Below are 69,579 nucleotides of genomic sequence, written 5' to 3'. Positions count from 1 at the left end.
TATGATTGATTAAATCAAACGAAATTTTATTCAATAAACTAAGCTCCCTTAGCAATGAACATAAAAGACCTATTTATAGGCTTCAAACCCTAAAATAATAGAAATCTAAAATTACTAAAACTCCAAAATATCTAGAATCTAAAAACTGCTAAAAACTAAGAAAATAACTAAAACTGAGAAACTGTTAAAAACTATGAAATCTTCTTTAAAGCAACTAATACTCTGAAACTACTAAAACTAAGAAAATATAGAATTCGAAAACTACTAAAAATAGAAAATCTTCCTCTAAGTCATCCAATCCCTGACTCATCACGGTCCCACTTAGAATAAATTTCTAATGTTATTTTGTCAGCTGCATCAACCACCAAAACTAAACTTCCACCACACCGTTGTACCACCAGCACCACCTCAACCACCACCATCACCATCAACACCACCACCGCATCTCAACCATACATCAACCACCACCATACCTTTACCACCACCATACATCCATCACCATCGCACCTCCACCATCATCATACCTAAACAACCACTGTACCACCACCACCATACCTCCTCCAGCACCATTATACATCCACCACATTATCTCATACCTCCATCGCACATCCTCTACTAACACCATATCTCTATCAACACCATCCTCATACATCCACCACCATCCACATACCTTCACCACCACAACCACTGACGCCATCGAACTCCACCACTACCACATATCAATCATATCACAACTATCACCACGCTTCTGTCACCATACCTCCAAGGCTTTACCACCACCACCACCACCACCACCACCACAACTACCACAAATATTGCCCCCATCTCTTCCAGAAGAGTAATCATGAAAATTCCAAATAAAATCAAGTATCTTTATGATAAAAAGAAAAATAAAATAGAAAAGTAAATTACATTATCAAACTAACTTTTTCACTTTTTTCAAATATACTTTTGATAATTTTTTATTTTTTTGAATTAAAAGAACTTTTAATACAAACAAAAGTACTTATATTTTTGGTTGTCAAACGACACCTAAAAAACATTTGTTTCTTCTAAAATCTTAGTAAAAAGGATTTGACTAAAAGAACTCATACAAGATCTTTGTGCCTATTTATATATGTCAACTATTTTCCAAAATCTTAAAAATATAAAATCAGGGATTCAGTGTGTTGGATTCTGTCATCAATGGCACTTTATTAAATTTTGAGTAAATTTATAAGTGATCCATAAAATCCCTCTTAGGAGCAGTAATTTCATCAGTTTTTTTTGGGGGGAATTATCTGTGTGACATTGAATAATTTCAACAGGAGCTCTTATGTTGTTGGACCCACCTAGGTGCAAGCCGAAAGATAACTAAACTTTCTCTCTCTGTCAATACAACACCAACAAGGACACTCCCATTCTCTCTCCAACTAGTAGTATCTTTTTCTCTCTCTCTCTCTCTTACAAAAACATCTATAAATACCAACACTTGGCTCTAAGTTTTCTGCAGAATCTTTTAAGTGAATTAATTTTCCTCTCAACTGGTTAATGAGCAGAGAGATGGTGGGTGGTAGCTCAAACAGAATTGATATAGCCGACCATGAAACCACTCTCAGAATCACAACAGATACAATAAAAATACCATCAATGGAGATCCATAAAGTTTGTTTACCACCCAACAAAACCACTTTTCAATCACTTAAACATAACCTCTCTGAGATTTTCTTCCCTGATGATCCTTTTCATAGATTCAAAAACCAAACATGGGTTGTTAAACTTGTTTTGGGTCTTCAATATTTCTTCCCCATTTTTCAATGGGGATCAAATTACACTTTCAAACTTCTCAAATCTGATGTTATCTCTGGTCTCACCATTGCTAGTTTGTCTATACCACAGGTGATCTTTTTTCTTTTCTTTTTTCATCTTCTTCATTAACATTCCATCTTAATATCTCCTTTTCTTTTGTTATCCATTTTTACTTAATTTTATAATGGCATTAACTTTTTTTTCCTTGTTATTTGATTTGGGTTTTTAAAGAAGAATCTAAACAAGAAATGGGGTTTTTCTCTTCTTGTTTTTGGTGTTCAATAAAGTTGAATTTTGAAGCAAAATTTAAGGGATTTTAGTAAAGTTTCATGACTAGTTTAGAAACCCTTTGCATGCAAAGCTATAATGTTTATTTTCTTTATTTAGGAATCTTATCATTTCAAAATCATTAATAAATGATTTTACTCAATTTCTTGATTCTCTATAGGGAATTAGCTATGCAAAACTTGCAAATTTGCCTCCCATTATTGGACTTTGTAAGCATCACTCTCTCTCTCTCTCTCTCTCTCTCTCTCTCTCTCTCTCTCTCTGTTTTCTTGGTATCTAACTTTTGTTTCTTGAAATGGGTTTTTTGCAGATTCAAGTTTTGTTCCACCATTGTTATATGCAATTCTTGGGAGTTCAAGACATTTGGCAGTTGGTCCAGTGTCAATAGCATCTTTAGTGATGGGTTCAATGCTAAGAGAGAAGGTTTCACCATTAACAGAACCGGATCTTTATCTAAAATTAGCTTTCACTTCAACCTTCTTTGCTGGTATTTTTCAAGCTTCTTTGGGTCTACTTAGGTAAGTAATCATCCAAACTTAAAACTAAAGATTAGTAATAAAATTTTATTTATAGATTTAGTTTTGGTAATTAGTGGTTAAATAACAATTATTCATTGACCACCTACAAAACAATAATGGTGTTACTTACTTTTTGATTTGTTAAATATAAAAAAGATTTTCACTTTGCTTAAGCAATAAATGGGTTCAAATTTGGTAGGTGATTTTGCATCATTATTCATGATTTTTATTTTTTCTAGTCCTTCATTCTTAAAGAAGTTCTCTTTTTTGTTGATTATTCCATTTTCCACTTACAAGAATTGCATTATGTGGGTGGTTTTGGGGATTAATTACTTATTTTTTGTTGACAATGGGGTTAATTACTTTTGAGTAGTTGTTATAGAAAAATCATAAAAATAACTTAACCTAGAATAAAATTGTAAATACGGGGAGTAAAAGAAAGAGTTGAGGGTTGGGAGCCAAAAATACAAGTTATAGCTTTAGATGTACATTGGTACGAATACCTAGTTTGTTGTTGGTCTTGGTTAAAATGTCGTGCCAATATTTTGGGCTTGGCTTCCCTATGCAAACTTGCGCAAACTAACTGCAAATTTTACTCAATATATGTGATAATGTGAATTTGTACAAACCTAACTTTGTGCAAAACTGAGGAGTTGAAGCCTAAAGAAATTGATAAATCCATCTTTACCAAAAAAAAAAAAAAAAAAGATTTGGCAAATGGAGTTTTGGCCAATTTTACCATCTTTATTTTGTTTATAGAAATGAGAAAAACTTAATTGAGGGTAAAAAGAAGTAATTTATTTTAAGAACTAGCAATTTGATTTTGCTAAACTTTTTTGGGTATTTACAGGTTAGGCTTCATTATCGATTTCCTATCGAAGCCTACTCTAGTTGGGTTCACAGCTGGGGCAGCAGTTATTGTGTCTTTGCAGCAGCTAAAAGGGTTGCTTGGGATTACTCACTTTACTCCCAAGATGCAAATTGTTAATGTACTAACTTCTGTTTTTGAAACCCACAAAGAGGTACGAAAATAAGGCGCATCCATTCCTTAAATCGTCTAGTAAAAAAAATGTATCGAGTTAAAAGAAAGAGAGTACTGATAAGTTCTTATCTTGATTACAGTGGCAATGGCAAAGCGTAGTAATGGGAGTTAGTTTTCTTATCTTTCTTCTTACAACAAGGCATATAGTGAGTTGCTATTCTACTCTAATACCTAACTTCCTTTATCTCAATGACATCTTTGTCGAAACCATTTCCTCTGTTACTAATATGATTTCTTTTTTCAATGGTAAGAGCATGAGAAAGCCAAAACTCTTTTGGATTTCGGCTGCTGCGCCATTAACATCTGTTATTGTATCAACCATTTTGGTCTTCATCTTTAGAGCTCACATTAAAGGCATCCCAACCGTACGTTTCAAAACTCGGCTCCTTTTTCTTATATACATACAGATCAAGGTTTTTTCTTATCTTCGTTTTGTTTCGGTTAACAGATTGGCTACTTACCAAAGGGTGTAAACCCAACTTCAGCAAACCTGTTATATTTTAGTGGACCTCAATTGATTCTTGCCATCAAAACAGGCATTGTAACTGGGATTTTGTCTCTCACTGTGAGTACTCAATTCTTACATATCTACTAATTTGATCATCGATTAAGATTCGTATTCGACCATAAATATGTACCATTTTTCATTTCTACAGGAAGGGATTGCAGTTGGAAGAACTTTTGCTTCACTAAGAAATTATCAAATTGATGGGAACAAAGAAATGATAGCTATTGGGGTTATGAACATAGCTGGTTCTTGTTCTTCATGCTATGTTACTACAGGTAATATTATCGTCAATTGAACTTTTTATAATTCGATGAGATTTTTGAAGAAATTATGTCAACCCGTATCTTAATTTTTCATTTAGGATCATTTTCTCGATCTGCTGTGAACTACAACGCTGGAGCACAAACAGCAGTTTCTAACATAGTTATGGCATCGACCGTTCTTGTGACATTGCTATTCTTAATGCCGTTATTTTACTACACACCAAACGTCATCTTAGCTGCGATAATTATAACTGCTGTGATCGGATTGATAAATTACCAAGAGGCGTTAAAACTATGGAAGGTCGACAAGTTTGATTTCTTGACTTGTATATGTGCCTTTTTTGGTGTTCTTTTCCTCTCTGTGCAAATGGGTCTTGCCGTTGCCGTAAGCTTCTTTTCCTTCTTATTTCACTTCAAACATACACTAATTCTTGATTGTTATTTCGGCATTTTCTTTGATACCCAAATTTCGTAAACCAAATTTTTTTCAAGAAAATCATTTGTAGAAATAGTTTGCTATGATATCTTATGAGAATTTGGCATCTTCATTCGTGTAGGTTGGAGTGTCGATACTAAAGATTTTGATGCATGTGACGAGACCAACCACGGTTGTATTAGGGAATATTCCAGGGACTCAAATATACCAAAACATTTGTCGTTATCGAGATGCTTCAAGAGTTCCGTCTTTCCTTATACTTGCAATTGAGTCCCCTATCTTTTTCGCAAACTCTACTTATCTTCAAGAAAGGTTGGTATCTATCCTTATAAAACGTGTGAACTAGGTTCTCTTATTATTTTTTACACTTGACTAAAGTTGCTCACATATATTGATTCTTGTTGCAGGATACTAAGATGGATAAGGGAAGAGGAAGAGAGAGTTCAAGAAAGCAAGGATGACGATATAAAATGTGTCATTTTGGATCTTGCGGGTAAGTTCGTCAAACCATGCCTTGCATATGCTTTCGCAACGATTTCCAAATTTCCGATGGAACATATTTTCGGCAAACTTTAGACTTGAGGTTTGGTTGGTTGGTGTTCTTAGTATTGGGGTTCATGTCTAATACACATCATTTTGAATTTTGCAGCCGTGACATCTATAGACACCAATGGACTTGAAACAATAGTTGAACTCAGAAAGACGCTCAACCGAAGATCCCTTAAGGTAATAACTTACTTCCTTTCGGAAATTTAGAGCTTTCTTCCATGAATGAGGACTATTAAAACTATCCGATGAACTACTAACCCTTGTGTTCTGATTTCTAGCTAGTGTTGGTGAACCCGGTTGGGGAAGTGATGGAAAAACTAGACAACTCGAAAGTCTTAGAGCCATTTCGATCCGAAGGATTATATCTAACGGTTGGAGAAGCTGTCGCTGATTTGGCTAAAAAGCCCAAGATGGAGGTATGAGTTCTAACTAGCAGCCATGTTAGTCGAACTCGATCATAAGACGAAGAGAGATCGGTCGAGATAATTATCTGTTGTATTCACCTTGTTATATTAGATAGTTAAAAAAAACATAAAACTACAAATCCAAGCTGATTGTATGTACTTTAAGCTCTCTTATAAAGAGGTTTTGAATCTAAATCTTGCAGTTCCATTACCTCCATTTTGTGTTTTCTTATTGAAACGAAGAACGATCAAATAATTACTTTTTTCTGCTTAACAATCCTCTTTTTTCACCCTAGCCAGTTCAAATTTTTCGTTCTACAAGTTTGAACTTGACAATGAAAGAAGCACAAGAGTATTATTTTGTGGCTTTAGTGCAAGAACAAAATCACTTTGTTTTGTATATCAAGTTTAAGTTTCGACCATTACTTCGAAAATTTATTCAATTTTAAACCTTAAACTCAATCTGAAATTAAACTGCCTCGTCAATATTATATTCTACTGCTGATAGAATCATATATAAACTTACTCAAATATCTACTCTTCGACGTTTTTAAATAATATAATGGGACTAAAAGTGAACCCAAAATAATTCTGCAAAATATAACTAACTGAATTGGATTTAAAAAGGAACACCCATAAGAAAGTTTTAATACATATAGTGCTTGTAAAAGCCAAGAATCATGGATTTGGCAACACTAAAATAAAAAGTATTTTTTTTATTTTAATAAACAAAAGACCCTTTTAACTTCCCTCTCTTGGAAACTCTTAAACGGTATTCCTATTTTCTTTCTTTTTTAAATTGATGGTTCTCATGAACTTCTGCAATAGAAAAGAAGAATATCTCAAGATTCTTCTCTTACCTTCTAGCATCTCATTTCACAATAAGGAACATAATCAACAGTATAATCCACCTAAAACCCCACTTCATCAAGATTTTTCTGGACTCCAATGAAATAAGTGAGTTTTCAGTGGATCAAACTGTAGGATACCAAGAACACTTTGACAGTCCCAGTTTTTTAATTCCAAAAAGAAAAGAACAAAAGCTTCTATGACTGTGAGCACTTACTAATTCCACACAAGGAATGACATTTTATGCATCCCTAAAATCTACAGGCGCCAGGAGGTTCATGCCGAAAGGAGCATAATAGAAGTTTCAAAAATAGACCTACCCCAGACCTAAACAGAAATCAACCGTCCATGAGAATGAAAAAGTTTATCAAGAGAGAGAAAGAAAGTTAGCTCAACAATAGAGACCGTTGATTTCGTGTAGATCTGGAATAGACTTTGACTTTTTAGCCTCTTCTAGAGGTACTCTTTCAACCTTCTCTCCTTGGCTAGACACGCTGAGCCGCTTTAAATTCCAAGTTTAGGCTCCATAATTTGTTAATTTGGATGGAGACCAAGCATCGTTCAGTTAAGTGTTTACCCACTTCATTGAGTCCGAAGTCAAAGGCGCCCAAGGGCTCTCTAAATTTCCCTAACACCAATGCTGTCTCCGTGAATACGAGATTACCCTTCCTGAAATATATTTCAGTTAATCCAGCAAAAATCCAGATTCATTATCTGCAAACGAAGCAAACCCACAAGGAAAAAATGGAAAAAAAAAAGGCAACAAAGATGTATCCTCCGGTTCACTACAACTAAAAGAGAATCGTCGAGAACATCAATTAATAGGTTGGATAAGGTTACAGATCACAGAAAATTCAGTCTATAATCACTAAAGAATGATTATGATATCCAGCCTAACTAATAACTTGTTCAAGCATTCAAATTTGACGAAACAAATACTCATATAGTCTGGGTAAGAAGCCCGATAAGAGAGAAAGCACAATAGAATACAGATAGATAGTGCAAACTCTTACCCGCCAACTCATTTATTTTAAATCACCTCTTTCTCCCTCACCCAGTCTCCGTTTGGTTTCCATGGTGGTTGTATTCTTTCTCAAGTTTTGCAGAGAATATTAAAACTAAAAAGTTGAATACTTGAGTGCTTAAGGAAGTTACTTCGCCACATACGTTCAATCAGGGGTTGCAAGTTTTGGTAAAAAGAACTCCAAAGTGTTGAGAAGGGAATATGTGGACAACTCCAAAGAAAGTTTGCTGTATTTCTTGTACCCTATCGAGGTAATGCTGATCAGTCAAACATCTGCACCAAAGAAGAGATAAGTGTTTAACACAGCCAGTGGAATAATCAAATTCTCCAATGGAAATCTATTTGAATATTTTGTTTTACAAAAATTACCCATATTTGATATGTTAAGTTAGATTTCTTATATCTAGTTGTCGAACCCATCTAATAAGAAATAGCTAAAACAGTTATATTGTTCAAGGAACATAGTGAGATAAAATGGTACAGCATCGAGAAACTAGGAAGATTTGGAAGATGGCTCTTCAATTATTTAGTTAGGATTGATACTAGATAGTAAACATTAGCAAAAAATTTATACATATATAAAGAAACTTACTTGATCGATATCGTGTAATAGGAATGTCTCGCCCCTCACGTTTTACGCATAACCATTCACCGACCAAAACCATCAAGGCAAAACCAGTAACATTCACAATCCACCAGGTAAATGAGGATGGCCAGCCTCCATATAAGAGATTTACAAAGAGGTGGATGATGTAAAGTGACCCTGAAAAGTCTAAGCACCTTTTGGCTCTATCTACCAACTGAAACATATAACCAGCCCTGTTCAAGAGAAAATCCGAATTGGGAAGAAATAGGTAAGGCAGTATAAATTCTGCAACGAACATACAAATTATCTAAAGAGAGTAATTCAAAGAGGAATGCACCTTCAACTCTAAAGTAAGAAAGAACGAGGTAAACCCATAACCTAAATCAAAATCACTACCTAAACACAAAATACAATCCTATGGAAACAAATTTATGCATCAGGCACGATTCATTAGAAATAGGGAAATAAGAAATAATACAGCATTCTCCACGACTACATGCATTCTATCTTTATAAGTCGAGAAAGTCTAAACAGTACCATGTCATCAGTCCTAGTAAAAAATAATTCATTTTCAATTTGAAGACTAAAATGCTTATGCTTTTAACATAAACCGAGTGGGGCCCATCACGACAACCACGGCTTGCCTTAGGTAGCAATCTTTCATAAGCGAGTTAAGCCTGTTTTGGTAAGAATAATAAACTTCTGCTCTAGAAATAACTCAAAACCATAACCAGGCCTCGGCCTAAGCAGCGAGTAACTCGGCAAATACTTACATCAGAAGAAATTTTTCCTTTCTTGGCTGTTGTAAGAGCATCTCGAAGGGGAGTTTTATCCCTCCAAATTTAGAGGGATATTTTGACTTTGAGCCATTCTACTTTCTCTTTTGTGTTGAGTCCCTATTAAATTTTTTTAGTCCAAATTCATTATTTGAGTTCTTATTTTCTTAAATTTGAGTCCCTACTCCATTATGTAGTTAGTTGGTGTCGTTGATAAAAATAAAACAGTACAATTCGAGACCCAAAACAGAGTTAACTGACAAACAAGATAATTCTTTCATTCATCTCTAACAATTTATTCAAAAATTAGTAATGTGAAACATCACCTTTTCTTGCCATAAAAATGTTCAATCACAGCATCTCGCAATGCATAACGAACCTGATTATCTTTAATCTTCTTGTGTCGATATAAATATTGTTGAAAACGTTGAGCTTCGTCTCCCAGGATGCCCACATTAGGAGGAGATATTTCATATAAATTATTAACACTCACATGATCTTCACGCCCGTCCTCTATAATCATGTTATGCATTATAATGCACATACACATCATATCTTGGAGACATGGACTACATTTTTATTCCAAAAACGTGATGGTCCCAGCACAATGGCAAATCGGTATTGAAGTACTCTAAACGGTTGTTCAACATCTTTCCTACATGCTTCTTGCATCGTTGCAAGATGTTGTTTCTTCAGACCTTGAGGTTAAGAGATAGTTTGTACAAGAGTTAACCATTTGGGGTATATACCATCAGCTAGATAAGTTAAATAGTTGTATCACATCAATGTTATCGTTTGATACTGAGAGTCCAAAATATGCACGCCATCCAGAGGTCATAAGAGGCAACTGCCTCTAGAATTATAAGTGGATGTCCATGACGTCCAGAATATAGTCCCGCCCAAGCTGTAGGACAATTTTTCCAAACCCAATGCATGCAATGAAGGCTCCCTAAAAATCCAAGATAACCTTGTTTCTTTTTGCAAAAGTCTTGCGGTATCAGTAGCATTAGGAGTTCTTAAGTACTGTGGAACAAAACCCTCGACAATTGCCGACAATTTTTTCCATAACTAACAATTGCAGTGGAATTACCAATTCTTGCATATCCATCAATTGATTTTGTCGGTGATCCATGGTTCCATACGCTAACATTCGAAAAGCAGCAGTTACTTTTTGCAAAGTAGATTCCAAGTTTGTTAATCACATCTATTTTTTTAATAAATTACCTATCATGAGATTTGACTGCATAGTAATGCGTAAGAATAGATCCCTTTTCTTTCGAAAACGTCTGTAGAATTGTGTATCTACATATGTTTGGTTATTTGAAAAATAGTTGTCCGATAGCAGAACGCAGGGACGGACCCACTAAGGGGCATGTGGTGCACGTGCCCCCACGCCCCAAAAGTGAGTTCTGAGAACGGAACCAGGGTTCGGAGACCCTGGCTCTAATTATGAGATTTTTTATTAAGTTTACTTAGTGCAAATTATAACATTGACAAGGATTAGCCAACTGGTTCCTTTGCTTGTTATACACTCTAATGGTCACAAAATCAAATCTAATAGGTGACAATAGTTTTTTTTTATCAGCATTTTTTGAACTACTTTCGTGTTAGCTCCTTGTATTTGTCTATTTTAACTTTTGGACCATACTCTTTCTTTTTCGCCATTTTTTTGCTATAAGTTTCAGTGTCCACTTGGTTTAGTTTTTAGTTTATGCTTTTTACTTTTCTTTCATATTCTTTCTGCGAGTTCGTATTTATCATTTTCATATTAGAGTAAATTGAAAAAGTATACTAAATTGTTGAAATTGATAGTCTAATTTTCTGTAAGAAAATGAAGACTCAATGTGGTCAAGTAAGTATATATGTGTGTGTGTATATATATATATATATATATATATATATATATATATATATATATATATATTTTCCACCTTCATCTAAATCTTTATTTACCCACAAGACAATCCAATAGCTTCCCTATCAAGTCTACAATATACAAGATTCTTTCACCTCGACAAAGAACAAGAAGTGAAAGACCAATATCCAATTCCTTCTTATAGGAGAATGCAACAGAAAGGAAGAGGAAGCAACTTACTAAACCACTTCCCTCGAGTCCGTCCCGAGCCAATATGAAGATTAAGAGAGTACAATATGAAGATTAAGAGAGTACAACCAAAAAAAAAGAGAGTCCAATACCACTTGAGAGGGAACAAGGAACGCAGTCGCTCGAACACCGGGAGAGGCCCATTAGTAGGGGGCGCCCCTTACTTGACTCTCAAAGGCTCTCTGAGACCTTACGCCATACTAATAGATAGCCTATATAAATCTTTATTTACTACTACTAAAATGTGTTCCCTCAAGCAAAAATTTCTTGGACCGCCACTGGCTGGACGTGTCTTCCTCTTCCACGATTAGTCACGCTTTGTCGAGGAATTGAACTTCCATGGCGTGGTTCATCTTCATGTTCTAAAAAATAATTGATCATAGCTTTCTGATGAATACTTAAATATGCAAGAAATTGATGTTGTTGTTCATCTTCACTTGTTCTTCGAGTTCTTCATCATAGTTGGGATCATGAGATGTGTCGTCATCATAATTCATTGGTGTTATGCGAATGTGGTAGAGAAATATAAAATTTGTTGTGACAAAGAAAATGTTGTAGACAAAGACTATTTATAACTAAATTTCTATCAAAATACTGAAAAAATTGCCGATGCAAGGTAATGAAATTTACTGAAAATTTTAATGGATCTCCGTCAGAGTCACCTACACCAGAATCACCTTGATGCAGCGAAAACAAAACTTCATGAAGAGTGCAAGCATGCCAATCTAGTCGACCCACGGGAAGAAAGAAGAAAAGATGAAAAAGAGGTTGGACGACTCGAAAAATGATTTTTATAAACAAAATGCAAGATGGACGTAAACTCGTGAAAGTATATGAAGACACAGAATTATGAAGAAGTCAAAAGCATGTTGTCAATGTCCAAATTAAGTTGATGGAAACTGAAAATGAACGTAATAAGCTTAAGCTTCAAATTATAGACAAGGACCTCAATTCAATAGCTGACCCGCTTGACCCGCCATTACTGTCATACGAGGAAACAAAAATCATTTAAAAAAGGATTCAAATGGGGGGATACGTAGATAGGTCCAGAAGTGGATATAAAAATGGATACGGAGGTGGATCAGAAAGTGGATGAGAAGATGGATCCGGAAATGGAGACTTACATGAATACTATTGTAGTTTGAATTTAACTACTGCAATTTTTTTCTTTTTACATTTTTTTTAGTCTAAAACATTTTTTCATGCAATATTTTTATTTAGTTATAGTTTTCTTCAATCTAATATATTGTGATTTTTAATATAATTATTACGTCTTTTTTAATGTAATATATTTGTAGTACTGGGTTTTAATTCAAATATTATATTAAAATGAATTCAAATGTTTCAGAGGGGTGAATAGTATTTGACCATTGGAGTGAATCTCCAAAAGTGGGTCCTAAATTTGGAAAAGATGCTCATTTGGAGTGCCAGTAGGAGGGCACCCTTAGAGAGATGTTCTAAAGTTGGTCTTAAATTTGGAAAATATCCTTCTAGTGCAGTTTACACAATAATCTAAAGAACAAGTTTACTCTCTTTAATATTAATGTCAAATATTAGGAAAACCAAAATTCACAAAGACAAATAGTTACCTTTTGCAACTAAAGATTTGTACTCTACTAATATTTCATAGGGAAGATAATATCTTACATCCTTGTAACAACCATAGTTAAGAAAAAAGTTTGTTTTGCTTTCTTTGCATATAAGAAGAGAACCTTATTTCTCCCCAAGAGCTAAACAAGAAAAGAAAAACAATCACTCCATAGTTTTCTTATGATAATCAATGAGAACCACATTAACTATCTATTCAAATCCTAATCTACCACTTAGTGTTCATCCAATAAGAAACCCCAAAAACAAATATCACACTTAAATTTTCCCACACAAGAAACACCATTCAATTTGTAGCTTAAAATGAAAGCAATTAGCATATAAACAATATAGAAGAAGTACTACTTGAGTAATCTATCTACCAATGAAAACTACTAAGATATAAAGAAATGAATTGAGTTCTTACCCTGCAAGTGAAGTGAGTAGAAATGAGGAAATAACACACCACCCAGTGACTGTGGAAGTAGTAATAGTTGAGTAATCAAAGAAATAAACAAGACTCATTCGTGATACTCGAGTTCCGACGATAATCGACATGAATATCCCAAGAGTAAGATAGTATAAACATTGCAAGCAAATTATTTGAGAAACTATAAGCCATGGATCCCATATAGTTGCCCTATAAAACATGACTTCTTTACTTCTTCAGAATTCTTTGAAATCAAAACCTACCCTTTGACTTGGACCTCCTAAACTCAATTAATCATCTTTTGCTTAGTTCTGAATCTTTTCAAAATGCTCAAACCCCTTTAATCTACCAAAACAAATCCCCTTTGTTCAAACTTCAAAATTAAATTTTGAATATTTAAATCTACATATTGGAATTTAAGATTGTGCTATTAACTCCATGAATCATCAACTGAATTTGGAAACTCCCCATCAGAAAGTAGTGAAAAGCAACCCAATCTTTAAGAAATTGGAGATTTTGAAACCCTAATATTCAAAATTCATCGACCCCCATCTGCAATTTTAGACTTCAACTTGAGCATCTGAGTTGATTAGTTTTCAGAATTTTAATCTCTAGCCTCAGATTTAATTAGGTTTTTGTTCTTTCTGTCCCTTACTTCTGCGCTTCTATTCTCCCACTTCACTTCTCCATGAATCCGTAAGATTCTGTAACCAATATATGGACGGATTTCTTTTCCTTTTTTGTTGCAAAATGGACGGATTTTTTTTCAAAGCAAATACATCAATAAACTAAAAGGGATATTTAATGTTAGGGTCAAAAAAAAAAAAAAAAAAAAAAAAAAAAAAAAAAAAAAAAAAAAAAAAAAAAAAAAAAAAAAAAAAAGTACCGATATTAGTATTTGGGTCAAGAGTTTGTCCGTTATAAGATCTGGGTCACAGACTAGCTGTTGATCCAGTTGACTAGAGACGGTCGTTAACAACCGTTAGTTTGTAACCCAAATGTTAATGCGTTACTTTTTCATTTACCCTAACGCTAACTTTACATTTTAATCATTGAAACATGGGCGTCTTAAGGGAAATTGGTGAAAGATGTGTGGGTTTTAGGGATGTACACATTTCGATGGAAAACTTATCAGATCTGAGAACTTGTCAGACGTAGAGCGGAGCCTAGTCCTAAGCTAACTCTTCCACCATCGTTAGCGCTGCGAAAGACACGAACTCTGACCGACGAACCCGCCAGTAGAGAGTCATGGACACCAATGACCTAGCGTTGGTAGAAAGACAAGTTGTGTTAGCATAGGTCAATCAAATGGATCTACTGCTTAGCATAGACCCCTTCAATGTATCAAGGAGATAGTCGTAAGAACTCGTCCAATGAGATTCCCAAAGGACAACTGTATCAAAAGCTCGGAAAGAAAATTAAGTCCTTGTCATATTTGTGAAAAATAGTTTGGAAAGTACAGAAAGTTCCAGGATAAGAAAGACAAGTGTCATGAGAACGAAGAGAGGGTGATCTAGAGAATTTGTAGAGAAAAGAATATCATATTTCGAGACAGTAGTACAACAATTTTCGCATAGGAAAGACGTAGTGATTTGAGGACGCACATTAAGTGCAGAATAAAACATGTTCCCTCTACGATCGACATATTGAATTCGATGAACATTTATGTTTTTGAATTACATTGAAGATTTGTTAGATTGATCAATATGCTTTTATTTTGGCATTATAATTTACTTCTGAGATATTTAATTTTAGGGTCAACGTAAAGTACCGACATTAGCATTTGGGTCACAGACTAACGGTTGTTAACGACCTTCAGTAGTCAACTGGCTCAACGGTTAGTCCGTCACCCAGACCCTATAACAGACAAACTCTTGACCCGAACGTTAATTCCAATACTTTTCCTTGACCCAAATGCTAAATATCCCTAAACTAAAACGTGATTACAATATTTATGTCTAATAACAGTGGGAACAACCTCCCTGTTATTAATACTATGGGTCGTCCTGGCCCGTTTGACTAGGGTGTCGGCTAGAGCATTGCTTTGGCGAGGAAGATGCGTAAAGATCGTAGCTTGGAATTTGGTGAGGAGTTTCTGAATCGCTGGAATTGGAATGTGCGTCTTGGTTTACAAATGGATTTGATAACTTGGGTCGTTGGGATGTTGAATAATTGTTAGATTATCACTCTCAATATGAAGGAACTCCGTCTTGTTTAATATAGCCCAATTGAGACCTTCAACAATTGCCTTAATTTCGCCTTCTTCCGTTATTCTGGTATCTATGATCGTAGTGTGGGCATGTAACAATTCCGCTTTATCGTTATGGAAGATAGTGCTAATACCTGTTGGAGCTTTAATATCGATGAACGAGTCATCCTTATTTAGCTTAACGAAAGGGTTGGTAGGATAGAGCCATCTAATCGGAAGTTTATTGGACTTACCATTGGTAACAGGCTTGAAAGCCTGAGGAAAGGATAAAATTTGATTGATTACCTGAGATGTGGGAGTACTGGTATGTTTGAAGAATTGATTGCATCTTGCTTTCCATATATGCAATAGGATCGTTGCCTGGAGATCTGGGAGCTACATACATGATTAAGTGAATCTTTCCACGAGATTCCTTACTTGGATAAAGTAAGGTGGAAGGTCCAAAATATGAACTCTAAAATAGCACAATACGTCCAATATTAACACAAAATAGGCCAAAAGTTTAAAAAGAAATATAAACTTTTGAAATGCACCAAACAAATCATTTTCGCATATACCATTTTTTGGGATTCAAGAATAAAATCCTGTTTGCATTACATTGTTACCTTATTCCATTAAACAAAACGTAAATAACCCTATACATTTACTATTGAACTTCACGCAATTTGGTTTGTGTGACGTACAAAACAAACCTATTCATACACATATCTACAAATTCATTAAACAATCAACACATTAGTGATACATTTGTATATTTGTACGAAGCAAAAACAAATATACAAATAAAATAAAAATTTTACTTATTTTAGATTAAGTTTGGACCTTAAACCCAATTTAATTTTTATTTTGGACTTTTTGTCCAAGATCCCTCTCAGAAAGACAACAAAAAAGATATAGGTAGATGTCATGGCCAACAAAGAAAAATTCTAAGGTACCAAAGGGTTATTGTAATACAGCAACCAAGACTCAGGAAGTAAAACGTCTTATAGTGTGTTGAAAAAAAATGTAATCTGTAGTTTCTTCCCAACACCACCCATGACGCCAAGACCACCTTTAATATTTTTTTTAGTTTCTTCTTTCTACATCTTCTCCCATCTACCACCACTACCTCTAGCCACTACTCTCCACCACCACAAACCATCATTCTTTTTCTCTCTCAAATCACCCTATCTTTCTTGGATTAATCTCTTTCTCTCTCCTTCAGATCTTTTTGTATCTTTCTTTTCCTGTATCTCGACTATAACACTATGATTTTCGTCGACTGAAACTCTAGGGTTTCAGTAGATTCTGAATTGAAATCCTAAGACTTCGATAGGAGAGGGAGAGAGAAAGAGAGAGTTGTGCAAGAGAGAGAATGTAGAAGAGATGACAAAGAGAGAAAGAGGGAAAGAAAAGGAGATAAAGATGGGAGAGGTCATTGACCGGTTGAAGATGAGAGAAGTCGTTTGTTGTCGCTGACTGACAACCCTATGTTGGCTACATGAGAAGAAGGGTGTGTTTGGAAGAAATTTTTAGTCTTCCCATCTATGAAATTTTGTACTCCAGAGGTTTTTCCTTGTTTCTCCTACCATCGATCAAAATATATCAGACCCGTGCAAGTCAAACATAGTTGACTGCGTTGATTCCTTACCTACCCAACAATAAGGACTTGTGCTAAAATAAGAATTCATCTCGTAAAACAAATATAATTAAAAATAAATTAAAAAGATGAAGAAAAAAAAGGCCGTTTGCACCAAAATATTTGGGCTAATGGCAAAAATACCACCAAAATATTAATATGGTGAAAAAAATCAAAATAATATAGTCACATTGCAATTTAGGCCTCCAAATGGGAGGTTTTTGACAGAATTTTTTCATCGCCCACATGGTTGACCTTAACATTTTTTAATACTGACAAAATTGACCTTCTGATGTTTGCTCGTTGCAAATATTTGTTTGCTAGATTCAAATCATAGTTTGTTCGACATACGTAGATCGTAGTCGACTTCCAAAAAAAAAAAAATCATATTGTTTGTTCGATGCAAACTCTTGTATGTTCTTGGAAAGTAAATATGTTCTGAGTTATGATGATATTTTTTTCTGTTTTGATATATTTCAATCTTGATGATGCTTTTTATCTGTTTTGATATATTTCGATCTTGTTTGATAATGTTTTTTTTTTACCTGTTTTGGTATGCGTTTAGATATATTTGATGTTTTTAAGTATGTTGTGATGTTTTGTGGATCAGATCTGTTTCCAACCATCTGGTTGGTCGGAACAAACTATTGTTTACTTGGTGAAAATGATTGTTTGCTCGGTGAAAATAGTTGTTTGCTCGGTGAAAACGGTTGTCTGCTTGATACAAACGGTTGTTTGCTCGGTGAAAATAGTTTTTTTCTACAAATTGTTGTCTGTTGTAGAAAATCAGATACGTTCAGAGATATGATGATGTTTTTTTTTTATCCATTTTGATCTTGTTTGTTGATGTTTTTTTATTTGTTTGTATATATATTTAATATTTGTAAAATATGTTTGTGATGTTTTTGTCGTTTTGCTCGAACACTTTTTAACGATAGGACCACTTACAAAAAATTTCAAACACTAGATTAAAAGATAAAATCACAAAAACAATAAAGAAAAGACTGGATTTTTAAAATCGGTTTCTAATGATAAATTGAGATCTTTTGAATACTTATTTCAATCTTTTGCTTCAATAGACAAACTATAAATGGTACCTACAAAAAAAACTCAGAAAGCTAAGAGTTTCGATGAAGATTATGAGAAAAAATTGAAATGGAAATAGAGAAACAAGAAAAATAAGCAGAAAAAAAATCAAGAAATGCTCAGGACGCGTACGTAGTGGTGGGAAAAAATCGGGAAGACCGCGCTACCCGATCCGCTCGTCCGAGGAAAAAAAAGACCCATGGGTACCTGATGTCAAAACGATCACTACCGACGGCACGAAAGAGTATGTTATGTTGTAGGTACTTGTTATATTTTGAAATGAACCGACCGCTAACCGATCAAAATTCCATGTCGGGAGACCGCCCGCTAACCGATCGTTTTAAATGGACCGACCGAATGACCATGGGCACCCAAGAGTTTTGTAATGTTGTAGGTACCTGTTATATTTTGAATGATGCTGATGGGTCATGAAAATGTCTCATCTAAGTCGTTTAATTTAGTCGAGTTAGTTCGTTTCGGGTCTTTATTATAATAAAATGCTTGATTTTCTTGATTAGGTGTGTTTTGTGGAGTTAGGTGTGAAAAACGGTTAAAAACGAGGAAAAGATGCATAAAGGGTATTTTGGTCATTTGGAGTCAAGGACAATCTGGTAATTTGGCCAAGGTTAGTGCGTGGTTGAAAAGTAGAGGTCGAGACGAGTCCGTAGGAGAAAACGGAAGTCAAATCGGAGTCCGGATGAGCGAACTAGGCAAAGTCAAAGATGAAGTCAAATCAGGTTGACTAGCGGGACAATGTCGGGCATTATTTTGGCGCGCGGTATATAGGAAGACACGTGGCGCGACGTGGAGGCCGGAGCATCCAGTTACCGTAGACCCGCTGAGCATCGAAGTGAAGCAAAAGAGCATGATCCGGTGGATCCCGTTCCAATTTAATCCGGTAGTCCCTTCCAACGTTTTAATCTGGTACGTTGCTTTCCGCGTGTCCCAGATCCAACGGCTCCCGTAAGTCCCTTGTTTTACATTTATTCCGTGCATCCCGGAGCAGCTTACCTCGGTGGTCCCGGTTCTATGTTTTAATCTTCACCGCTACCTTCCGCGTTCCTTTGATCCAACGGCTACTGTTTGATGCCGCGCCAAGTTACCAGCAGCCGACACGCGTCCCTTCCCGAACCATCCAGATCCGCGTACTGCTTTAATCCGACGGCCCTGATAGCACCCGCAAGTTAATACCGTAGCTGGTGCTACACCTTATCACCCGAATTCCAACCACCAAAACCCTAGCCGCCGGGGTCACTTGTCTATTTTTAGGGTTTTATTCTTTAACCCTTATAAATTCCCAAAGTAACCCTCCTTTTTCAGTTTTTACCCATTTAACCCAACCAAAACCAAAACCCACCTATAAATAAATCCCTTTCTCCTCCATTAAAACCTAGACTTCAACAACCCTCTCAAATGGTTTCCTTACCTAATTTCTAAGCCACTTCTCTTTCTATCTTCTAACCCTAATCCTCCATTCTTTTCTTCTACTTCTTCTCACCTATTTCTTTCTCTCTTTTCTTCTTACTCAATCCCTCTTCTATTAAATCCATCTTTTTCTATCTTCTTCTCTACCACTATTCTTTCTACCATTAATAGTCATCTCCTTCTTTCTTCCATATTCTTCCACCATTTCTAACCCTCTTCATCTCTTCTTTCCAACGTCTTTCTAGATCTACTTTCCTCCTTCTCTTTCTTTTTCTTATTTGGGTGGCAATAAAATAGCTATTACTTGGATTCCTTGGAGTAACATTCTTGAGCATAAATGGAGCAAATCTTGGACAAATTGGAGTTACATGGGGATATGGAATTTGAGCATTCTTGGTGATTTCTTTCCATTAATTTCTTAGTATTTTCATTTATTTTACAATGTCAATGAATGTTATTCTAGATTCCATGTATAGTTAATTTAGCAATCTAAGGTTGTGAATGAAACCCATTTTGGATCTTTATAATACTTGTTCTTGATTAATTAAATCCTTTGATGTGCTTCAATGCCTATTGATTGTCATTTCATGTTGATTCTATAACCTTATTATCATTCATGTATTATAATTAGATATTTCATGCTTTTATTGATTTATTAGATGAGATATGCCTTTTAGATCTTGAATGATAGTGTAGGAAATTAGTTTTATATGGTAGTCAATCATACATTCTCAATTATAAAATTGTTTTATCTAGAATATCATCCGGAATCCAAATAGTTCATTATATTGGATCCCGAGTAAATACAAAAGAGATTTAAGTGATTAAGTGTTTGTTTTATAAAGTGAAATTATGTGGTGGATTTTATAACCTTAGATATCTTCTCCCCTCTCTTAGATAGTTTATTTACTTTTATTCGTTTTCTTATTTCTTTACAAATCAATCATCAACTCAATGAGTGATGGGTGTGTGTGTTAGTCTAAGTTACCTATTGACATTTGGATTATTGGGCTAAACTCGCCGTCAACATCCGAAGTTACCTACCTATCCCTTGGGACGATACTCGATCTTATTTTCAATACTATAACTTGACCCCGTATACTTGCGGGAAAAGACCTATTTTTAGGCCCATCAAGTTTTTGGCGCCGCTGCCGGGGATAGGTTTAGTAGTTAGGATATTGTTTGCTTGTTTTGTTCTTTAGTTTAGTGTTATTTGTTAACTTAGACGTTTTCTTTCTTTATTTTCGTAGTTTCTTATCTTTTCTTTTTTTTTTAGGTACCACTTTAAGAGAAAAGCCCAAAAACGGGAACATAGGAGCGAAGGGGAACAAAAGAATCAGAAAGAAATCGGAAGGAAGAACGAAACGAGAGGAGCATCCGCTAGTATCGTATTTCTATCTCTTTCTTTCTTACTTGTGTGTGATTGGTTGGATGAGTTTTGATTTGCATTGATAACTTGTTTGTTAGTTCCTTGAGCATTGTGAGATCATGGCCCGTTCTTATAACGGTTGGCCATTTGATGATGATGATGAGCTTATTTTGAGGATTCCCCGCACTAACCGACCTGATATGACCTTAGGTGAATACCAAAGGATGTGTAGGGATGCTTCGATTAGTGAGGGGAATAGACCATTTGAGCCTGACCGATCTCGTATGACCCTAGGAGAATACCGATGGATGTGTAGAGATGGTCAAATTAGTGATGGATATGGTCCGACACTAAATATGTATGAGAGACCTTATAGTCCACACTATTCTGAGACCAATGATTTTAGAGGCAGGTATGATCCTAGTATGTACGGTGGGAGTTATTATCAAGAGTCTTCATTTAATTACACTTGTGAGCCTTATCATGAAGAGACTCTTGAAGATAGATCTCAATTAGAGTTTGCGAGTCGTCTGACTGAAATGATGTTACAACATGAACAGACGCAGATTCAAATGCAACAAGAGTTACATCAGAGGTTTGAGTCTCTAAATCATCAATTAGAGTCTCTAAATCATCCATTAGAGATGATGCTGTCACAGTTATTAGTCGACGAGGAAGGGGTTTTACCACCCCAAACTCAAGAGGGTATTAGGTCCGATGGCGAGGGTAATACGTCATACCCTAATACTAAGTTAAATGGCGACGAATCAACTGAGAGGGCCCAAGAGCTTGAACAAACTGATAACCTTGTTGTCTCGTTTCCTCACCACGTGTCATCTCATCATGATAGGACTACATTAGACGTTGATGTTCAGGGTGATGGCTCTACGAGCAAGTTTGAGGATGACACGATTCCGAACTATCCAATTTTTGACACTTGTAAGGAGTCAGTCTTAGATGCGATGCTAGGAAGGCCTGATATTATAATTGATTATGAAGCTCCAGATGCCTTTGAAGATATTGATGACGTAGTAGTTAGTGACATGTTGGATAGTTTGTCAGACTATTTACCTAAGGAAACCATGGACCTTGACTTGGTCCCCGAGCATACTGCCTTACCCTTAGAGTCTAGTTCGACTTTCCACATGATCTCAAACTCGGTTGTTGATCCCTTTTGGGACATTTCAGACGTCTTTCCAAAGACGTCTATGGACATAGTGGATATTCTGTCCACTAAGCTTCCAGATGATTTTTTGCCTTCGACTGATATTTTGACTCTTCACATGTATGTCGATCCTTTTGATGATTTCTTTGTTGTCGTTCCTTCTATTTATACCTACTTAGTGGACTGTGCACCCACTAAGTTTGGGGATGGCTTGTTTTCTTTTATCGTCTCATGTGCACTTCGTATTCTTTATCTTTTTTTGAGACGATTAGCACCTGTATATATCTTTTTTTGGGTTGACCCCCAAATATTCCGTCTTTTGCTTTATGATCGTTAGGCCGATTGATGGGCCTTGATGTTTGTGGGTAACATCTCTGGAAACCCTCCACGAGACATAACTCGTGTTCTTGTGTGAAATCAAGAGAACTAAAGGCTAATTGCATAGCTCAATGCAATCGTGTATACCCACGTTAGTGGTACATTTATATATGGTCATATGTTTTATGTGCTTCATTCTTATGATATTTGTTGATATTTTAGGAGCAATTCTTATATGTTTACTTCTAAGGCGTGGTTTGTTCCAAGTTTGGGGATGGCGCGAGCTTGGCATCAACTTGGAACCTCTTTATACATGAGCCTTGGTAGTATCATCTTTTATCTCCTTCGGTTATGGTAATATCTCTCCACTCTTCTCTTTAGATTGATGTGTCTCTTTATCTTTTGGTGAGTGTGTGCTTAGAACATTGAGGACAATGTTAGTTTTAAGTTTGGGGATGCGGGATATGACCATAACCAATGCATGACCATGGGTTTCAAAGACAAAAGGGTTCAAATCAGCCAAAATTTGAACCCTTTTGAACATTTTGAGTAGATTTGCATGTGATTCTAGTGATAGTTTTAAGAATTTTGATGCATATGTGTCGAGTTGATGAGTTTTGTGATTGCTAATGGCCTCTGCATGAAAGTCGAGTCTTTTAGTGTTTGTGTTGTGCCATGTGAGTTACATCTTAGTGAAGAAGAAACATTTCTAAGAGACCTAAAGTAGTCATTAGTGGAGACTTAACCCATGTGAGAGCTCAAAGCCTAAATTGCCATTCGAGTGTACTCTTCCGCGCTAACTCCGAGTAGAATGAAGAGCTACTCAACCTCGTAACTTGTAAAAGAGCTCATTTGATCTCGTGTGCTCAATTTCCTTAGCCACTAGGAGTGACATTAGGATAGCGAATTAACCTTGCCCTTGTAGTCCATGAAACCCAATGGGAATGCCAACTAGAGGAAAGCGGATACTCCATCACCATCCATCATCTTATATCCCGAGAATGAAGACATGAGATAAAAGAATGAAGAATGTCAAAAGCAAGTTTTGAAATGAAAAGTTGATTGCAAGAATAGAGTTGTGTGTGTTGTATTTTGTTTTAGTTGATTGTATTTGTGTTATGAGAAAAAAAAAAAAAAAAAAAAAAAAAAGAAGGAAAAAAAAAAAAGTGATATGAAGAAAAAAAAGAAAAAAAAGTGAAATAAAGTGATTTTTGTGCATGTTTGAGCATGTGTTAGCTCTTTTATGTGAGTGATGTGATTGTATATATGTGTTGGTGTTTTTGTTCATAAATAAGTATTCGAAGCAAGAAACAAATGTTGAGATGCTTAAGAGGTTCTACCATAATGAAGAGGTCGAAATTCTCGGGAATCCACCACCATCACATCATCTATTGTATCCGCTAACCTTTAGAAGGCATCTTAATAGGGTAGAATGGGTGAGAAGGGTGAGTGAGCTTCCCCACTCTATTAGTGGCTAATTCTTTTTCGAAGATCATTCATTCCAAAATGTTGTCCTCACCCCTTTTTATGTGTTGAGTCCTTGTTAAGTGATCACACTCACACATACGAGCGAACCATTCTTGAGTGATTTCATTTTTGGAGTGTATGTCTGTGAGGCCGAAGTCGAGACGAAATGTACAAACTTGGGAATCAAGGTTTTGTGACTTCGGAACATAGATGTGCTTATTATGGTATGACACTTGCATTTTAGGGTAAGATCATTAGTGAAGGGGCCTTTAGCTTTTACAAGAGCTTATTTACTTGATTCATTATGTGTTGACATGCTTAAACCCTTTACTATATCAATCATGCTTATCTACGATTTGGATTTTGGACCCTTGTGTATTTGAAACCATGATGTTTGTGGGTGTCATCTATGGAAACCCTCACGAGACCACACTCGTCCACTAGAGCAACCTAGGGGTTTAACGGCTTGTTGCATATGCTAAATGCAACCGGGATTCCTCCGAAAGTGAGTTAGGTTTTTCTTTTGTTTTGTTTTGCTCGAGGACTAGCAAAATCTAAGTTTGGGGATGTTTGATGGGTCATGAAAATGTCTCATCTAAGTCGTTTAATTTAGTCGAGTTAGTTCGTTTCGGGTCTTTATTATAATAAAATGCTTGATTTTCTTGATTAGGTGTGTTTTGTGGAGTTAGGTGTGAAAAACGGTTAAAAACGAGGAAAAGATGCATAAAAGGTATTTTGGTCATTTAGAGTCAAGGACAATCTGGTAATTTGGCCAAGGTTAGTGCGTGGTTGAAAAGTAGAGGTCGAGACGAGTCCGTAGGAGAAAAAAAAAGTCAAATCGGAGTCCGGATGAGCGAACTAGGCAAAGTCAAAGATGAAGTCAAATCAGGTTGACTAGCGGGACAATGTCGGGCATTATTTTGGCGCGCGGTATATAGGAAGACACGTGACGCGACGTGGAGGCCGGAGCATCCAGTTACCGTAGTCCCGCTGAGCATCGAAGTGAAGCAAAAGAGCATGATCCGGTGGATCCCGTTCCAATTTAATCCGGTAGTCCCTTCCAACGTTTTAATCTGGTACGTTGCTTTCCGCGTGTCCCAGATCCAACGGCTCCCGTAAGTCCCTTGTTTTACATTTATTCCGTGCATCCCGGAGCAGCTTACCTCGGTGGTCCCGGTTCTATGTTTTAATCTTCACCGCTACCTTCCGCGTTCCTTTGATCCAACGGCTACTGTTTGATGCCGCGCCAAGTTACCAGCAGCCGACACGCGTCCCTTCCCGAACCATCCAGATCCGCGTACTGCTTTAATCCGACGGCCCTGATAGCACCCGCAAGTTAATACCGTAGCTGGTGCTACACCTTATCACCCGAATTCCAACCACCAAAACCCTAGCCGCCGGGGTCACTTGTCTATTTTTAGGGTTTTATTCTTTAACCCTTATAAATTCCCAAAGTAACCCTCCTTTTTCAGTTTTTACCCATTTAACCCAACCAAAACCAAAACCCACCTATAGATAAATCCCTTTCTCCTCCATTAAAACCTAGACTTCAACAACCCTCTCAAATGGCTTCCTTACCTAATTTCTAAGCCACTTCTCTTTCTATCTTCTAACCCTAATCCTCCATTCTTTTCTTCTACTTCTTCTCACCTATTTCTTTCTCTCTTTTCTTCTTACTCAATCCCTCTTCTATTAAATCCATCTTTTTCTATCTTCTTCTCTACCACTATTCTTTCTACCATTAATAGTCATCTCCTTCTTTCTTCCATATTCTTCCACCATTTCTAACCCTCTTCATCTCTTCTTTCCAACGTCTTTCTAGATCTACTTTCCTCCTTCTCTTTCTTTTTCTTATTTGGGTGGCAATAAAATAGCTATTACTTGGATTCCTTGGAGTAACATTCTTGAGCATAAATGGAGCAAATCTTGGACAAATTGGAGTTACATGGGGATATGGAATTTGAGCATTCTTGGTGATTTCTTTCCATTAATTTCTTAGTATTTTCATTTATTTTACAACGTCAATGAATGTTATTCTAGATTCCATGTATAGTTAATTTAGCAATCTAAGGTTGTGAATGAAACCCATTTTGGATCTTTATAATACTTGTTCTTGATTAATTAAATCCTTTGATGTGCTTCAATGCCTATTGATTGTCATTTCATGTTGATTCTATAACCTTATTATCATTCATGTATTATAATTAGATATTTCATGCTTTTATTGATTTATTAGATGAGATATGCCTTTTAGATCTTGAATGATAGTGTAGGAAATTAGTTTTATATGGTAGTCAATCATACATTCTCAATTATAAAATTGTTTTATCTAGAATATCATCCGGAATCCAAATAGTTCATTATATTGGATCCCGAGTAAATACAAAAGAGATTTAAGTGATTAAGTGTTTGTTTTATAAAGTGAAATTATGTGGTGGATTTTATAACCTTAGATATCTTCTCCCCTCTCTTAGATAGTTTATTTACTTTTATTCGTTTTCTTATTTCTTTACAAATCAATCATCAACTCAATGAGTGATGGGTGTGTGTGTTAGTCTAAGTTACCTATTGACATTTGGATTATTGGGCTAAACTCGCCGTCAACATCCGAAGTTACCTACCTATCCCTTGGGACGATACTCGATCTTATTTTCAATACTATAACTTGACCCCGTATACTTGCGGGAAAAGACCTATTTTTAGGCCCATCAGATGCCAAGATGCTATGCCATTTAATGATGCGGAGATGGATGCAATTCCATAACATTTGATTCGCAGACTTCTGACTTTTTTATGGTGCCTAGTGCCTATTGTTGTATCTTTTGTTCTTCATTTTTTGATAGTTCACGTGTATAATTTGACATATTTTAGATTTATCTTTTTGCAAACAAGGTCAATATGTTGATCTGATGGTTTTGTCGTGGAGTTAACCTTGAATCAACAACATATTATCTAAAGATGTGCTTTGTCTTGTCCTTTATAGTGGCAGACAATGTATGTTATCAGAAATGTAAAGGTAGATTCAACGATTAGTACACATCTTAATTGTATGTTGCCAAATGATGATTAAATTTATTTTTATAATTATTTGTGTTTTTTTGTTAATCTTTTTCATTTTTGACTTGTAACTTGTAATTTTGTTTATAATTTTTGAGTTTATAACCCAAAAAGCGGGTCCTAATAGGAGATATAGTCCTCTATAATCCTATAAAGGGTTTTAAAACCAAAATAATAATATAAATGGATATCTAGTCCATTTGGTCTCATCTAGAGAGAAAACACAAATCTCTAGATTACCAAATAAATCATAATTCCTAATCTAACCTTCCTCATATATTATAACTGATTTATCTTCAAAATCCATAAATATCTTCTTCCATTTTTATCTCCCACATTCTCTCTCCAATCACGTTTCTAAACAAAGTAAGGTTAGCTTCATTATTTTTAGTAACCGAACCTCTTTATTCTCTCTCTCTAAATCAGATTCACATAACAAAACCTCCATTAAACTCAGAAAGCTTGTTTCATCTTCATTAGAGCAGCTGTAAACACCTCCATTAAATCAGATTTAATATTGCTTTTCAGGTAATGTTAAAGATTTTGGTTTCTTCTTTTCTGTTTAATGTTTTTATTTCTTCTCTTTTAAACTCGAAGCTAGTTGTTAAACCTTCATTAATCTCAGAACTTTTCTTTCATCTTCATTAGATTGCTCGAAAATCATTCATCTTTTATAAAGTTTACGATTTTCAGTTTTGTATTAACACCATTGTTAAGATCTAATGATGATTCTTTTTTTCCATTATCAGATTACGATGCTCTATTATTGAACATATTACATTTGTGTTCCAACTACATAAGATCTGTTTCCATCTTAACTACCTTCGAATGGAAGATTTATATTTTCTCTCTCTAAAACTTTCATAACTCTTTAAGATCTTTGATGTTTATTTCTTATTTAATGATGTGTTCAATGTTAGTATGTTATTTCTCCTTCTAATGTTCATTGTATATTTCTTCAGATCTACGTTAATTCCTCTTTTTTTTTTTTTTTTTTTTGCAGATCAGAATCATCTGTCCGTACAGTTCTTGATCTTTGTGATTATCCACACTTATTCCTTTAACAGAATATAAAGTACAGTTACTTTACGATAAATTACCAAACTTTCTGATACAATTTGCATACATTTCACATAAGATGATGTGTTAATGAACAAAGGTGCGTAAAGTATGAAAAATTATCCAACATTACACGTCCTTTTTTTACCAGAACAGTGGTCATGACAAGCATATAAAACTTCTCTTAACCTAATAAACAATTGTACTTTTCCATACATTATACATAACTTATTGATCTGTACCTGTTATTTATGATCCATCTCATTTGTTTTTTATTAAATGTTTCATTATTAATGTATGTAAATTTGATTATAAATTTTTTTAACTAATATATATGTTTTTTTTTCTTGTAGTAAACCAGCACTGATGGAATTTCTTACAGAATCATCACATAAACTATAGAAGTATAAATTACGATGAAGAAGATTGTTTCTATGATCCTGTTTGGACAACGGAGTCTTACGTGAAGACTTACAAGGAACATATAAACCTTGCCCCTAACTTCGATGAACCATGTACATTTAATGAAGAGTAAAAAACACTACCATGTTTGATTCGCCGTAAACCTGGAAGACCAAAGACAGTAAGGATCGAGAGCTCGGGCAACATTCTGACGGAGTTTGTTTTTAAGTTACCTAGACTACTATGTTCTTTTCATTTACAATAAAACACAGATTATTGTTCAATAAAATTTCGTTTCAGTCGTACAAAGGTTGTGTTATTTACTATACAGTATACATAATTTATGATAAATCACATACTTTATAACAAAAAACATGATTTCAGATTTACATTTCCTAACAAGTTACTATAATTTATGGTACATTATGGACATGTACGCGTAAAAAACAAGTAATTTATGTCAGAAAATAATCTAAGTATTCAATGGTACATAATGGATGACACACACACATATGATAAATTACGTTGTATACATGACAAATGATGGTTTCCTCGTCATAAATAACACATAATTTACGAACTTGTTTCATAATTTGTATTCGATGTGTGTTTATGTATGAGTAAAAAACGAAAGTTAAGTGAGAGAAAGTTGATATATATGTTTTGAATATTAACCCCCAAATCACGCTAATTGATCTCAGAAAATATACTCATTCCAAATCTGAAAATTAAGTGAGAGAAAGTGATATATAGATTTGGTTTCCAAATCTGAAAGGACGAGAGAGAAAATCTATTTTGGAACATATCCGTTTTCCAAATCTGTTTTGAAAAATCTGTTTTGGAAAATATCCTTGATCCGTTACTTCCTATTAAATCTTTTCAGTTTATAACCTAAATATCTCCCCCAAATCACGCCCCCTGGTTTGGGAAATTTTCCGGATTCATTCCGAAATTTAAAAACCCCGGATTTTTTAGACGAGGGACATGGAAGGTATTTATCAATAAAGTATGAGTTATTTATGCCCTGAACAGGTTCTTCAATGGAAAAAGATGAATGGAGAAGATGAAAGGATGCAAACTTTCTGGGTTAGACGATCTCTTTAGGGTTTTTCAACGAGATCTTCGGACGATTTTGGTTGAAAACCCAAATCGAGTAGGTTTAGAGAGAGAAAGTGTCTTTATGAAGTGTGACATCCACTTTCTGTTTCGGCTTCTATAGATTCTCCACAAATCACGCCTACGGGTTTTGGGAAAGTTTCCTAAAACCCTCGGAAATTCAAATATCCCGGGGTTTTTTGATTTGGGATACATTGGGTAATACCAAATAAATTATCCATACTTTATGCCCTTCTTGTAAAAGGACCAAAAATCCATAATCTAAGAAGAGTGGTCTATAAACCTATTATCAAATTGATTTTGGTCTATATACCCATGGACTCTTTTGTTTATCTAATAATGAAAATGATTTATAAATTTTTGCAAATATTAAATTGGAAGCCCCGGACTGAGACCCCCCGGTGTCTGACTGGCCCGATAAAATAAACAGTATTGGACGGTCAATGAATAAATAAATAATTGTTGAAAGTGACCGCCTGAGACCGCCCGAATAAATAGGTGGCCACTAACACTTTATGTCCGAAATCGACCGTTTCAATGAAATTGGAGTCTGGTACCGATCGACCCGGACCGATTCCCACCCCTACACGTACGGATAAAACAAGTGCAAAGATAGTTGTCTATCAAATTGGTGGCTTTTTTTTTTTGTTAAGGACAATCGAATTGGTGGCTGAAAAGCCAAAAAAGAAAGAAAAAAAGTGGGGCGCCTATAGAGTCACCTAACTTTGTTTTATTAGAAAACCAGTTTCAATGGTTGTAACACAAGTGTTAGACTCGTGTGGGGTGGGTCGTGCACATAAACGTTACGAAAAACTCAAAAACGAGGAAAGGAGGTTAGGCGGTTCGATTGTCAGGAATCTTAATTCTCTCTCACTGGTCAGATTTATTATAGGTAACGTTAATAACACGTGGGATTAACTTTTCTCGCATGAATCACTCATTGGTCGAGTTTCATCCGCAAAACGACGACAAAACTGACTGTACCTTTTTAAGGACTTCAAATTCAAGTGGATAACAAAAGGGACCCACAGAATAGTTTGTTTACGCCTTTACGACGTTATTTTCTGCTTAGAAAGACTCTGTTTGACCGTCAAGTCAATGAAATTGACCGTCAACTTGGCGGTTTTAGTACACTGGGTAATGGACTCGGCGGTTTATTCTGTCATGCTTCCTTAAGCTACACTGCCCACAGATTCCTCTTTGTGAAAAAAATGAATGAAGACAAGGACACAAGGTTTGGCATCCTTCCTATCTAGAGAAAATAGAGTTTTTGGGTTATGGTTAGGTCAAGAGTCTAAAATAATCAATAATTGTTAGTCCAATTTGGTCGTACATTTACTCTGAAAATTTTGGAGCGCTCGGTTCTAGTCACAGCGGAGATTGAATTCATGATTTATTGAACTTGAGTTATCAAAGGTATAAGTAATTGTCTCTAAAGTATTTTGTGAGGGGTAGAAATCACGGGTCAAGAAGGCACTAGGGTCGGGTCGTTGACCAAAAGTAAGACCTTCACTTGTTAATATTTTATTGGCACCAACGACGTTCTTGGATTTTAACCTATCGGACAAGAAATGAAACGCACGTGACCCTAATATCTTTGGACAGACCGGGATGGTGCCACCCAAGGGGACTCCGACGGTCAAGTTAGTAATAAACTTGTATGAAAAGTAATAAACAAGTGATGATGTCCCTGGGGTCTTACCGTCGAGGAAGATGGTCAGAGTGTGGCTCTATTCTTAGAGTGGACGAAGCTCGATCTCTACGGGTTAGACTACTTGTCTTAATGAGAATATGGAAGCTTATGAGGTATGTCGTTGATATGTGGAGTAAGGCGACTCTGTCAGAGAGATAAAGTAAGCAGTCTCTAGAGAGATAAAGTAAGCAGTCTCTACAGAGATAAAGTAAGCAGTCTCTGGAAGGATAAAGTAATCAATTTTTATAGAGATAAAGTAGACAGGAGACATAAAGTAAACAACCTCTAAGAGAAATAAAATAGGCAACCTCCTTATAAAGTAAGATCGACCTCCTTTTGGGTGTATGAGCGAGAAAGTAAGTAGTAGTCGATTGCCGGATGTGGTTGTTGATATTTTGATGATAGACAACAATGGTGTTTGTTCAAACGAATATACGATCTAAGAGAAAAAAAATGAATGTTTGCTTAAGGAAAGTAAAGTATTGTATTCGGTGGGAAATTGGATATGAGAGACAGTAATGGTGCTTGTTCAGACGACTATTGGATGTCCATATCCTTCTTTCCTCAACCATTTTATAGTATCTTGTGATCTCATGTCACCTGGCGGTGAGCCGTCGTCTTCAATGTGGTAACATGCAGAACTGTCACCTTTAAATTCAGATAGCGTAACCCCCGATTCTCCATTTTAACGTTAATATTGGTGATATCTGAATATATTGCAGATATCCTTGGTCAGTTGTCATCTTGAATGACTAGTAACGTCTTCAACGGATATACGGGAGGGAGGTCTGGTTAGGAGGTGATGACCGACCTCTTTATCCAGGGTTGGAGTTTCTGTAAAAAATGTGTGTGCATTTTTCTATTGCTTCGGATGTCTGGAGATGAATGACTCAGACCCATTTGCTGCTTAGTTCATGGACTTGGTTGGCCCATAAGTTCGCTAGTCGTAGATTTTTAAGAGCACTCTTGATAACGAATTTTGGACCATACAGTTTGCATGGCCTTTGGGACTACTATCAAAATAGTTAATGACAACGTGTCACGAGATATCTTCCTCGTAATTCTCAGTTCAATTTTTTTTATCAAATGTCCAAATGAGTGAGAACAAATAGCTTGCACAAATTTAGTAATTATCTATTTGTTCCACGCTTTACAAGCCTCATTTTCCTATAATAGTAGAATCGTTCAAATAATAAGAGTAAATCGATTTGATGCAGAAGTTCTAGAGTACGTGCAGGAACATATCTTACAGTTGTTATGTACAGACATTGTAACAAAAATAGTTCGATATATATTTCAAATTATCAGTATATCTCCAGTGTCGTTTGCCTATAATACAAATAAAAAAGACGGTTGAGATTTGAAACATCCTCAACGTTAAAGCAACTCTTTTGTAGTATTGAATTAAGTTCTAGATTATGTGCAAAAAGATTGTTAAAATATAATGTGAGTAAATTTTCTATTTTTAGCCTCGTACATACTTTGTCGTTATCTATTATCAATTCTTAGAAGGTTCTGAATCTTTTGACTACAAAAACGACGTCCATACCAAATCTTGAATTTGTTCATAAAGAATGGTGTCAGAATGTCAGTGTGTTATTTTATCTGACAGTTCTCCAGAAACGACAACCAAATATAATGCGTGTTATCAGAAAATCTTCTGCACAAAAAGCGTTTGTTTATTCTGATTCACACTACCTAAAACGTATTGATTTGTTTAACAATTCTAAACTAAAATGTACTTTATCCATTTTTATAACGGCATTGATACATCAAAGATGTAATAAACACGATAATTCAAACTCAAGAAGAGGCATGTAGTCCAACTAAAGTATGGCCTAAAGCCCAACAATATTATTTATACCTTAATAACCCAAGTTCAATAAACCTTAGAATTCACCTCCTCTAGATTTAGAACTTGAGTCCTTCAAGATTTTGGAGTTTATGTCAACATTACCTGACAGTTTTTATCCATTAAATTGCATATGCGGAAGAGTTTAAGGCAAGTAAGCAAGTTCACCAAGAATAAGTACATGAAGGATGAAGAACTTGAAGAATTAAACAATGAAAGTTTAATACTCATAAACATCACAACAATGACTTATTTCATTGGAGGGAGTACTTAATGACCAACAAACAATGTAAACCAAGTGTAAAAAGAAGTTAAAAACTTGGGTGGTAGGCGATTTTTGAAAGGCCAAAGAGATAAGGGCCGGGAATCGAAACTACTTAAACGTTAGTTGAGAAATAGAACCGTAGAAATTTGTCTGGTTCTCAACAGAAGAAGTTAGTTTTGTCTTATGTAGCTGACTCTTCCAGAATGAGCATAGAAATACTGTATAGGGTAGTAAAAAAAACGCTTTTGGCACCCACTTAGTAATGGTGTACAATAAGCACGTATCTCTTAGAGAGAGAAAGTGGAAAGAGACTAGTTAGCAAATGAGTTGTATATAAGAAGTGTTACTGTTTCACTGATTTTGATGTGTTCAAGACAAAGTTTTAGAGAGAGAGAGAGTTTTAGAGAGAGAAAAGGGGTATTAGAGTGAATTTGATTCCTCTCAACCTCATCTAAGTTTCTAAAGGAGAAAATAAGGTGACATTCTCATTTTCTTTCATTTTTCACTTGTTTGTGTTTTTATTTCATTTTATAATATAAACTCAACATTTGATGGTTTAGTTTTTTTTTTTCTTTTCTTTTTTTCCCTCTTTTTAATAGGTTTTTGTTTTAAAAAGAGAAATATTTTTAGAATTGTTTTATTGTGAAGTTGGTTTTTGTTGAGTGATAACATGTATATCTCTCCATTTAAGATAATGACAGAGTTGTCTGTATCTACCATCTCGAAAAATAAAGAATTTTTTTTTTTGCTAAAACAGTAAGATTCAAATACAGGTCTTGCCAATGAAGAGATCAACCTTGGGTTATGATTCATAGGCTTCATACAGCCAAATTGTAGTAATTCTAAATTCTAATCACTACCCATTAATGATTTGGGTGTTAGAATTGGATAAAGTTCTTATCTGGCTGATTTTTAAACATGCATGTTTTCCTTAGCTCATGAGTTCTTCTCTGATACATTATGTTTTTGTAAACTGATTCCAAATAGATGAACATGATTCTTCTATATGGTTTTATTCATCTTAGTATAATCTAACTATCTATTTAGGGTTTGAGTATTTTTTTCGTTGAAGTCAACAAGCTTTTAAAGGGAGCATGAAACTCAAATGCCTCGAACCCCTCACCTGGAGGTCAGTCACACAAGTGCATGGTCACTCCAGACGAGGGTTGTTGGCTTCTGAGTTTTATTACTTTTGTGAAAAATGCTAGAGAACAAGAAAAACCTGACAAACTTGTGGCAGAAATCTATGTGTAGTTGGTATAATTAATGCAGATAAGTGTTTGTGTTTTTCAGGTTTTAGAGAGAGGATGTTGAAGAAGAGAAGCAGTTCATACAACCAAGATGAAAACAAGAATCATTTGATGTCTGATTCTTCATCAGATACGAGGTCCGAACCTATAGTTTTAGGGCAAAAGAAGAACATTAGTTCATTTTTCAGTTTCCCTTTCAAGAGTTTTACTGGTTCTGACTCAGTTTGGAGTCCTACTTCCCCTTTGGACCACATGTTATTGACTAAATTAGGTAACCCATTTAGGTCACTTTGGGCAAACCGAGACGGCTCAAAAAAGAGGTGGAACTGTAGCAACTTAGGACTTGGCATAGTCGATTCTCTCGACAATGAAACTAACCCACCGGGTAGAATTCTAAGGTCAACGAACAATATTCCTAACTCTCCAAACTATCTAAGCGGTCGAATTGTTTTTTCTAGCGGCCGAATTGTTTCTTCGAACGGTCATACCGTTTCCACCAAATCTCTACTGAAAGACTATGCAATTCCTTCTCAAACCCAGATGAACTCTGCTATATTTCAACTGATGAGCACTAAGAGTTTATTTGGCAAGTCTAAGCAACCAATGGATGAAGGAGCTAGCTCAAGCTCACAACCAATCGATGAAGGAACTAGCTCACACTCAGGAACTAGCTTAGGTAAGAAACCAATGGAAAATTCCTTGCGTACTGTCAAAGTAAGAATTGGGAACGTATCCACAAGCCAGATTGCGAGCTCAGAATATTATACTCGTGTAAGTCATCATGGTCCTAACCCTAAGACGACCCACATTTTTCGTGACTACATTTTGGAATGTCACTCTAGTAAGTTGCATAGTTCTAGTGGGAAGAACGATGAAGAGAGGACTGATTCACATTGGTCCATTGAATGCAATAGTATTGACTCCTATCCGCTAATATCTGATGATTTTTTGAGTAATTGCTACTTGTGTGAGAGGAAATTGATGGACGGGTACGATATCTACATCTATAGGTATGCAAAATTTCTCATAGTATCATGCAAGTAAATTATACGTGATCGTTGTCTTTTATAGTTCATTTCTTAGTAACATTGGTGTCGGAAGCGATAATGCCAAAAAGGGTCTTGAACTATAACTAGTTTTGAACCAAAATTTGATACAATTCTTCAGGGATGGCTCTTGAACTATATTTATATGGAATTTGACATTCATTACTTCTATTTTATCTATTTCAGAGGAGAGAGATCGTATTGCAGTAGCAACTGCCGCGAGTTGGATATCTTAATGGACAATGAGCTAGACAGTGATGAGGATGAGTCCACAGATAATGAATCAACTGAACCAATCCGCACGAACAGATCTTCCTTTTAAATTACAATGCAGATGCTTCTTGATTCAGCAACCCAGTCCGATCCGTACACTCCTTCCTTTGTTGTCTATCCATGTTTATCTTCTAGTGGGACGTCTCCACCTATATATTCGTCCTCCATCTCTTAGTCTTCTTGTGTTTCCTTTCCTTATGTTGAAATATCGTTATCTCCAGGATTTGGTTTAGGAATTAAAGGGTAAGTAGCGTCTTTTTAGCCGCTATATCGTCATTTGTCTTTGTGTTTCTATCGAGTTTTGATATCTCGTGGCTCAACTTGTTATGTTTCTATCAAATGTAGTCGTATTTCTTGTTATAACTAATGTCGTGCTTTTGCTTCAAAAGTTCCTTCTTAATATATCGCTTTTAGTAATTTTCTTATTTGGGTGACCTGGAGCGTGTGACGCCTTTAAATTTTTCATGTGGGGGTCTATCTCTGATATCGTGTTAAGTTGATGGTTGTCCGACTCAAAACTAATTGACAATGAGACAATATGACCTAAATATTATATGAGTACTGTTAGGGAACAAGAAAAACTAGGCGGACTCTTGACAAAAATCATATGTCGTTTGCCGTGATTCGCGGGTTAATGCATCAGAATCATGGTAAGCACGAACCACAACAAGCAACCTAAGATTCATGTTTAGAGTCTGCCTAGTTTTTTTGTTCCTTAATGTCCTGTTATATTCTTGAACGATGTATATCAAACACTCATGATCGTTTGTATGAATTTGAACAAGATTAATCAGTTTCAATGCTATATATGTCTAATCTTTTATTGAAATCACGAATGACATTTCTTTTCATATTAACAAAATTTTTGAACTGCTTTATGATATCTCAGCAAACTTCATGTCTTCTAATGGTATCAATTAAACTGAGACCACAAAGGCAAAAACTTCACCCTAGCTAGGTCGTGAACTCAACATTTCTTCCTTGCTTCAATCTCTCAAGATGCCTTGAGCTCATGAGGAGGAAACAATAATGTAACAGTTGGTAGTGGACTAGTGGTGATATCTTTAAAGCTGACTTCTGGAGGATAAAATTTTGTTCTCTGATCTGACGTGGCAAGATAATATTGGTTACTTTTAGATAAAGCGTATTGTACATGTTACATGTCCTTCTTCTATTGGTCAGCTTCACAAAGAGTGCCAATAGTCCTGCTGACGTGGAATCCAGGTGAAACAAAATTGCTCCTATTATGACAAATAAACACAGTAATGCCCCTCTGCCCCAAGTTTGGATTCAACCCCTGTTTGTATTAGGTATGACACATTAATCACATAAATGCACAAGAATAGTCCCACACCTACAAGAATAAGAAAAGTTGACTACTCAAATCAAACTCCAAGAATTACAGAGATTATCTCCGCTCTTAACAGTTAACACCCAAACTCGAGTTCAACAAGTGCGAAATTGATGACAAAATATTCAATATACAACGATACAAAAGTATTTGCGACTAAATATTGTCAAATGGAGAACTAAATGAGAATAATTAGAGTGTATAAAACTTTCTAATCTTCTTACTCATACAAAATATTTAAGCAGTAAAGTTTCTAGAATATTTGGGTCTCTTCAGCATCAAATTCACTTATATTGACCGATCATGTAAGACTCCGGTAGATACTCTAGCCAAATGGTCCAGGAACCAACCGTCACGGCGATAGATTTTGGAATGTTGTACCATCTGTCATCTCTACTGTAATAATACTCTTAAAATAATCTAATGAAACCTCTTCAACAAAAAAAAGAAAATTTGGGTTTCTTTGTTATTAAAGGAAACGTGAAGGGGCTTTCTTAGTATTTGGACAACCCAAGCCAAAGCCCGATTGAGGAGGTGAAGAAGAACTTGGGGTAGTTTTCTGGTACCTGTTTATCATTCATTCATTCATTCATGTGTGACCTTGAGAGAGAAAAAGAGATAAGTGATGGTTTTTGTGATGGGAGGAAGCTCTTATTTTCTACAATCTTCCTTCACTTCTCAATCTCTTCTTTTCCCTTCTTCTTCTACTTCTTCTTCTTCTTCTCAACCTTTCTTCTTCCCTTCTCACATTAAGAATGCTAAGAAAACCAGACTGATATGTATGGCTTCTTCCATTAACCATGAAAATCAGAATGACTATAAAAGAAGAGCATTTTTGCTTTTAGGTGTATCAGTTCTTCCTTTTATTCAATTAAAAGCAAGTGCTTCTGATGGATTAGTGAAAGGTTAGTAAGTATTTCTCTCTCTACCTTCTTTTTACCATTTTCCTCAGATGGGTTTTAAAGAACAACTGGGTAATGAAATTGACGAACTTTTATCTTTGATTTGGGGGTTATGGTACTGAAAATTGATGAATTTGGTACAGTTTTAGTGATTTTAGGTCTTCATATGCTCTTAATTTCCTGCATTTGGTATTTTCAGCTCCTTATTGATTTGAGGAGTTGGGATTTTCTAATTTACAACTTTGTGAACTACAATCAGTTTTAGGTCTACAAATTTTGAATGTCTGGAAGAAAATGTAGTAAAACTTACTAGGGCTGTTGTCCTTAGAACTTTGATGTTAGGGTTTTAGCAGAAAGGTTGATGCATAGTTTGAACAAATGTTAGCAGAATAGGTCATTAACAAGTAGAGAAACATAAAATGTAATTAGAAATACTCAATTTTTGAATCGGTAAATGTCGTTTACAATACAAACATATATATATATATATATATATATATATATATATTGTGATAATTTTATCATGATAGAAAATCCATGGAAGCCATAAAACCATTTGCAGCCGAGTATCTAAGTAATAGAAGAGAGCCCGATAGATTTCATAGTAGAAAGTCACGGACGGAAAGGCTAATCTAGTCTAGTGATTTGAGTCTATTCTGATAAAAGTTGCTTGCCTCTCTTGAAGGGGAGGCAGAAGGAAGGCTAGTCATACTCATAGACATTCCCATCAGAGATGCCTAGAACTTAGCCCCGCCATGGTACTCAAACAGCGTACTGAAAGCCCTAACAGATTCAAGAGAGAAAGCAATCTTATGGGTCTCACCCCCACCCCCCACCCACACACACACACACCACCCCTTGAACCTTATGTAGCGTGCTTCACTCTAATGTAGAAGCAGTAAAGTGCAATATTGTCCCTCGCTGACCTTTCTCACCCATTTGGCTTGCGTTTTTCTCACATTTTTCTTCACGAGTCTATGGTTTAGGCATTTAGTCCATGGATTGTATTTGGATATATTACTGTCTTTCTCACTGACGGAGAGTATGTGGAAGAAACACTTTAGTCTGTGAAAAAATTCTAATTCAAGGCAAATCACAATTAGCCACGAGCCCATGACCATATACAGACATTCACCATACATACTCATGCACAAATCCTCAATTTGATATATTTGTTCCAGTATATCAGTTCACACTGACGTTAACTTTGGTATTTCAGAAGAACGTGATAAGATGCCAGGAGAAACTCATAATGTGGAAGTCAGAGCTCTTTCACTTCTTCTTTCCTCATTTTTTGCATTCTTGTTTGTCAAACTTTCACGAGGTACTGACTTGTTTGCCTTAAATGATTAGAATCTACATCAAGGGGAAACACAGACAAATCTATTGCTATCCCTTGTAAATGTGGTCGGAATAATCGGCACGGGTGTGCTCGGGGCATTATACACATTAGCACTGAAGGAAAAGTCTGTTACCGAAGAAACCATCAAATCTGTAAAGTTTATCTCTACCTTTATAACCTCTTATTTATATGTCGTTCTATTTATTTTCGAGAGGAACTTAGGGGTGTCAATGGATTAGTTCTGCTTTTTTCTTATAACTACCCCGAACGGGGATCCGTGATGTAGATTCCAATAGTCAAATTGATGGAATTGTGAAACGCGTAATTGTTTCGGTTCCAATTGACACTCCATCATTTCTGTTCTAAATTCCTAATTTTCTAACTCTTAAACTTAATTATTTAAAATATTGTAGGCAAAACATCGAATTGTTATCTGGCTTTGGGTGTTATTGGTGCAAATTTGGTTCCATTCACATACTTAGAAAAGTATCGATATCTGAAAATCGGTTATACCCTTGATTGAGCTTATTACTGTTTTATTTTCACAAACAAGCCGGTTAAATGATCTGATTACCAAGGTCAGTTTCACAAACATGAATGTCGCTAAAGCTTCTGTTTATGTTTGAGATGCAGCTGAACAACAAACTGATCGAAAAGGAAGCATATAAGGAAGTACTAGAGAAGAGTTTCGAGAAGAGTCTTCTCAATGAGAAGGAAGAAAGAGCTAAGCAAATGAAAAAGGCGAACCAAGAACAGATTTCTTTGTCAAACCAATTAACTTCAGCAAATAGTACAATATCAGGTTTACAAAAAGAACTACAAACCGAGAAAAGATCAACTGAGGAACTTAGGGTTCAGATAGATAATCTTCAGAATGGACTTAACGAAGCTCGAGAGTATAAAAATATGCTCGAAACCAGTCTAAAAGAGAAGCTCGACTCAGTTGAAGTTTTGCAGGAACGAATAAACTTACTCACCTCAGAGATCAAGGATAAAGAAAATAATCTTCAGAAATTTGGGTCTTCACTTGCGGAGAAGGAACTAGAGTTTAAGAATTTAAGTTTTATGTACAAGGAAGCGAAGGAAAATCTTGAAGAAGCAAATGCCAAGATCGAAGGGTTAAAAAAGGGACTCGCCGATGCTCAAACTGAATCGGATTTAAAGAACTCTGTCGTGGATGATCTGAAAGGGAAATTATCTGTTTTAGTTGCCGAAAGAGATGATATTAACAGAAAACTTGAGTCTATACAAAAAGAATACAATGATCTGAAATTATCTTCTGAAAAGAGAGAAGCATCAGATGCTGAGATCTTGGCGAAAAGAGAGCACGACGTTAACCAACTAGAAGCAAAGCTTGGGACTGCTGCGAAAGAAGCTAGAAAGAGAGAGACACTAATATCAGATTTAACCCAAGAAACGGAAGATTTGAGGAAAACGATAGACTCAGAAGCTGATAACGTTAAAAAACTAAGAAACGACCTTCGAATATCAGAGGAAAGTCTGGAGAAATCTTGGGCTCAAGTTTCAGATTTGTCGAAACTACTAGAAAAGACACAGAAGTCAAGTGAAGAGCTTTCATCTGAACTATCTAGGAATCAGGCAGCATTTGAAGAAGCTAAGAGGTTGCTAATGAAAAACCTGGAGGAGGTGAGATCAAATAATGAAGTACTGTCAAATGAGCTAGCTTCAGTCAAGAACGTCCTGAAAAAAAATAAAGAAGAACATCGAATTGTGTCTGATGAACTAGGTAATGCTATACAAACTAATGAAAGTTTAAAGAAGGAACTAATTGATGTTTACAAGAAAGCAGAAAATTCAGTCCTTGATCTCGAAGCAGAAAGAAAGATCGTTTCTTCTTTGAAGAAAGAACTCGAATCATCAGACAAACAAATATCAAAAGCCAAAGAAGCCAAAAAGAGTGTAGAAACAGACTTAGAAAAGGCGACCAAAGCACTCGAAGAGGTCAATAAAAACATACAAATTCTATCAAAAGAGAGAGATATTTCAAATACCCAAGTTGCAAATCTCGAAGTTGAGGTAGATATGCTTTCCAAGTCTCTGATGGAGCAGAGAAAGACCTCAGATGAAGCTCGAGAGAATGTCGAAGATGCTCACAACCTCATTATGAGGCTTGGTCAAGAAAGAGAAAATTTGGATAAGAAAGTGAAAAAACTTGATGATGAACTAGGATCTGCTAAGGGAGAAATATTACGACTACGAGACCAAATCAACTCATCGAAAATTTCTAAAGAAAATGAGGAGCGACCGAAGAGTAGAAAAAGATTACAAAATCCAGATGTTGCAGTGAAGAAAACTAGTAGGAAGAAAAAGACCGAGACGTTACCAGATTCCTCTTAGTAAGTAAACAAGTTTGTTATATCTTGAGAATCCACTGTTTTCATTAAAGCCATCCACATTGCGGATATCAGTAATTAACTGTAAGAAATCATCTTCGTAAAACTTGTCTGTTTGTTTGTTTTCGTGTATATTATTAAACTTGAGGAATTTATGAAGAATTTTTCGGAGTTAATTCATTTTTGTAGATCGAATTTATGATTCTAATTCTAACCACATATTTTCCAATTGTTTTTTCTTCGGGGTACGAAGAAAATTAAGACATACATCTTGCTTTCAGAAAGGAAAAAAGAATTGGTGAGAGATTGGCTAAAAGAAGCCTACTTGAACTTCTTTTTGGGTTTGTTTAGCCATACACTGGAAAATACTTTTGCCGGCCGATAAGTATATTAGAAGACAATGAGAGTGCCAGGAAAATCTGAAACTTTCGATCATCTTAGTTTCTTAGGAGAAGGAAGTCATGGTTAAATCTTATATGTAATGGTTACTGAGAAGTTTGCAGTCTCTGAATCAATATAACCATACTTGTCAGGCGTGTGCGTGTCTTTGTTTACTTGGTCATTGGAAAAAAATAGATAAAACGATAGGCATTTGGTTCGTAATACATAAAACCATTACAGCAACACAACAAAGGACAGATATATTTTCTGCTTGTTCTTCTTCTGATACGATTTGGGTAGTTGTTAAGTCATGAAAGTCGCCAAACTTGACCATGGCTTGTGTACTTTTTTATTTCTACTATGAGTACTACTAGCTGCTTATATTAGATTCTGCCCAAAGTTTAAGGTGGTGCACCACCTATACTATTTCCACTACTACCACCAGAACCACCACCATTTCCGCTGCTACCACCACCAGCAGCACCATTTCCGCTGCTACCTCCACCACCACTACTACCACACCCACCACCTGCACCTACACCACTACTACCATTAGTACCACCCCCACCACTCCCACTTCCACCACCAATACCTATTCCACCACCCACACCAAACCCAGCACAACCACCACCGACTCCAGGCATACCACTAATAGAACCTCCAACTCCGCCACCTATGGAGCCACCAATTCCAGGCATACCACCTATGGAGCCCCCAATTCCACCTCCAGTCCCTCCTCCACCACCACCACCACTTCCCGTCCCTCCACCGCCACCAGTGCCACCAACGCTGGGCACACCACCAATAGATCCTCCAAGTCCACCACCAATGCTGCCAAGTCCAGGCACACCAATTGAACCTCCAACTCCACCACCGATGCTCCCAACACCACCTACACCTCCCGTTCCTCCTCCTCCTGCAACACCACCAGGCCCAGCAGCACCACCACCACCACCTGTTCCATCAATTTCTCGAACACCATAAGTTCCTCTAGCAACATTACTACCACCACGGATATCGCGACCTTTACCACTACAAGCCGGTTCAGGGTCCCTTCCGTCACCTGATTTAACTCCATTGGGAAAAGAAAATCTTCCTCCCTCACCAAAACTTAACCTCTTCCACCCACCTCCCACTCCACCTCCACCACCAAACCAACTAGGATTACCAACCCAAAACAACTCTGGTTTCTTCACTACTTCACGGCCCATCATCTCTGTTCTTTCCTCCATTAAAATACTCCTACCACACACTTCACTCAGAAACAACAAAACAACCACACAAACAAACACCACCTTATAATAACCCATTTCTTTTGTTAACTTCATTCTGTAATTAGTTATGTAGTCCTTCAAGTAATACCATCTTCATTCCCTTTATATAGACAATAATATTATAGTCTCTCTCTCTCTCTCTCTCTCTCTCTCTCTCTCTCTCTCTCTCTCTCTCTCTCTCTCTCTCTCTCTCTCTCTCTCTCTCTCTCTCTCTCTCTCTCTCTCTCTCTCTCGTTATTGTTTTGGACTTATTCTTACTTTTCCTACTCTTGTTTACGTTACAACTACTCTAGCATGATTTGCATTGCAAGACAGTTATGATTTGAACTGCAGTTACCCACTAATACTGCAAATTTTGTCTACTCCACAGAAATGCTTGTTTTCCATCTTTTAAAATTCAAAGAGATCAATTTACTACTAGAGGTATCAGGGTACTATGTTGTTGTTATTTGGTGGCCTTACCTAGTATATCTTCGTAAAATAGGAAAAAAAAACTGATCTCGTTTTTGTTTTCTTAACTCGAGACGCAAGAGTCATTACATTCATCATATGACATAGATACACAATGAATATATAATATAGAGTTACATCATGAATTCAATGTCCTCAAACTTTCATTATTAAAACATTTAGGCCTTAAAAGACCACACAAAGACCCTTTAGGGTCTGAAAGCTCATTTATTCATACGGTTACTTTATTTATATCCCTTACAATACAAATCAATGTATGATAGTCGATAGATTTCGCCTTTACCAAACTTCAATCATGTGAAGTTTGGGTTGTGTTTGCCTTTCAAACCCAAATGTTCTTTCTTAGTTTGATTTGTAATGTCCTTGTAGCCACTAATGGTGTGAAGACTATTTCCTTTTGGCTTTTTGATAAGTAAATGCAGGAATTTTCATCCTACATCCGAGTGTTTGAACAATACTTACTATGATATCTGATTTTGTCAAAGAGATTATTTAATACTCCTATATGATCTCACGCTAAGCAATTAAAGCAGGTGAATAAAGACAGATCGATATTTCCTATATTCTAGAAATAAACAAAACTACACCAGTGTGACCAGGGTCCCACCTTGATCGCCGTTCTGTTGCTCGGGGGCGGGTCCCTCGGAGCGCACGAGGGAGGCGGAGCGTGCCGTTCCCCTACGCTTCCTGGGTCGCCTGGTGGCCTCGGCCGACGCTGTGCATACAATTTGATGAATAAGAGATGCTCAGATTTGGATTGGGGGTTGCCCCCCTTATGATCATCTGATCCATGTTTTGCTTCTTTGCCCACTGAAAAATCCTTAGGATTGTCTTTGCTTCCCTTTTTTCCCCCAGAGGATGGCTATCACTTTTTTTGTCGAGGGATGGCTATCATGGATAATAAAACTCATACCAATATTTTATATCACCCAAGTGAAAGACCAGTCTATGTTTTATCTTAGAGCACTAGAGAAGCTACTTATATTTAAGAGTAATCTTTTGCCATCAGAAGAAATAGTGGTTCCTTTTTTTTTTCGATGAGATAAATAGTGGTTCCTTAACAAAAAAAAAAAAAAGAAATAGTGGTCCTTTCTCGTGAGGTAAAACAACTATGGGTTAATTTCAATTTGACCTTCAATTTATAACCAACTCAAAATTTGGCCCCTATAATTATCCAATGCTCCAAGTTAGCACCCACGGCCAAGATTCCGTTAGTCAAACTTAATTGCTGATATTTATTTTTCTCTTTTTACCCTACATTTCAAAAGGTTGTCCTCTATGTCATATTCTCTTTCCTCCTCATTGCAAAATCTCATCAGCAAACGGTTAATCAGTTGTCTGTCAGGAGACCTTTAACTGAAAAATAACTAAAAGTAAAAAAATCTCCCTTCCGCCAACCCACGTCCACCATATATCATTTCCACAATAATATTATTTTTTCTCTCTCACTATCTCTCGTCCCCCTCCAGGAAATTTTTCTTCAGTTGAAGCTCTCCCATCAATTAAAGCTTCAATCATTAAAGCTTAAATCAGTTAAAGCTTCACTCGAGGTAAGCGTCGACATGAGAAGCTTCAAAGTAAATCACGCGATGAGCTTCAATTGAAAATATGGATTGAATTTTGACCTGGTTTGGGACTAACCTCATGCATCTTCAACTGAAAGATGGAAGAGTCTCATGCATGTTTGATTGTGATTTGTTTACTCTAGCAGAATTAAACAAATGGATTGCATTCGAACTGGAGGTCTTAAAAAACCTTAGGTACAAGTTACAACAAATATAGGTGTCAAAAGTTTCAGTTGGTGACAAAATTGGGGCCAAATTGGAATTAACCCAAAAACTATTTGCCCCCTCAAGCCTCAACTAGGTCCATCTTGGGCAATTACCCGTTCTACTCGGCATAGCTCGTTTTGGTGTTATCGAATCGGTGGGGCACTGGCTACGTGAATCAGTGATGAACAAAAGAGATACGGATGTTAGCTCTTTTCTCCACCAAACCAACCGGAAGCCACAGCTGAAAATTAGGGTTTCTTAACTTACGAAAAAGTTGGGAGTTTTTCAATCGATTCGCTTCTGGTTCTACAATATCAAGAATTAATTTTCTTGTACTGAAGAAATTATACTCTTCTAATAAAAAAGGTACACTCTTTTTCTTCTTTTTCACTACAAATTATCAATTTTATTGGATAATTAGGATTTATTTAAGATGACAAGTTAGGGTTTCTCTTTGTTTCTCCTTCACCTATCTGTTCTAATAAAAGATTTACAAATTTTATCTTTATTCCACTTCAGAATTTCAATTAAATGGAGAACTAGGGTTTATTCAAGGTAAGAAGTTAGGGTTATTATTCATTTCTCCTCTATCTATCTATATGTAGATCCCCAAGAAATGGATCATACAGCAGACAACGCAAGGTCTTCTCCAAATCAGTATTCAGCAAATTATCGTCAAAACTATGGTTCTTCACATAGTTCTAAATTTGCTGGTCGGAATTCATCTTATTCTGAGCAGGTTGGTGACGAATACGTTGACGAAGAAGAAGATGAAGAAGTAGAAGAAGAAGAGGAGGAAGAGGATGAAGAAAATGGTGGTCATAGGGTTGAAGAAGAAGCTGATGAAGAACAAGAAGAAGAAGAAGAAGCACAACAAGAGGAGGAGAATAATGGCGACAACGATGATAACAGCGATGATGATGACAATGATGGAGGAAATTATAGTAGGAGAAATGAAGGTCAAGAAGACTCGGGAAGGCATAGAAAGAAACGAAAATTGAAGAGTTTAGAATATGAATTTGCTCCGAGAGTTGTTGCTTCATCTGTAACAACGATGGCAGCCCCAAAATCTTCATTTGGAGGTCGTAATTTCCTTGCTGATTGGACTGAACATTCAACTTTTGTTCTATTAGATGCTTGGGGAGATAGATTTGTTCAGCTTGGAAGAAGAAGTCTTAGATCTGATGAATGGATTGAGGTTGCGAAAAAAGTCTCACAAGCATCAAAAACTATTCGAACCGATACTCAATGTCGGAATCGATTAGATACACTGAAGAAGAAATACAAAAAGGAAAAGATGAAGTTAGCTGAAATGGGTAGTAATACTAGTAAATGGGTTTACTTCAAGAAAATGGATATGTTGATGAATTCATCACCAAGACAATCTGGATTATCTTGTGGGTTGGACTCGGGTGAATACGTTTTCATGAATCCTATGGTTTATTTGAATCATTCGAATGGGTTTGATGAAATGAGAGATAGTCCAGGGAATTCTCTTTCTTCAAATGAAGATGAAGATGATGATAATTCAGATGGTCTTCCACCTACTAAAACAAGGTCTAAAGAAAATGGTGGGGAGAGATCTTCGTTTAGGTTACTAGCCGATTCAATTAAGAAATTTGGGGAGATTTATGAGAAAATTGAGAATAGTAAGAGAGAGCAAATGCTAGAATTGGAGAAGATGAAGATGGACTTTCATAGAGATTTGGAAATGCAGAAGAAGAAAATATTGGAGCGAGCGCAGGCTGAGATAGCTAAAATTCAGCGGGGAGATGTCGAGGAAGTTGAGGTTCCGGGCGAGAATATGAGCGAGTGATTTACGTCTCTTGCTTAGAGGTATTCTATATCTCAAAACACATTATCTCATAACTATCCATTGTTTTGTTATCATACCTTAAAACATTTTTTTTCCTGAATAGGTTAACTTAATGAAGTAGAAAACTCACAATTTTAGTGTTTTTAGCAATTCCGAGTGTTTATCTAATATGGGTTCTCATTACAAATTTGATTTGATAATCTCTGTTTGCGCAATTGTGTTACTTTTAACGAGTCGAAGCCTTTGTAATTAGTCTAGTTGTGATCGATCTAATATTTTAGATTCAACTAAACTGCCTTGTTATGTTCTAGAATATGTATTTCTGTTGGTAGACTGCCCCACAACTTGTACCTTATATTCGAATTCTTTCTTGTTTATTGAGCTTCTTGTACCTCACTGACGGATCACTTCCTTCTGATACCTCTTTAAAATGACCATCAAGAACAAAACAAGGCAGATTCATAAAATGTCAATCCAGTGTTACTGTTACACTCACAATTGACGGCTATAGACTCAAATTTGGCTATTATGCCCATTCAACAGATTTATTTTAGGATGTTTTAAACTAAGTTGGTACTTTCTTATTTGATTAACATTTATCACAATAATCATTCTATTATTGAATGTTGCCATGTCTGCTAACATGAACTATATAGTTTAATCTTCTGACTGAGCATTTCTTCGACGGGAATGTATATAGCCCTGGAAGAAAAGAAAAAACCTCTACGATTCAAATAAAAGGACGGAATCACAAGTTTTGATACTTTATTGTTAAAAAGTTAGTGATGAAATCTGTTTTTTGCTGGCTGTGTTTTTTGCAGAACTCTCCAGTGCAATTGGGGGAACTCTGAGTAGAAAGCGGCACCATGGTTTGGCTTGCAGATGTTTCCGGGGAAAATTAGGATTACTGTAATTCATTTTAAAGAGATGAGTTGCTGTAATTTGTAATAACAATTGAAGTCTTTGTACTTATAGTCTTAAATAAAACTCATTAAATTGATGTTTGTTGCCACCTTTGCTGCTAGCTGAAATTCTTCCTTTTCCTTTAATGGTTCAAATTACTCTTTCTTTGGTTACCAGGTGAAAAGAAAGGGTACTACATTTGTAAACCTTTTCTTTTGGACATCAGTACAATTAGTTATGCTCGTATAAAGTTGTTCGTGAAGAAATACAATTCAGTTAGTAAATTTTTTGTTGTGTTAAAAAGTGAATTATATAGTAAATGATTTTTACAGAGACCACCATCAACAAATCATAAATTCATAACTATAAGACAACCATGTAAATATAACCCTATCGTGCTTTGTTAATCAAGAACAACTCACGGAGATTTCTTTCATTCTCTCAAGTACTTAGATGATTACAGTGATAAAAGATGGTAAGAAATAATACTGCATCAAACTCTTCAATTTTCGCCAACCAAAATGCTATGTTTGTTACCCCGTACAAGATACACCCGTTCATTTGTGGCACAAAAGATAGCGGCTGGTGTCCTTAGCTTCCTCTTGCACATCCTAAACCCAAAGTGAGTCGCCCAGTATTCGATTTTGTCAGCAAATGCACCAAATATTTAGTAGGTGAAAATCTGGCCATTTATTAGTGGAAGCTAAGACAGACATAGATGGAATGGTGAAGTCAACAGCTTTAAGTCCTCTCGCCAATAATCACAAGGCATGTTACCTTATGTTTGTGCCACATCAAACCCTCTGGCAAGAAAATGAGATTACATTCTTGATAAGCAGAAGAGGTCAACAGTTTCTCCGTAAAAGGACCCACAACTGTTTTAGTCACACCTGAAAATTTCCAAGGTAGGTTCCTCCCGTTCTTGCTAGTTTTTGTTCCAGTGCAATCCGTACGGATAGCCACCTCATAGGAATCTCAAATCACCTCATTGTCTATCAGAGAGACATGGTCGCAAATTTGATGTCACGGACAGCACAGAAGTGAAGCACGACAACCTGTAAGGATGCACCATAATTACTAACATTCATTTGGGAGATGGGGAAGTTACCTTTTACACTAATTAGAGGGTAGAACCAAGAGTGTTTCTATAAGAGCTGTTCATTAAGACTATTTTAAGGGATGTATTCACCAGGAGTAACTAGTGGATTCCGAAAATACTAAACCTATTAGGCTTTAATAGAACCATTAGTAGCCCAAATCGGGCTATGGCCCCGGTTAGCCAATTAGTGGTTCCAAACTTCCATCCCCGATCATAACCTGAGTTAGCCTACCCACTGTTCAACTTTTAAACATGTTTAGTTTTATAGTAATCAAGTACTATAAAACTATTGAAGCAAAGTGAAGTGTGTAACTTACTAGGTTCCATTCACGGAGCCGAGTGTGCATGTACTTCGTCAATTTTCCCTACAGCTTCAAGTATGGAAGAGTATGTGATTAGATCATATTCAAAACCGTTTGAACTCATCTCTTTCATTAGCTTTGCAGCTTCCTCGAACATACCCGCACGACTGAGACAACCAAGAACTGTGTTGTAGGAAACAGCATCAGGTTTGATATCCGAAGTCTTCATCTTTTCGAACATCTCCATGGCCCTTTGCGGCCCACCAACCCTTGCCAACCCATTCAATATGATATTATGGGAGTTCAAATCAGCAGCACAACCTTGTTCTTCCATAGTTCTAAGCAAAGAATAAGCTTCATCTACCATGCCCACTCTTACCATCCCAGACATGAGCGCATTATGAGCATACACATCAGGGCTACACCCGAGTTTTTTCATCTCATTAAAAAGGTCTACAGCCTCACTGAGTCGCCCTGATTTCCCCAAGTGTTTGATCATCACAGCATAAACCCTAGCACTCGAAGACCCACAATTCTCTTTTAATTCCTGAAATAATTCATTTGCAGCTTCGTATCTCTTTGCTTTCCCTAAAGCATCGATCAGACTGCAATATGCAGCCGGACAAGGAGGGAAACCTTTTTCGTCCATCTCCTCAAGCAACAATAAAGCCTTTTCTACTCTATTTGTCTTGCAAAAACCATCAATAAGAATAGAATAAGTAAATGAACTAGGAGAAATTCCACTTGCCTTCATCTTCTCAAACCAGGAAGAAGCTTCGAAGGTCGGAGCTTTGGATTCAAATACAGATTTGATCAATATATTATAAGTCACAACGTTTGGTGTGCAGTTCAAGGAACCCATATCTTCGAATAATTTAACAGCATCAAGAAATCTCCCCGACCTACCCAAGATGTTAATGAGATTGTTCATCAACACCACATCAGGCTTACATCCATCATCTCGCATTTTAAGGAACACATTATAAGCCTCATCAACTCTTCCAGCTTTTCCGAGACCCCTTATCAATTCTGTGTATGTAAAGACCGTAGGATTGCAACACTTCTCTTTCATCTCACTAAACAATTCCAAAGCTTTATCAACATGACCTGACTTGAAATATATAGCCATTAGAGTAGTATAAATCTTCGCTGTGGGTTGTAAACGATTCTCCTTCATTTCATCGAACAACCTAATAGCAGAATCATCCCTACCCAATTTCCCAAATGCGGATATAAGCGCACTATATGTCACCGTATCGGGAAAACAATTACCCTCATTACACATCTCATTATATAGCTCATGAACCTTTTCATGATGCCCTTCTTGCATCAGCATAATAATCATGGAGTTGTAAGTGCTTGAAGTGGGTCGACATTTTCGATTCTTGATTTGATAGAAAACCGAAAGGGCTTTATTCACCATCTTAGATCTCCCTAATATCCTAACAATATCAGATAATTCAGAAGCACCAATCACACAATTACTCCTAACCATTTCTTGAATTGTTTTCCACATTTCCCCAACTAATCCACATTCACCCAAACAATGAATCAAAGTCATATAAGTTATCGAATCATGTTCGTAGTTCCTACGTTTCCCAGCCCATTTGAAAAACTGAATCTTGACACTAATTTCAACATCAATTTTCATTACTTCACGAACTAATCGATTATCAACTTTCAACATTAGAACTTCTAATGCCTTTTCAGCATCTCTACCCCATTTAAATATCTTCAAAATTCTTATAAACCTCTCATCTAATTCTCTAACACCACGATTGTTGATTCTGGGTTGTATTAAATTTGTTATAGGTGGGTTTGTTGAATCATCTTCAAGTTTTGGTATTTGAAACATTTTAACAATCTCATTATCTACATAGTTTAGAAACATTTGAAAAATTAATCAAAAACAAGGTAAGAGGAATGGGTATGAGTAAAAATTAGAGAGAGAGAAAAAGATGTGAGCTTTACCTGTTTGCTTAATTCTCTGAAAGAGGTGAGGTGTAGTTGAGATTGATCGCTTTGAGACAGTCCATTTCAGAAGCATCTTTTGGCTGATAACTAAGAGAGAGAGAGAGAGAGAGAGAGAGAGAGAGATGAAGACCTAAAATGGGTTGGTAGGTATTACCTGCGTAATGATATAGAGAGAAAGACACGGCACACGGGTACTGTTTTTGCTGGAGAGGGAAAGAGAGAGGTGGTTCGGTGGACTGAAGTGGTGGAAGGGGTGGCACCGCGGCTAGGAGTGGGAAAGAAAACGGATGGGGAGACCCGAATGAGTCTGTGATCGGTTCACAGTCGGCGAGAGACGACTAGATAGGAGCTCCAACCGAGTGATCAGACCGTTAGCCTGAACACAAACTACCTGGTACACACTGGTGGTGGAAGGGACACAAAGTGAGTTTATATACGTGGGGAACATCTTACCTCCTGACTGTGCTAGTTTTTTTGACAAGGGACGGGTATCAGATCACTTAATATAACAAGTCTCGCTCTTATGACCAATGAAGTTAAAACCAACGCGTGACGGTATGAGGATGATATTGTTAGCATACTCTCACATTGGCAGGTAGAAGAGGGCATTGCATTGGATGAATTTATAAGTATGGAGAAGAAGATGAGCCAGGCCAAATACTTCGACTATTTGGGTAGGAGAGGTCTAAGACTACCCAACACCATTGCCCGCTTACTAAGAAACCAGTAGTAGAGGACCGCCCCCGTCACTTAGACTATTAAACCACTCATCTGCATGTCCATACAGGCTATATTTTTTGGCCATAATTTTTTTTAAAGGTCATCTTACTTTTGCACTTGCGTGATTTTAATTTAAAAATTTCAATTGTTTAAGTTCAAATGTCAACTTGTGATAATGGTACGATTGTCAATGTCTATAATGGATGTGTTAAATTAATGGAGTTATAATTTTACAAAATACAACCCATGTTTTTTTTATTTTGTAAAGTACACGACCCGCCCAATATTTTACTTAGTCGACGTCGGATAAACCTGTCAACGATGTGTATACTGGCGTGTATTGGGACGGACCTAACCTAATAACACCCTAGTATTAAGATATAAGAGCTTTGATATTGGATCAAACCCCGCTCAAGGATTTTTGGCCCGGTTGGACAGATTCCCATCCGGAGGAAAATTGAATATCAACCGTTTGATATAAAGATAGTTGTAAAATAAAATCCACGGTTGAAGAGAAATCCCTCTTCCGTAAGCCACGGTAAGAAATTGAAATACCACAAAACAAAAGTCGGTTAAAATCTAGTAGTTGAAGTAATTAGAAACCAATCATATTTAGTAATTCTCTATATTTCTCACAGGAGTTTCCAATTCTTTTTAAATTCTGAAATTACTATCCATCCGAAATTGTATTGGACTAGGAAAGAAATACTACTATATAAAGAGATAAAACTCTTCTAAGTTTTCTCAACTATCAATATCAATCTTCTCTCTTGAGTATTGAGTAACAGTTTCTCTATCAAGAATGTCAAACGGAAGCAGTTGGGTAGACCCAATAAAACAAGATTGGGAACCAGTTGTTTTTACCACAAAACGTAAACCCACTGATCGTAAAGCAGTCACAAGAGCTCTTCAAACAGGTAATCAAGTCGAAACCGTTAAGAAATTCGATGGTGGTTCAAACAAGAAACCGACAGCTGGTCCGGTTGTAAACGCGAGAAAATTAGATGAAGCAGGTGAAGCGGCCGCTTTGGATCGTGTATCAAGTGAGGTGAAACTTGCGATTCAGAAAGCGAGGTTAGGGAAGAAGATGAGTCAGGCCGAATTGGGTAAGCAAATCAATGAAAGAGCTCAAGTTGTTCAAGATTATGAAAGTGGAAAAGCTGTTCCTAATCAAGCTGTCTTGGCTAAGATGGAAAGAGTTTTGGGAGTTAAACTTAGGGGTAAAATCGGAAAATAAAATTATCAATATTGTTTTCTTTTTTTCTAGTTTTAAGTTTTTTTTTCCTTCCACTGTTTGTTATTAAATCAAGACTAATTGTTTTGATTTTACCAATTAATCAAGATATGATGGTAGATATTATAATACATAATTTTAAATTAGTTGAATACTAAGATATTTAGAATTCTTTATTTAGAGTTCTACTAATAATTAAGTAGCATTCATGGTTGGAATTGATCGGCAGTACCTTTACAATGGTATAAAAGAATTTGATAATCTTAGGAGAATTAACCATGAATGTGATAATGGCAACTGAAACACTGCTGAAAAATATTACTTCAATATTATGAACGACAATCACAAAACCGATTGGACATATAGAACACTCCTTATTTCATATTGGATGAAAGAACTAGGGTTTACTTCTTCTCAACTTAGCTACAGCTGAAACTTCTCCAAAAATCCATAAGCCGCTGCCATTACCTATTTTAATGCATAAACCCTAAAGTTTCATCTAAATCAGGAAGAAAAAAGAATCAGGAAGAAGATATCGCGAAAATTTTGTGTTTTTAGAGAGAGACCGTTAGTTTTAATGCAGAAGGCTATCTCAGGAATGAAGAAAAAAGAAAATGACTTGAATACTAATTACCAATACTATTTTAAACTGTACCTATTGTTATACTAATATTTTGACAATCAACAAAGATGCTCCGCCCGACACATCCCCGACCCGGTCGGGATTCAGCTGGGAGATGTGTCGGGCATAGTATCACGATTGTTTGACAATTTATAGCTAATAGAAAAAGACAGTTGATTTTTTGGTTATTATGAATAAGTATTTTACCCAAACAACTATTTTGGAAATTATACAAAAAAAATAAAAAGTTATATAGGTAGAAAAGGTTTATATGGCCACACAACATCATGTTTGACTTGGTTAATTATCTTCTTTACCATCACCAGAACTACTTAGAGACGCTACAATTACTTAGAGGGTTACTTAGAAATGACATAATGCGTAATTTTTCACTAAAAGATAATTTATTTTCAAAGTTTGACTACCATGTGGATTGTTTTTTTTATCCAGATGATGAAACATGTTATCCTCTAAGTAAGAAAGTCTAAGTAACTTTATCATTTCACACTTACTACTACAATCAACATCTTTCTTATATCTTAATCAGTTCTCTTTCACACTCATCTTCGTCTTCATCACTACCTCCACCTCCACCAGTACCTTCACTAACACTACTATTGTTAATAACCAAGAGCGGAGCCAGAATTTGACTGATTGATTCTAGTGAAATTTGGTGTCGTGACGATCTCTATTGGAGAGGATGTTAGTGATGGGAGAGTCAATAAACCTTTTCGGGGCTCCTAGGGCTCAGGGGCAACTTTTTATTGATGTTATACACATTATACATATTCTTTTGAATCTCACATGTTTTTAACAAAAAGTCAATAAGAATATGAAAGGTGGTGTCACCCGCCAGTGTTTCTCCCTCCTCTTCACAACCAATGCCACTGACTCAGGCTGCCACCTCTATCTCTCTCTTCAAACCTTTGTTACCTCTCGTCGACAACGAAACTCTTGCTGAAGGTTTCAATTAGTGGTGTCAAACGGGTTGGCACCCCAAGCCTGACCCATTTTCTCAGGTTAGCTTACCTATGGGTTTGAAGGGCTAGTCTAACCTTTTAGCCCACCAACTCAGGCGTGCTCGGAACTCGACATGTAGCCCGACGGGCTAACCTTTTTAAAGGCTTGTTGAGCCCTTTCACATTGTTTCTTTTTATTTTTATCTTTTTTAACATATTATATATTCGATATGTCTATGTACATTATATATATATGTATCATGATGTATATGTATCGAGATATTATATGATTGATAATATCGCGAGTACTATAATACAACAAATGGTAGGTTATGTGCAAAATAACAACGACATTGTATCTAAATATTATAGTATCTATCTGAACTCTCTCAAAATGGTTTGTTTTAATGTTTAAAATATCCATTTGACCATTAAATTATCTAAAATCATATTGGACCACTTTAAAAATCATTTTGACATTAACCCTCTAAAAAGTAAAAACATGATTGTGACCATATTTGACCCTCTAATATATTATATATGTTTGACCATTGTGGACCATTACTCTACATTAGTTTGTAACTTATTGAACAATAATATGAGTTTTTTTTAGAAAAGTATTAAAAAAAGTGTGGGTCGGTCGCCCGTGACTAATCTGACACGGGCTCGGGCATGGACTGGGCCTATGGTATTTGTTCTAAAGGTTTGGCTCGGCCCGTGTGTATGTGGATTGGGTCAGCCCATACGTGGGGCATCCTGGACTGAACTTGGACTTTATAGAGTACTTTTATTATATATTGTACTTGTTTGTAAATTATTTTAAAGCTCTTTTTTCATTGAGAAGTACCACAAGAAAAAGGGAGATGCTAGAGTGCCCAGTTTTTAGCCCATTAAATTGCCAGCTGATGTGGAATCACTAAAAGACAAGAGTTTTTCAAAGTTTGACTACGGTAGGGACCGCTTTTATTTCTAAATAAGGAAAGTTGGGCAATTTAATGGGCAAAATTGCCCATTAAATTGAGAAGTTAATGTAATTACTATTAGTCAGTTGAACCCCAAAGTAGAAACTACTAGTATAAAATTTAGAAGTTAATGTAATTAGAAATCAATCTTATTTAGTACTAATTCTGTATATTTCTCAAAGGGGTTTGAGTGTTTCCAATTCTTTTTAAATTATGAAATTACTATTAACCAGAAGTAGTATAGGATTAGGAAGAAAGATTATACTACTACTACTACTACTATATAAATAGACATAACTCTTCCAAGTTTTCTCAACTCATCAGCCTCAATATCAATCTTCTCTCTTGAGTATTCAGTAACAGTTTCTTTATTAACAATGTCGAACGGAAGCAGTTGGGTAGACCCAATAAAACAAGATTGGGAACCAGTTGTTTTTACCACAAAACGTAAACCCACTGATCGTAAAGCAGTCACAAGAGCTCTTCAAACAGGAAACCAAGTCGAAACCGTTAAGAAATTCGATGGTGGTTCAAACAAGAAACCCACATCTGGTCCCATTGTAAACGCCAGAAAATTAGATGAAGCAGGTGAAGCGGCCGCTTTAGATCGTGTATCAAGTGAGGTGAAACTGGCTATTCAGAAAGCAAGGTTAGGGAAGAAGATGAGTCAGGCCGAGTTGGGTAAGCAAATCAATGAAAGAGCTCAAGTTGTTCAAGACTATGAAAGTGGAAAAGCTGTTCCTAATCAAGCTGTCTTAGCTAAGATGGAAAGAATTTTGGGAGTTAAACTCAGGGGTAAAATCGGAAAATAAATTTATTAAATATAAAAGATAAATATTGTTTTTTTCTTTTATGATGACAAAAGATAAATATTGTTAAGTACTTTTTTTTTTGAGTCAGCTCTTTGCTTTTTTTTTTTTTGTTGAAATGAGTCAGCTCTTTGTTATTATGAAGTTTGTTATAAAGCAATGGTTATTTTTCTTTAAACAAGTTGAATACTTGTTTTTTTTTTATATTTAGAATTCTTTATGCATTAACATCCTATATATATTTGTAGCTTCGTAAAAAAGCCTTCTATAAATAAGAGGGAGTTATGTGTAATAATGAAGTTGCATTCACAAGCTTTCAACAAAAAAAAATTGCATTCATAAGTGACATTGATAGACCTACCACCTCACAATTGTAGAAAATAACTTACATAAATCGTCGTAGAATTGACCATGGATGTTGGTAAATTCTATTGGGTCTTTTATTTCAGGGCCGATTGATTATAGTGAAACTTGATAAACTTTTGTGATTATTTCTATTGGAGAGGTTGTCGGTGATGGGAGTGTCCAGGAACCTTTTGAGGACGCCTGCCAGGGGCAACTTTATGTTGATTATTTCTAGTTCTTCACCTAGGAAGTTATATACATTATAATTTTTTTATTTGAAATTATACACATTATAATTATGGTGTGTTTGGACGACGGAATCATGAATCCACGAAATTTTTTTTTTTATTTCGGAAACTTTTTTTTCGAGCATCATTTTTTATTTGGAAAGAAAACGGTCTCTATCAAGTAAAAATGTTTTTATAAAATTTCAGTTTTCGGTATTTTTCGAGAAAAAAAAAACAAATTTCTCAGTAAAAAAACGGATTTGGAGGAAAAGCAGTTTTTAAGGGAAAATCTGTTTTCTGGAAAAAAAAATTGATATTCGAAAAAAAAAAACTTATCTGGGAAAAATCGATTTTCGGGCGAAAAATGGTTGTCCGAAAAATCAGATTTTTAGAAAAAATGATTTTTGGCGGAAAAAATAATTTTCGGAAAAAAATGATTTTTGAAAAAAAAAATTTTGAAAAATAAAAATATTTTTGAAATTTAAAATAATTATTTTGCAGAAGGAAATATTTTTTCTTTGATTTTAAGTTTGAAATTTAGATTTATTAATCTAAAACCCTAGCAAATCCTAGGGGTAGGTGAGATTTTGGTCCATTACAAATTTTGGAATTAGGAATCCTTAGAATTCGCGAGTCCTAGGATTCTTGGTGCCAAACAGACCAAGGATTCATGATTCCTACCAAATCTCACTTTTGATAAGAATCCTACTTAAAAATCCTGCAACCAAATTCAACATTAGTGTATAGTGTATTGAATCTTACTTGTTTTTAACAAAAAGTCAATAAGAAGGTGAAAGGTGGGCGTTAATGTGTCACCAACTGATGTTTCTCCCTCCTCTTCACCACCCCTGCCATGGGCTCAGACCACCATTTCTATCTCTCTCTTCTCCGCTTTGCTCTTGCAGAAGGTTTAGTCAAATGGACTGGTGCCCCAAGCTCGACCCATTTTCTCGGGTTAGACTAGCCATGGGTTTGCACCGACTGGTCTAAAATATTATGATGACCATAGTGGACGGTGACTTACTTAGTTTGTGACCTATTGAAGAATATTATGAGTTCAAAAGAAACTTAAAAGAAAGCATGTGGCTGGGGCGGCCCCTGAACTAGCACGGGCCTAGACTGAGGCTATGATATCTGTTCTAAGGGTCGGTCCGATCGGTGTGTAGACGGATTGGGTCAGTTCAGTTGCGGGTGTCGTGTCCCCATCTCGTTAATAACCGAGGTGGAAGGGCTGACCGCTAATAAATCAAGGTGAAATGTAACTCCCAAACCCGTCCCATTTAAAGACGAGTTTCTTCAAATCCGTCGACTGATTAACCGAATTTACTAACTATACTTATTTGTTTCGGAATATAACTTTTATTATATATAATTACATGATAAATTAAAATTTTAGTGAAAAAAATACAAGTAATTAATTTAACTAAATTGTTACAATCTTATACAGTACTTTTATTATAAATTACTTATTTGTAAATTATTGTAAAAGACTAAAAGCTCTTCTTTTCCACATAGAATACCACAAGAAAAAGGTCAGTTAAACTGGAAAGTAGAAAGTATATAAAATTTAGTAGTTGAGGTAATTAGAAATCAATGTTATTTAGTAATTCTCCATATTTTCGAAAAGAGTTTCTAATTCTTATTAAATTATGAAATTACTATTAATCAGAAGTAGTATAGGATTAGGAAGAAAGATTATACTACTACTACTACTACTATATAAATAGACATAACTCTTCCAAGTTTTCTCAACTCATCAGCCTCAATATCAATCTTCTCTCTTGAGTATTCAGTAACACTTACTCTATCAACAATGTCAAACGGAAGCAGTTGGGTAGACCCAATAAAACAAGATTGGGAACCAGTTGTTTTTACCACAAAACGTAAACCCACTGATCGTAAAGCAGTCACAAGAGCTCTTCAAACAGGAAACCAAGTCGAAACCGTTAAGAAATTCGACGGTGGTTCAAACAAGAAACCCACATCTGGTCCCATTGTAAACGCTAGAAAATTAGATGAAGCAGGTGAAGCGGCCGCTTTAGATCGTGTATCGAGTGAGGTGAAACTAGCGATTCAGAAAGCAAGGTTAGGAAAAAAGATGAGTCAGGCCGAGTTGGGTAAGCAAATTAATGAAAGAGCTCAAGTTGTTCAAGACTATGAAAGTGGAAAAGCTGTTCCTAATCAAGCTGTCTTGGCTAAGATGGAACGAATTTTGGGTGTTAAACTTAGGGGTAAAATTGGAAAATAAGTCATCCATACAATAAGTTGTAGGAGTATTTTTCTTTTTTTAGTTTTGATTTTCTTTTTCTTCCACACTTTGTTTGTTACGAATTATATTAGTACTTCATATTAATGGATTTATATGAATGTCCTTAAATATGAAGAGAAGTTTGCGAGGGAAAGATGTGCTTCTTACACTTATCAAAGGCGCGAATAACAGTTTTAGTGTGTGAATAAAATTTTCCCACAAAAATTGGTTGCACCGGATGGGGGTGTCTTTAGAACTTCCCAACACGTTGAAAGCCATAAGGCCCATCAGCCCATATAATTTGAATAAGGAGTGGTCGTCTTTCTGCAATCCTGACCGTCAGATTGAATCAAAATTCTCACGTCAAGAACCTTCCAGAAACCCAATGACAACCTTCCACTTCAAAATAACAAAAATCAAGCACAGAACCTTCTAGGCTTTCTTTTTTCTCTTATAAAAATCCCATTTCTCATCCTAAATTTTCCCATTACCAATCTTTGATCATTTGCAGTATTTACTTTCTCTCTCTAAAATTCAATCCAAATTACATACCCTTTTTCTCTCTCTAGAATCTTAAGAATGCCTAGCAGATTTCCAGGACCAGTATCTCAAGATTGGGAACCAGTAGTTCTTCACAAATCAAGACCCAAAGCTCAAGATCTTCGTGACCCAAAAGTTGTTAATCAAGCTCTACGAACCGGTGGTCCAGTTCTAACGGTGAAGAAATTTGATGGTGGTTCGAACAAGAAAACGGTTGGTCCGGTGGTAAATGCAAAGAAACTGGATGAAGCGGCTGAACCGGCCGCTTTAGATCGTGTTTCAACTGAGGTGAAACTGGCGATTCAGAAAGCGAGGTTAGGGAAGAAGATGAGTCAGGCCGATTTGGCTAAGCAAATTAATGAAAGACCTCAAGTAGTACAGGAATATGAAAGTGGGAAAGCTGTTCCTAATCAAGCTGTGTTGGCAAAGATGGAAAAAGTTTTGGGGGTTAAACTTAGGGGTAAAATTGGGAAATGAAAAATGTTTTATGTGGAACATTGTGTTTGTTAGAAATATAGTGTTGGATATATTAGAGGGTGTGTTTCCTGTGTCTGATGTCTTGAAAAATGATATGTAGTTAAAAAAAATCAATGGATGTAGTTTGTTTGTGATACTAGTTATTGTCCATCATTTCTTTTTCAAATTCTATAGGAAAATAGTAAAAGAGGATATAAAAATAGATCTATTACGGCTTTAAACAAGAATCAACTGCTTTTGATGAGAACTAATACATAACTTAGTTGAGTTAAAGAAGAGATTATAATAGGGGATATTTTAGAAGAAAACAATAAACAAAATGATTTGAAATAGAATTACAAGTATTATCTTTCAAATGATTAATAAATTTTTTTTTTATTTTTTTGAAGCCAAGCGAAACATTTCTGTTCATAAGTGATAAAATCACGATTTTACATGGACGATAATTCTTATTCTCTCCTCTAAAAATTTTATGAAAGTTACGTACCTTTAAATGCAAAGTATCTAAAGGTCGACAAAAAGATCCTAAAGATCGTGAAAAGAGAGACCCTAAAGGTCTGACAAATACTACAATAATAATAATAAAAGAACCACCGCCGCTATCACCGGAAAATCGTCGTAGTCACCAGAAAACCGCAATCGTCATCGGAGAACCGCCTTCGTCACCGGAAAACCGCCGTCGTCACCAGAAAAACCGCCGCCATTACCAAAGTATACTGAAAAACTAAATAATCTTCCTCTCGCCGGACCATCACCACCACCACTGCCCTGAGCCCTCCATAATGACACACCACTATGACTAAACCACCATAACCCACACAAAGATCAAATAACCCATCACCACCACCACCACCATTAAAACTCTCTTTGTTCCAATACCCCACACTACCACCACCACCACCACAAATCCTCTTTGTTCCAATACTCCACACTGCAACCGCCACCACAAAAATACGACTCCACCACCATCACCATTAAAATACTGACATCTCCTTCACATCTCCACACAACCATCTTCACCTACAAACAGGAACCATCCCTAACCACCATCCAAACCCCATCACCCCTGCCTCTAAAGCACCACTAGATTTGAGGCCTAAACCCCCTCTCAGAACACCACCATAGCTCGATCAATCAGGAATTTAAGAGAGAAAAAGAGAAAGAAAACGCAAAAAAAGAAAGCATAAGAGGAAGATCCGGCGAAGGGAGATCCCTCGCTCTAAAACTCAATTGTTTTTCCATTGCTCATTGGGAAACAACCAAATATTCTAAGAGCAACTCCAATGTATAGGGGGCTGGGGCTCCCAATTTGAATTTGGGAGCCCCAGCCCCCAGCCCCTTGCCTCCAACCCGGGAGCCCCATGCTCCCGGGCTCCCAGCCCCCAAAATATGGCCGTTGGGAGCTCCAACGGCCATATTTGGGGTGGATCCCCTAAAAAGGGGATCCACCCCACTTCATTTTAATTTTTTTAATTTTTTTTAATTTTTTTTTTAAACTAATTTTTTTTCTAATCTTCTTATTATTTTAAATACTTCATTTTTAAGTATTTTTCTCTAATTTTTTATTTTTTTTATTTTTTTTGTGTTTATCTTTCTTGAATAATATCACATTTTAATTCATAGTCGAAATCTAATAATTTATAGTCGAAATTTAAAATCAAAATTTCGCACACGTATATTATTTTGATTTGGGAGCCCCGGTTGGGAGCCCGACGTTGGAATCGAGAAAAGCCCCGGGGATCCCAAAGTTCAAGGGCTCCCAAAATTGGGAGCCCGAGCCCCACATTGGAGTTGCCCTAAATCATATAACTATATTTGGTTAACAGGATAGAATGTAAATTTAACTTTTTGATTTGGTCAAGAATGTATAGAAATTGGTTGTATGTAATTATTTGATTGAATATTCAGAGGGAAAGAGAACACCAAACAGTCAACACTCCTTGGTTGGAATGGTAAGAGGTATAGTCTTCCATTCTAGAGGTCAAGGGTTCGAGACACGCTGAACAATTCAAAAAAAAAAAAAAAAAAAAAAAAAAAGAGAACACCAAACAAACTATAACCTAACCCTAACCCAGATTGGATTTTTTTTTAGAGTCTCACTAACCCAGATTGGGTTTTTTCTGAGAGACTAACCCAGATTGGACTAAGAACCCATAGTTAGGGTAGAAATATTTTAAGTTTGGCGGGAGATAGTTCTTCATCTCCCTCCCTTTTTTACTATTTTTTCGTAACCCTTTTCATCTTCTCTCTTCAAATCAAAACCCTCATTCTTCCCTTCTCTTCCCCACTTCTTCACTCTCTATTCTCTTCTTCAACTTGAAACAGTTTGACCCTTTTCTTCTTCACGGACATGGCGGAAAAGGGCGGGAGAGAGAAATCTCCGAAGAAAATGGAAAAAGAAAAAGAGGGGTTTCTTAGAGATGAAGTTCCTATTGATGAAAAATCAGAAACTGTTTCCATTTCTTCTCTTTCGGAATCTCAACTTGCTCGTCGTCGACTTCGTCAACGTTGGGAATTAGCTTCTGTTCTTAATTTCTTACATGTAAAGATTGATTCTTGTATTTTTCTTTTCATGGGTTGTTTTGATAAATTAGGTTTATTGATTTTATATCTGTTTGTTTTTCTTGAAGGTTTTTAAGTCTGTGATTGAGATCAATCTAGACATGTCGGCTGAAGATATTGAAACGGCTCTTATTAACCCTAACAATATTCTGACACAGCTTCATATTTCTTTATTGAAGGTGAACTTCTATTTTTATTAGTATCATATTTGAAGATTACCCTAGTTTGATTTATTCACTTTGTTCTCAAATCTTAAGTTTAGAAGCATTCTACTAGTACATGTGATTTTCTCAAGTTACTTGATAAGTTTTCGGCAAATGACGGTATACAAAGCACATTCCACTATTTGTGGTGGGTTTCTGGTTTGAAACCAAAATCTCTCAAGGGAAAGAGTTGATTATGAACTTTTGCAGCCATTTTTAGATCCTGGGACGTTCTCCACTTTAAATGTTATGGAATGCTCGTATATACTTCTTGTTAGATGTAAGATTCCAGGGAAAATGTAGCGTGTTGATCTGTCCGTGTCAATAGAACTCTGTTAGTATAACTGTGTCAATGTGGCGAATACAAGGTGATTAAAGTTAGCGTTAGAATATGGGAACTTCGGTGCTCTATGATTTCTTCTTTCTAAGTGTAAGGTTAACGAATTAAAGTCTGTTACTCCAGTAGACCAGAAGCATGTTTTCGAGCAAGCTTGAGTTACATAGGGTTAAGCTTGCTTTATGATTTGTCAGAGGGGTTGGACTTATATCATTAAGTTCTTATTGTTTCCTTCAGTAAGTGTTTTTTTTAATTAATCTGATTTCCTAACAGTAGCATCCGTTGAGAAATATAAGATAGTAGCAACTAGCAAGTCTGATTTTAAGTATTATACGCTGGGGTAGTAATGAGGTACCCCTTGCATATGGCACTTAATACAGATTCGCTCTTTCTGAGGCAATGTTTACTTTTTTTTTTTTTTTTTATGCCTTCATTGTAGCTAAAACCTAAGAGAAAATAGGAATTATGCATGTAACATGTAGGTCCGCAGATACTGGTTGTCATTGAAATCCTCTCATCCATTTATATTTGCACGAATGATCTGCATTCTCAGGCATTGAAAATATTTCAAAACAATTAACATGTCATAGTCCATAGTGTACTTCCTCTGTAATGGTGAATGAGATATTTAAATATTTTTTTTCAACCTATGTTTAATTTGAGCTTATATATTCTTATCAGGGGATACCGCCTGTGAACAAGAATTTGTCTGTCTCTGATGCATGGATTACAATACTGTGCAAGAAACTTGCAATGTGGTGGCCATGGGTAGGTTATTCTGGCACAAAGTTTATTTTATCGAGTTCCCCCTTTCTTGAATTTTTATGCGATTAAATTGACTTTGGAGCAGATGGCCGAAGGAGAGATTCCACTATCTGCTGCAGCCTCTGGGTAAGCATGGATCACTCTTTCTTTTTAGTACTGATATTGGTTTGTCATGCAACTTGAGTCCGCAATAGGCATCTGTTTGTCTTATTGTATTGATTTTGCAGAGAGGAGATATCTAAGTACAAGGACCTTGATCCAACAGTTCGTCTAGTAATTCTAAAAGCGCTATGCGAACTCCGTGCTCATGTAAATTAATCACTTTCTTTCTCTGTGGGTTTCATGTAGATATTATGGGTCCATGTGTGTGGGTTGTTGCTATATTGCTTGAAAAGATTATGTTTTCTGCGTAATGTAGATTTATATACCCTTGCTTATAATCCTCACCGAACTATGTAGTTATATCCCATTAATTTTTTTTTGACAGCAAGATGACGTAGTGAATTATATGAATGATGAAGTAAAAAATGGAACGGAACTTTCTACATTCAGAAAAGATAGGTTAGGTGAAGATGGAAAAGGAACTGTATACTGGTAAGTTTTTGGAGTCTAATTTGATCCTTCCTTTTTGGTATGGAACATTAGTAGCACACTTTATGCTAATCATTGTTGTACTTTCTTCTGTTCTTCATTCTGGTAAAGGTATGATGGAGATTCAAGTCTTGGTTATAGATTATATAAAGAAGTAACTGCAGTTGATTCATCTCCAACTCCATCTCCCTCACGGAAGAGAAAGGGACGATTTATACAACCAACTTACAATTTTAAATGGGAAACAGTGGCAACTAACCTTGAGGAATTTGTGCAAATAGCAGTAAGTTCCTCATGCTTGTATTTTGCTTGAAGGAAAACATCATTGTTTAGCCTTTTATTCTGGTCATGGCAGAATACACTCACTTCTAGCAACGTTGTGGCGGAAGTTTCTGTTGGGAAGGTTATTGAGAATGATATCTATCCTGTTCTTCTTAGGCTTCATAAGGTATGCTTTCTGCATCACCTTTCCCAAGTAGAAATAGAACCAATTTGTATAATTAGTAAACTTATATACTACGTATCCTCTTGACGGATTAGAAAAAAATCCTTTTGACAATACATATATCTATATTCCATTATCATTTGTTAACTATACTGCTACCTGTATTCTTTCACAGAAGAAAGAAATGGCACTGAAACGTCAGCAAAAGCAAGCTATGCTTTTGAATGGTTTCCTGAATTCTCATCAAACAGGATATTCTCGAACGCGGCGAAATCGTGGACCTGTCTGTTATACCTTTGGTATGTCCACATTTCTCTCTCCAAAGAAACAGAATCCATGATTTTTATCCATGATATAATTTCAAATAGATGCTCCAATATATTACTATTTCACTACTTCTAATTTTGTTAATAAACAATATGAAATTCCTAATGTTTCGCATTCCAAATCTATGGTATATTCTGCTGCAATTTGATTAAAACAATCAAGAATGAAAAATGAAGTGTTTTGAGTATGACTACGTGTCTGCGCTTTCAAATGTTATTTTATGCGACAAAAAGAGGAATATATGGTGTTCAGGATTCTAGAACATGAGTACGTTATTCTGTTGTTATTTCTTACTTGGGTAAATGATACTTCTTTATTTCTTAATTAAATATGAGTATACGACAATTAGCTTCCTTAAAGAAAACTTAGTTTGTCATTGCAGTAGAAGATAGAAACTTTCATTATAACGATTGATGATTCTCTCCAAAGTGTTCTACTGTTCTCTTCCTGCTATGTTAATGTTAGTATGTTACAATTTTATGAGTCCTTTGTCGTAAATAAATATCCCACACCTGAAATTTACCTTATCTCTTTTCATTAAGACAGAAGAATTGTGCAATATATGTATCACTCTTACGAGATAATATATACGTTCTCAATGTAGCCCCAAAAACGTATAACGTTGAACAAGTCGGTGGGTAGCTTAAATCATGTATCATAGCTTATGTTCCACTTCTTAGTTCTGCAATTAGGTTTCTAATTGGTTTTGTTTCGTACATGACGATCCAAAGTAGTAAACTAAATCAATTCGTTGACATTTATAAGTTTCAGATGCTTCATCTGTTTAAATTAACACAACTAATCGCTTTTGTAATCAAGCTACCCTCTGGCAGATTAGGGAACAGTTCATTTGAAATTATTTGGCTGTGAATGACCTCTCCCGCGTCCCTTTTTTCTCGCTATAATAAAGCATCTTCTTATCTTTGGCCCTTGAATTGCAGATGCGTATGATCGATCTATTAACGAAGCTATACAACTAAACAAGTAAGTTATGCTTAGCTATATTTCTGCAGTTCCGTTTCTATCTTTCTCATACTATGTTGTGATTCTCAGTCTAGAACTTTATACGATTTTGATAATTTCTCCCTAACTTGTGTTTGTTTGCATTGTGAACTAGGAAAATAAAGAGTACTCGCCAACAAAAAGAGCACGAAGACAAAGATAATGAACAGGAAGGCAAAAAGGGTGATTCGTCCGAGAACATGGAAAAAGATATAGATGACATCGATGATGCTAAGTTCCAAGGAGGAGGTGGATCAGATGACAGTAACGATCATAACTATGACAACAATATTAATGGAGAAGATGAAAACTGCAGCGGAAGTGACAAGGAAGATTCAAATGATAAAGAAAGTGATGGGAACTCTACCAACTCAGAGAAGGAAAACAACGGACATAGTCGTCAAACACGTCTAACAACTCGAAATCAGAAAAAGAGAGCTTTATTAACAAATGAAGTAGTAGGCTTACGTCGAAGTAAGAGGACAGCCACACATACTAATGCTGAAACCAGAAACCAAGTCGATACTAAGAAAACGTTGAGGGAGAGACCTGCTCCTAACACAATTCAGGTTGCTGCAGAAATTGTTTCAGACTCTGAAGACAAAGAGTAACTTGTAAGCATTTCACTCGTTAGGATGGTTGGGCTGGTTTTTTGATGGATTTATGGATAGAAGATAGTTGAAGCTGAAACTTATGAATGATCTTGAGATTTACAAAATGGTATTCTTCCTTGATTTTGTAATTTTGGCCAGGAAAACTTATGAACTATTTTGTATATGTGAATCTTGGAGGATAGGTTTTTTTCTTCAATAGATTGTCAAGTCGTAGATGTATAAATCTTGAATTTAATTTGGTTTAGGAAGCGAACATGTTTTAGTATTTTATCCTGAAATGGTGATCAACAAAGATGGGGTAATTTCTTTTGATTTGTCTAAATCTAAGTTTTTCGAGTCGGACTTGGACCCAGACTTATTTTCTATATCAGATAATGAGAACAAAAATTAACCACATTTGATCCTCTCAACTAATAATTTGAGTTTGAACCAACTAGTTGGTTTCTCCCGGCATTTTTTTTTCTCCTAATGGGTAAACCACTTGTATCAATACAGTGTAAATTTGGGTTATATAAATAATACAAAAAATAATAACATCAAAATGGTGGAAATTGAAAACAACAGTGAAGAAGATGTCTTTGGATTATTAGGCTATGTATCTGTACTAGCACTGTGGGCAACTCCAACTGATCCGAATTGGTAACCAGCAATAAAGGGATGAACGTTTTTAAGCACAGAAGAACTGGTGGTGGCATGACCGCTTACATAATCGCCGGCAAGTTGATTGAATTTCAATTTGTTGAAAACTTCAGCGACTAATCCAACTTCGGCGACGGATTTGAGGATATTTTCATGAACAGTAACGATTCAAAATCTCCGAATTTCACTAGTGAAGAACACCTCTTTATTACTACTCTTCAATGCATGAGAAGATTTAAGAAGTGTTTGAAGAGTAGTTCTAGGATTCGGATTATTATAGGTAATGTTTTTGAAGACCCTAGAATTTGTGTCCACTTTGATATGGGTAGTGATGTTTTTGTTTTTCAACTTAGTGTTAAAATCAACCAAAAATAATTCACCTTTCGTAGTTTGTGATGAAGTAATTGCGTAAATACCTATAGCTTCAACTTCTTCGTACGCTTCTTTTTTTTCTTGTTCTTCTTCTTCGTCGACTTGAACATCGTTGTGAGCGTCTTCTTCAACTTCTTCAACTTCTTCATACCCTTTTTTTTCTTTTTCCTCATGGAACGATAAAATAGGCGAGGGATATGGTTGACGTATTATTGTTTTGACGTTGTTCATCATATGTTGAATCTTAGCTAAATCGGATATCGATTGAACCGTTTCGGAAAAAGACGATTGTGGTGGTGGTGAATAGGAAAGAGAAGGTGATTGTGTTGGTGGTGGCGATGAATACGGTGGTGAATAATAAGAGTATGGAGGTGGTGGTGGTGAAATTTCTCTTACGGGTTCTCTTTCAATGTTCTCCCATTCGGCTTCGAAAGTTGTAGTAACTGTCGTAGGTGTAGAATAATAAGATGATTGAGGTGATGGTGAATAATAAGAGTACGGAGGTGGTGGTGGTGAAGAGGAATGTATCGGAGGTGGTGAATATGGTGGTGAATGCGTTGTTGAATACGGTGGTGGTGTATAACAAGAGTACGGAGGTGGTGGTGGTGGTGAGGATGGTGTCGGATAATAAGATGGAGGTGGTGGTGTAGGAAACACTGGTGGTGGTGACGGTTGGTATTGACGAAGAGACGGTTGTGGAGGGTTTTCTCGTACGGTTTCTCCCGGATTCCAATGATAATTGTACGAGTCGTTATTCGCATATAAACATGATGAGCATGAGCATCGATTCGTTATCTCTTGATGAGCATAATCTGG

The 69,579-nt window shown here is 36.1% G+C and overlaps 8 protein-coding genes, 1 long non-coding RNA gene and 3 pseudogenes across 12 annotated transcripts; 10 read left to right on the top strand and 2 right to left on the bottom strand.

The window, feature by feature from the left end:
• Window positions 1–1,161: 1,161 nt before the first annotated feature.
• On the top strand, window positions 1,162–6,007 carry LOC147539675 (putative sulfate transporter 3.4). Its single transcript, XM_086638832.1, has 13 exons — window positions 1,162–1,878; window positions 2,237–2,285; window positions 2,387–2,594; window positions 3,445–3,616; window positions 3,717–3,782; window positions 3,888–4,001; window positions 4,085–4,201; window positions 4,293–4,419; window positions 4,506–4,792; window positions 4,965–5,155; window positions 5,251–5,336; window positions 5,493–5,569; window positions 5,671–6,007. The coding sequence occupies exons 1-13, from the start codon at window positions 1,531–1,533 to the stop codon at window positions 5,812–5,814; spliced, it is 1,986 nt and encodes a 661-aa protein (XP_086494958.1). The 5' UTR covers window positions 1,162–1,530; the 3' UTR covers window positions 5,815–6,007.
• Window positions 6,008–6,623: 616 nt separating this feature from the next.
• LOC147539674 (uncharacterized) lies at window positions 6,624–13,931 on the bottom strand. Its single transcript, XM_086638834.1, has 4 exons — window positions 13,150–13,931; window positions 8,262–8,488; window positions 7,659–7,942; window positions 6,624–7,314 (listed from the first exon to the last, which is right to left on the bottom strand). The coding sequence occupies exons 1-3, from the start codon at window positions 13,371–13,373 to the stop codon at window positions 7,935–7,937; spliced, it is 459 nt and encodes a 152-aa protein (XP_086494960.1). The 5' UTR covers window positions 13,374–13,931; the 3' UTR covers window positions 6,624–7,314; window positions 7,659–7,934.
• Window positions 13,932–25,353: 11,422 nt separating this feature from the next.
• LOC147539673 (uncharacterized) lies at window positions 25,354–28,636 on the top strand. The gene is made up of 2 exons (XR_015224858.1): window positions 25,354–28,025; window positions 28,279–28,636. It is a non-coding gene; the product is annotated as an uncharacterized LOC147539673 (long non-coding RNA).
• A 4,623-nt stretch (window positions 28,637–33,259) lies between these two features.
• LOC147539672 (FCS-Like Zinc finger 8-like) lies at window positions 33,260–36,210 on the top strand. Its single transcript, XM_086640894.1, has 3 exons — window positions 33,260–33,729; window positions 34,547–35,513; window positions 35,736–36,210. Exons 2-3 carry the CDS (start codon window positions 34,561–34,563, stop codon window positions 35,869–35,871), a joined length of 1,089 nt encoding a protein of 362 aa, XP_086497020.1. The 5' UTR covers window positions 33,260–33,729; window positions 34,547–34,560; the 3' UTR covers window positions 35,872–36,210.
• A 1,135-nt stretch (window positions 36,211–37,345) lies between these two features.
• MFP1 (MAR binding filament-like protein 1) lies at window positions 37,346–41,947 on the top strand. Of its 2 annotated transcripts, none has more exons than XM_086639139.1 (4): window positions 37,346–38,078; window positions 39,295–39,335; window positions 39,429–39,569; window positions 40,051–41,947. In XM_086639139.1, exons 1-4 carry the CDS (start codon window positions 37,799–37,801, stop codon window positions 41,773–41,775), a joined length of 2,187 nt encoding a protein of 728 aa, XP_086495265.1. In that variant the 5' UTR covers window positions 37,346–37,798; the 3' UTR covers window positions 41,776–41,947. The 2 variants fall into 2 exon arrangements, with proteins under 2 accessions (XP_086495265.1, XP_086495266.1); XM_086639140.1 differs by having other exon boundaries at window positions 37,742–39,121; window positions 39,164–39,335.
• A 3,762-nt stretch (window positions 41,948–45,709) lies between these two features.
• Window positions 45,710–48,497, top strand: LOC147539670 (trihelix transcription factor ENAP2-like). 2 transcript variants are annotated; one of them, XM_086638817.1, is made up of 3 exons: window positions 45,710–46,035; window positions 46,275–47,505; window positions 48,307–48,497. In XM_086638817.1, the coding sequence occupies exon 2, from the start codon at window positions 46,286–46,288 to the stop codon at window positions 47,483–47,485; it is 1,200 nt and encodes a 399-aa protein (XP_086494943.1). In that variant the 5' UTR covers window positions 45,710–46,035; window positions 46,275–46,285; the 3' UTR covers window positions 47,486–47,505; window positions 48,307–48,497. The 2 variants fall into 2 exon arrangements, with proteins under 2 accessions (XP_086494943.1, XP_086494944.1); XM_086638818.1 differs by having other exon boundaries at window positions 46,189–47,505.
• Window positions 48,498–48,711: 214 nt separating this feature from the next.
• Window positions 48,712–52,360, bottom strand: LOC147539669 (Pentatricopeptide repeat (PPR-like) superfamily protein). Of its 2 annotated transcripts, none has more exons than XR_015224857.1 (4): window positions 51,761–52,120; window positions 49,805–51,661; window positions 49,279–49,443; window positions 48,712–49,191 (listed from the first exon to the last, which is right to left on the bottom strand). XR_015224857.1 is itself a non-coding variant. In XM_086638816.1 (4 exons), exons 2-3 carry the CDS (start codon window positions 51,834–51,836, stop codon window positions 49,815–49,817), a joined length of 1,923 nt encoding a protein of 640 aa, XP_086494942.1. In that variant the 5' UTR covers window positions 51,837–52,139; window positions 52,201–52,360; the 3' UTR covers window positions 48,712–49,443; window positions 49,805–49,814. The 2 variants fall into 2 exon arrangements, 1 of the variants encoding a protein (XP_086494942.1); XM_086638816.1 differs by adding an exon at window positions 52,201–52,360 and having other exon boundaries at window positions 48,712–49,443; window positions 51,761–52,139.
• Window positions 52,361–53,285: 925 nt separating this feature from the next.
• LOC147539668 (multiprotein-bridging factor 1c pseudogene) lies at window positions 53,286–53,720 on the top strand (annotated as a pseudogene).
• A 2,917-nt stretch (window positions 53,721–56,637) lies between these two features.
• On the top strand, window positions 56,638–57,072 carry LOC147539667 (multiprotein-bridging factor 1c pseudogene; annotated as a pseudogene).
• A 2,382-nt stretch (window positions 57,073–59,454) lies between these two features.
• LOC147539666 (multiprotein-bridging factor 1c pseudogene) lies at window positions 59,455–59,889 on the top strand (annotated as a pseudogene).
• A 424-nt stretch (window positions 59,890–60,313) lies between these two features.
• LOC147539665 (multiprotein-bridging factor 1c-like) lies at window positions 60,314–61,042 on the top strand. Its single transcript, XM_086644710.1, has one exon. The coding sequence runs from the start codon at window positions 60,469–60,471 to the stop codon at window positions 60,904–60,906; it is 438 nt and encodes a 145-aa protein (XP_086500836.1). The 5' UTR covers window positions 60,314–60,468; the 3' UTR covers window positions 60,907–61,042.
• Window positions 61,043–62,940: 1,898 nt separating this feature from the next.
• Window positions 62,941–68,061, top strand: LOC147539664 (DDT domain-containing protein DDR4). Its single transcript, XM_086643703.1, has 11 exons — window positions 62,941–63,448; window positions 63,537–63,647; window positions 64,690–64,776; window positions 64,859–64,899; window positions 65,001–65,082; window positions 65,261–65,367; window positions 65,476–65,647; window positions 65,720–65,812; window positions 65,985–66,108; window positions 67,078–67,120; window positions 67,254–68,061. Exons 1-11 carry the CDS (start codon window positions 63,257–63,259, stop codon window positions 67,747–67,749), a joined length of 1,548 nt encoding a protein of 515 aa, XP_086499829.1. The 5' UTR covers window positions 62,941–63,256; the 3' UTR covers window positions 67,750–68,061.
• The last annotated feature ends 1,518 nt before the right edge of the window (window positions 68,062–69,579 follow it).

The sequence above is a fragment of the Eschscholzia californica genome, unplaced genomic scaffold, assembly GCF_041429995.1.
Source record: "Eschscholzia californica isolate CP2 unplaced genomic scaffold, dmEscCali1.0.p SCAF_5, whole genome shotgun sequence".
Classification (NCBI taxonomy): Eukaryota; Viridiplantae; Streptophyta; class Magnoliopsida; order Ranunculales; family Papaveraceae; genus Eschscholzia; species Eschscholzia californica.
Note: the sequence above shows the minus strand (reverse complement) of the source record. Positions and strands in the feature narration are given on the sequence as shown.

Excerpts from the sequence above, each read along its gene's own strand:
- LOC147539670 (XM_086638817.1), top strand. The coding sequence starts at position 46,286 with ATGGATCATACAGCAGACAACGCAAGGTCTTCTCCAAATCAGTATTCA.
- LOC147539672 (XM_086640894.1), top strand. The coding sequence starts at position 34,561 with ATGTTGAAGAAGAGAAGCAGTTCATACAACCAAGATGAAAACAAGAAT. Across the intron at positions 35,514-35,735 it reads TACGATATCTACATCTATAG|AGGAGAGAGATCGTATTGCA; the intron begins GTATGCAAAATT and ends TATCTATTTCAG.
- MFP1 (XM_086639139.1), top strand. The coding sequence starts at position 37,799 with ATGGTTTTTGTGATGGGAGGAAGCTCTTATTTTCTACAATCTTCCTTC. Across the intron at positions 38,079-39,294 it reads TTCTGATGGATTAGTGAAAG|AAGAACGTGATAAGATGCCA; the intron begins GTTAGTAAGTAT and ends TTGGTATTTCAG. Across the intron at positions 39,570-40,050 it reads CCGAAGAAACCATCAAATCT|CTGAACAACAAACTGATCGA; the intron begins GTAAAGTTTATC and ends TTTGAGATGCAG.
- LOC147539674 (XM_086638834.1), bottom strand. The coding sequence starts at position 13,373 with ATGTTTTATAGGGCAACTATATGGGATCCATGGCTTATAGTTTCTCAA. Across the intron at positions 8,489-13,149 it reads CTACTCACTTCACTTGCAGG|GGCTGGTTATATGTTTCAGT; the intron begins GTAAGAACTCAA and ends TCTCTTGAACAG.
- LOC147539665 (XM_086644710.1), top strand. The coding sequence starts at position 60,469 with ATGCCTAGCAGATTTCCAGGACCAGTATCTCAAGATTGGGAACCAGTA.
- LOC147539669 (XM_086638816.1), bottom strand. The coding sequence starts at position 51,836 with ATGCTTCTGAAATGGACTGTCTCAAAGCGATCAATCTCAACTACACCT. Across the intron at positions 51,662-51,760 it reads TCAGAGAATTAAGCAAACAG|ATAATGAGATTGTTAAAATG; the intron begins GTAAAGCTCACA and ends TAAACTATGTAG.
- LOC147539664 (XM_086643703.1), top strand. The coding sequence starts at position 63,257 with ATGGCGGAAAAGGGCGGGAGAGAGAAATCTCCGAAGAAAATGGAAAAA. Across the intron at positions 63,449-63,536 it reads CTGTTCTTAATTTCTTACAT|GTTTTTAAGTCTGTGATTGA; the intron begins GTAAAGATTGAT and ends TTTTTCTTGAAG. Across the intron at positions 64,777-64,858 it reads TTGCAATGTGGTGGCCATGG|ATGGCCGAAGGAGAGATTCC; the intron begins GTAGGTTATTCT and ends ACTTTGGAGCAG.
- LOC147539675 (XM_086638832.1), top strand. The coding sequence starts at position 1,531 with ATGAGCAGAGAGATGGTGGGTGGTAGCTCAAACAGAATTGATATAGCC. Across the intron at positions 2,286-2,386 it reads GCCTCCCATTATTGGACTTT|ATTCAAGTTTTGTTCCACCA; the intron begins GTAAGCATCACT and ends GGTTTTTTGCAG. Across the intron at positions 4,420-4,505 it reads TTCATGCTATGTTACTACAG|GATCATTTTCTCGATCTGCT; the intron begins GTAATATTATCG and ends TTTTTCATTTAG.